General features: G+C 36.9%; 1 protein-coding gene across 6 annotated transcripts; it reads right to left on the reverse strand.

Annotated features, from left to right (window-relative positions):
• Positions 1–32,379: 32,379 nt before the first annotated feature.
• Positions 32,380–53,462, reverse strand: PNPLA4 (patatin like phospholipase domain containing 4). 6 transcript variants are annotated; one of them, XM_054080320.1, is made up of 9 exons: positions 53,440–53,462; positions 50,862–51,166; positions 50,233–50,359; positions 44,140–44,324; positions 39,997–40,091; positions 39,685–39,820; positions 37,650–37,715; positions 35,120–35,272; positions 32,380–33,218 (listed from the first exon to the last, which is right to left on the reverse strand). In XM_054080320.1, the coding sequence occupies exons 2-9, from the start codon at positions 51,081–51,083 to the stop codon at positions 33,087–33,089; spliced, it is 1,116 nt and encodes a 371-aa protein (XP_053936295.1). In that variant the 5' UTR covers positions 51,084–51,166; positions 53,440–53,462; the 3' UTR covers positions 32,380–33,086. The 6 variants fall into 6 exon arrangements, with proteins under 6 accessions (XP_053936295.1, XP_053936276.1, XP_053936286.1 ...); XM_054080301.1 differs by lacking the exon at positions 53,440–53,462 and adding an exon at positions 53,232–53,347; XM_054080311.1 differs by lacking the exon at positions 53,440–53,462 and adding an exon at positions 51,284–53,225.
• Between the last annotated feature and the right edge of the window lie 18,627 nt (positions 53,463–72,089).

Genomic DNA, 72,089 nt, shown 5'->3' on the forward strand with positions numbered 1-72,089 from the left:
TTCTGAGTTGTTTTACCTGCTATACAATACGCCCTACAAACATGCACAATGTCTATATCCTCCTTGTGCACGAGGCATGTTTACTTTTTCATAACTAGTAAAGAAAGCAATGGATTAACACAGTTTAAAAGGTGGTAATTCCTAATTATACTTTCAGTTAAGACAGAGCTAAGGGCAATGTGCAATTCATACCACGCCTTGTTCTGCAATGCTGTTAGATATAATACTTAGTAATGAAGGATTTAGCTCTGCTTATTGGCACTGGCTGAGGACCACTTCAAACTAATAGAAAAAGAGGATAGATTTTGCAACATTATTCATGAGATTTCTACTGGTACACTAATATGGCAAGGACTGATGTATTCAGGTAACTTCTTCCACCTATCAGAATTAAGGAAAGGTCTATCCCAGTAAAGCATTTTGGATAAGATCACCCAGTGGCCTTGTTTTGGAACATAATATGTCTAACACAAAATCTGTCTCCTGGAAATTCTCACTGAAGACACTCAAAAGCTCGATGTCTTCTATCCACTGGGTTTTTTTTGGTTTTTTTTTTGTTTTTTTCCTGTGCATGGATTTTTTTTGCAGCTTGGAGTCCTGGACAGGGGTTTTAGTGCCACCTGAAACCCCTACTCTCTCCAAACAACCCAGAAACAGTGGACAGAAATTGCCAGTCATAGAACCAGACTGAAATAATTTTCTGTACACAACTTCTCCATCTCCTTCTCACTGAAAAAGTGTTTATTTTTCCTTTTCTCTCTCTTCTTCTTCTGATCTTTCTCCTTCTGCAGCTTCTTCCACATTCCACTTTAGCAAATGCATGGTACTATACAACGTGTTTTCTATGATATGTTAGCCAGATGAGAATGTGCTGTTTTCAAGAATATAGCGTTATGGTTTCAAAAATACACAAAGCAGAAAAACAATGGTTCTGTATTGCTACTAATGAGAAGCAGTCTAATATTTTTATCTCAGCGACAAACTTTTCGGAATAACGGTGTTCAAATTAACTTTAAGTTGATCTGACAGATTGTTTTTATTTCATGCACTGTTTAATATTTTTCTAATATCTTCCACTCTTTTTCATCAGCAGCTCTCATGAATACGTCCCCGTAACAACGGATTGTACAGGTAGTGCTTGGGAGCGGGAAGGAGGGAAAGAGAGAGGTAGGGAGGGATTCTCAAGATCTTTATCTTCGACCAGGTGTTATGTATATTTCGTTTGGATTAACTGAATGCTACCAAAATTATAATGCAAATCTTACCTATAGAATATTTAATGGTGTAATATTAGGATATTACACCACATGAGTTTGAGGTAGTTACTCTAATTCTTAGCAAGAGCAATGCAACAAAACATTCCCTAAAGAAATCAGATGAAAATGTCATGCCACACTTCCCTGTCCCATTCTGTAGTAATATGAATACTACAGAAAGGTTATTTGAAATACAGGTTGTTGCATATGTAAGAAGGTATTGTCTTCTGGGTTGCATATTTTTATTCATAATTTCAGTGTAAAACTGGGGAAGATAACATAGCATTGTGATATTTCTTGGTGGTTTTTTTTTTAAAAAAAAAGATATAGAAAATGATGTTTCCTTTTTGTTTTCTTGGGCTCCCAAAATCAGTTATTTCCAAAACATAGGGCATTTTGAAGACTAATGACATATTCAAGGATAATTTCCATTTGAAAAAACAGCTTTAAAATTGACTACTTAACATTAAATCTCTGTAATGCAAAAGAATTACATCAGTGATATAAATGCATACATGAGCTACAAGTACATACTTAAGAAAAGAGGAATATTTTATTTGTAAGCATTATTTTTACATGATTTATTGAAGAAATAATTATTGGATTGAAATTAGGATAAATTTTCCTCCTTAACTGACACAGTTCCCTGTGCGCTTCATGAATAAATAACAAGTGAACACCAAATCAAAAACATGTCATGTCGGTCATCCATGTTTCAGTAAAAGTAAGGTTAGTAAGTCCAGGTATTTGACATAAAATTCAAATAACTTAACATTTATGTTAATTCCTAGTTATTAAATTTGAATCACTATGGAATGACTAGGACTAGGACCCCTATGTGAATCCCTTGCACCTACTTTTGGGTCACCTTCAGAAGAAGCAGATGGCATAAAAAGCGAAGTTTGTGCAGTTGCAAATAAATATTTATGAGGTTCTCAGAAATTTATGTTAAGAAAAATGTTATAAATTTTATAGCAACAAAACGAACCTAGTGAGAGATCAAGTTAGGCTTTCTGCTTCATATGCTTAAAGAAACTTTATGACTATATGCATCACTGTCCTTTGCTATTGCAAGTAGTTGTGTATAGTGTCATTGCCTTCACACATGACACAGCACAGAGAATATTAGCACTGCTGGAAAAGGAATAACAAAATGTGTCGAATATGAAACAATCATTGCAGACACATAAAAAGCATTCACAATGCTCTTAAGCAGGAAAGATACAGTCATTACTGTAGAGTAATCAAAGCAGGAGTTTCAAAAATTGATTTTTAAAGCTATTTTGACATTTATATGTGAGGAGGAGTGAGTATTCTAGGAATACTGAATACTAATATAACATTAATCTTATCTAATATTAAGATTGAATGGTGTTTCTAGTAGCTTGAAAATAATGATTCTTTAATTATACCGCTGTAACCATGATGTGGCACATCAGTAAACTCAGAAAAACATTTTTTTTTATTTTGTTCTTTCTGGGTTAAAAAAAAAGAAAAATAAACACACCTACAAAAATATTATCAGCTAGTAATTCATTGATGACCATATACCCAAAGGTACACAATCCTTCTAGATTCAGAATGCCTAGGAATTCTTACATAGCTCAATAGGTGTTGTTTGCCAGGCTGATGTGATTTTTCTCTCCCTGAACCCATTTCATTAATTTGATGTGTGAGAAATAAATATTTGCTGTGCAATTAACTGGAGATTATTATGGTCTAATGGAACTTTCCCATCCAAACAGATGCTCAGCCCTTTAGATGTATTAAAAGCAAATCAGCACTTAGTAAATAGAATGAAGCTGTGGCGAAAATATTGTTAAAGACACTTAATGGCTGGAAAAATTTGATGTGCAAGTAATAGTTTTGGATTAGCTTAATTGAAGTAGCAAAGAAAAAATAACAGTTATCTCGTGTGCATACATCATATTTGTCAAAGCTGTAGAAATTATATTGAAGGTACAGCCAGTAAAAGTAACAATCTGTTTTTTTTTTAACAAAAATACATGACCTTCTTCTGAGTTTCATATATTTATCTTATTGTAAAATATATAGAACTAACCATGTCACTATCGGTTCTGATAAACAAGAAATGAAAAAAAAAGATGCAGGAAAAATATGGGCCAAAAGTTGTATTACTTAATACCCAAGACATTTTTTGTCTATGTTACAGCAAAATAAATAGATACGTTCACTGTATTATTATCTAGACTGCAAACAGCTGGAAGGGGCAGTTAGACTTTTTGCTTCTATGCATTTAGCTACTTGCCAACTGAGGGATTTGATCTGACAGTGCTTTTGGTTATGGTACAACACAAAGCCCATAGTTCAAGGGTTATGATCTTGTCAACTAATATAAGTAAGTAAGTTACTCAGTTTGTTAGTTACTAAGTAACTAAGAGGAAGAATAGGAAGATAGCTGCTCCTAACACTGCATTTCAGAAACAGCATATATATAACAAGACTAATGCAGTGTAGTCAAAGTGCAAATGAAACTGAGAGACTTCGAAACCAAAGAAAATACCAAGAAGATAAATTATTCTTAATTCTATCTCTGATATACATGGAAATGTTCATTCTGCAGCAAGGTGTACTAGTCAGTCAGTCAAGACTTATGGTACAACTCTTTTAAATTCCCTGTGAGCTGTTTTGTGTTTTATGTTCATGTTTGCACAACTGGAGCAAGACTTCCAACAGTACAAGCTCCTCCCTCTGTAGGAGCCAGAGGAGGTAATTATGCCCAGTGTTGATAATGAAGGAGGAACTGTTTATCCAATTCAAGCAAAATAAAGCTAGAACAAAGGTAGCATAGACACTGAATTGCCTACTCCATAATTCTTCAGAACTAGTTTTGTATAGAGACTCACTTGTTAGTGTGGTGAGACAACTTAAAATGCAAAGCTGTGTTAAAATATCAAACTGGGTAATGAATAGGTTTTGAATCTTGATCTTAAGACTAAAGTTACACAATTTTTAAATATCGATTATATTCTCAGTGTTCTTTAATGGAACTATGAAATAAATGCATTAAGGGAACATTCTGGCTCAAAGGTCAGCATTCATAAATGAAACAAAATTTAAGGTAGATAGTTCACTCTAAAATGCAGAAAGGAATAATATTTATTTTCATTCTCATTGCTCAATAAACAAATGCTTTTCTCATTAATTCTGCAGTGCCCATCTTGTGTGCTGAAGGCCTAATGGATAAAAAAACCCTATACTAATTTAGTGAGATCTACAGGCTTCAGAAAGCTTAACCAAATTTTTCTGACTTATGAAAAAATGCCAGCTGGAATAAAGCAGAGATCAGTATGCTTGGAGAAATCTAGAAAGGCAGAAAATATCTATACTTTATGAAGTCTAGGTATTTTAAATAATAGACTACATTTGTACTGAAAAGTATGTAGTGCATAAATGGCAGATGTGAACACATGTAGAGAGGGAAGTACAAAGACAGAAGAAGAAAATTAGTCAAGTGAATGGAAGAGTCTCACTGTATGGCTTAGTAAAATTAGAAATCATGTTCAACACAGCAACTTAGTTGTCACATTCCTTTTCCACATTCCTGCTGCCAGCTAAAGGCAATTCTCCTGAAACCTCTCTTTAAACTGCAGCAGAGAACATATTAAAATGAAAAGCTTTTTTCCAAAGGTTGCCAAACACTTTCAAAATGTAATCTCATAGTCCAGAAAAAGAAATTTAAACAGAAAATTATTAGGTCTCAATGTCAGCAGTGACATCATTTGTAAGGTAATATACAGATGCTAGTTTTCCTCCCTCTGTTTAAAACATTTTGGCAATATTGCATCAAGACTGAGTTTCCAGCTCTAGGTTTTTGTAATCCTTTGCCCCTGCTGTTTTTTTCAGTAAGGCTCTGCTGCTTTTAAACTCTGGCATTTCAGGCAACGTGTGCCTTAGTGTGAATGTCCAGATCTTCCTGGTAATCAGCTCCGAAAGAGCAATTCCTTTCCTGCTGTTAACCTAATCTAATCTCAGCACTGGGCTGAGGTCTGCTGCAGGGCCAAGGCTGGCGTTCAGCTGTGCAGACAGTTCTAAGGAGAAAGACTCCTGGCATAGTTACTTTGTGAGAGGTGACAGAAGAGCGACATCCTCTCTCAAAACCGAATACTGTGGTAAGTGATCTTCCAGAACTAGAGGGAGGTAACAATAAGCCTGACAGGTATTTTTGTCCCTCTGAGCGGCACGTTCAGTTTTGCTGATGTTTCTGAAACAAGTCAGGGTTATACCACTGAGTAAAGGACAAAGTTCAGCAGTGTGGAAGCTGTTGATTCCCATGCCACATCTTTATGAAGACACACAAAACACACACTGCTTAGTCCCAACATGAAACCAAAGCAGTAACATCTCTTTGTGCCTCTCCACAATGAGAACCTCACCCTGAAGCAACTCACAGAACAAACAGCAATATCACAGCAAAGCTATGTTGCAAATAATGCAGCAGAGGTGCAAGAATGTGCAGACCTTAGAGGGTACCTGTGCCTGAAACAGCTAACCGCCTAAACAACTGAGAAAGAGTAACTGGGAATTAATTTGCTACAGTATTTTCCAGAAAACTTTACTGTTTATAACTGATAACTGAATGTCTTCACTGATGAAAGGGCTATTAGAAAAAGTGGAACAAATAATATTGATGTTAGGAAATACAACATGATTCCCCTTGTAATAGTATTGTGCCACAGGCCACTGTACAAGATTTGTGATCTTGATTATGATGAATTAGCCACAAAGCCAATATTCCACCCTAAGGAAAGAGAAATCCTTCTCCACAACTGTTTAAGAGAGTCTGTCCTGCCAAATGTAAAAAGAAAATTATCCTAGCTAGAGGATTAAAGGAAGGCTGCCTTATTTAAGGCCCTATGAATGTCATGCGATTTCTTTGGTTAGCACTGTTTCTTTGGGTTTCACAGACAGGTCTGTTTGCTTTCTGTTTACATTTGTTGCCATTGGGAACAATGTACCTCTCCTATCTCAATTTCTACTAGTAATGAAATGACATAGCTGGGGGCATGAGGCCAAACAAACAAGGAAGTGACAGGCTGTGTTAGGGAATGTTAGGGCTGTTGCAATGACAATCAAGAAGAAAAGAAATATCAAAATAAATGTGGTAAAAAAGCCCCAACAGTTGTTTATAACCAATGACACCAAGGTTACATCAAGACAGATAATGGACAGAGACTAACTCAGATTTCTTCAAAAGGAAGCATTTTGGAAATTTTTTACCTCTCGCTCCATAGCCCTGGCAAGTCACCCTCAGAAAACTGCATTCCTGGGCCAGGCTGGTAGCATCCTTCTTGCACTGAAAAGGAGAAGGTTGTCTTAAGACATACCAAATCTTGACCATTTAAGCCTGCCTTTCAAGCTTTTAAAGTCAAATCATGGAACTCTAATGAAAAATATGACTACATAACAATATTTGAGAAGTTCATAACACTTCTTCAATTTTAGCACAGCAGAGAAAATGGAATATACAAAAAAAAAATCCAACCTACTTTAAAACATTGAATTTCTCTTTAATACACCGCACAGGCATATGACACAGACACAAGAAAATGTACTTGTTTCTTCATCAGTGGGCCATGGTAGTTTCAAAATGTCCTTTCAATCCTCCATCATGCATGACAGACTTTATACTCTCCTCATCTCACTTCATTTCTCCTTCTCCTTCTCTGCCTTCTCCTTCTCCTTCTCCTCCTTCTCCTTCTACTTCTCCTCCTCCTCCTCCTCCTCCTCCTTCTCCTTTTCCTTCTCCTTCTCCTTCTCCTTTCTTAACTTTTTTCTTCCATTTCCCTCTCTGCCACTTCCTCTTTCTTCAATCCATCTCGCTCTTCTTCTCCCTTTCCTTTACTTTTACCTCCATAGACAAACAGACTTTGGAAAGGCAAGATTATAGGAAAAAAAAAAAGGAAAAAAGGGAGAAAAAAATATAATATAGAAATAAATCTTTGCACTTTAATTGAGTTTCCATTTTTTCAATGTACATACATCCTGCAATGACCTCTAAAATAAAGAATTTCAAGGAACAACTTCTTTTAATATTAAGGGACAAACACAATCATGATGCAGGATCTATGTTTGAGTCATATTTGACACTCGGAAGTCACTAAATCTACCTGGATTTTGTAGACCTCTGAACTACTTTTTTTCCATTAAAATCATAGCACCTGGGTGACACCAACATACCTTCAACCAAGTAATACTGAGGCTTGTACTATTTGACTGGAAATCCCTAATCTCATCTTGAGACCAGCTAGAATCTTTATCGATCTGCTGATGAAGATTTTGGGGTATAGGCTCAAAGTAAACAACTATGAACAGTACCTGCTACTTAGTTTTAAAATGCGTAAACCGGAGAGGAAGATATTTGGACCACTTCCTTGAAATTTATCATGTTATATTTTCATTAAAAGACACCTCCATATTGAACTAACAGCAAGAATAAAAAATGAGCTTTGTGATACATCAGAAAGTGTGCATTAATGGACACAGATGCTGTTCTGACCTTTACTTATTGGGATCTGATAGCTGGCTTAGATACCATCTGCCACCCTGTAATGCCACCTGAGAGTGACGTTACAGATGCACCGTGATGTCCAGCTGCTGCTCCTTGCACGATACTTACGGTTCAGCAAATGGAGGCAGAAATTGAATGAAAGAGCATTCTGCTACTACACCTCCTGCAGAAAACTCGGCTTCTAACCTGAATAGCTATATAAAGTAGAACATTCCTAAAATACTTCTCAGGTGAAAAGAATATTTCATTCAAATTTAAAAGACAAAAATGAAACCATTTTTATTTATCACCACAGTGATAAATTGAAGGACTATGGACTTGCTACTATTAACTGAAGACTTCTAAGAATTTTCTGTCACTCCTGTTATGAACAACTTCCTAAAAATACTGACCTTTTCACTGTTCTTCACTGCTCTATCTTACATCATGGTTATTTTTATTTTTTTACTGATTCCTCTTTACTACTCTAATTGGACATTTATTAAATACATTCCCAGCAGCATTTGGAAATGTTCTTTTGGGAGCTTAAATATTACAGTTTACTGTGATAACAGTTTTAAACTTCTCAGTTTTATACTTGCCGATTTAACTGTCTCCTCCCATCCCACAAAAATATTAAAAAAAAAAGAAAAAAAAGAAAAAATACTTGCCAGTTTTATATAGATAATTGACTTAAAGATAGTGTCAGATCTGTTAAACTGTAGCCTTTTGTAAAAAGCCAGACTTAGCATGTTTCCCCCTGACTACCTGTACAATTTTGATCCAGTAGAGGCTACTCATGATCTTTAAATGCTGTCGTAACACTAAAAAGACAACAAATCAAGAGAGTTGAAAAGTTCTTCCCTCTACATCGTGTAGGTAAATAATAGGATGCAGCTGTTAGTCTGACAACCTTAGAAATCTATAGAGAAAAAATAGAAACCAAAATTATTATACTTCCAGCTTTGCAAAAGGTAAACTGAGACTCAAAAGTTTAAATGTATAGTATAAGTTAGGTACCAATTCATTCTCCGGTTTCTTGCTTGTGATGAAATGCCCCTATCTGTCTTCCACAGATAATTATCCACATTTCAAGAACATAAACCTGATTAAAGCAACAAGAATAAAATTGGATGTTTTATTAGCTGAATGCTTGTAGATCTAGTTCAATATGCATGGTAAATATGTGAAGGTTTAGCCTCAGCCTATGTAAACTTTGGCAGTTAATGCCATGCAGTTGGGGCTCTCAACTCCCTGTTCCCCACACCCAGTGAAAAGGGAAAGGAAATTGAGAGGAAAAAGACTTGCAGGTTGGAAACTAGAACTACAGCTTTAATAAAATGATAACAATAATAATGATAATGAACATAATTAGAAAGTAATAAACTATATATGAATATATGAGATCACATTTCCACCTCTTGATGACTATACATCACCACAAATGCTGAAGAGCAGACATGAGGGAATGGGTCCATGGCTAGGAGGGAGCTGAGCTCAGGAACTGGGTTCAGGAACACACAGATCTGAAATCAAGAGCAATCAGACAGACGAGGTCCTCATTGGACATTGACTATCGCAGAAGAGAGGTAACACCCTTGTGATCTCTCATATTATACTGAGCATGACATATATGGGATGGAATACTCTGTTGGTCAGTTTAGGGTTACCTGTCGTGTCTGCCCCTCCTTGGAAGTGCAGCCCTTTTCTGTCAGCTTGGTGATGGCCTTGGTTACTATAGGGATAAGTATAAGCATCAGTCTTTTTGCATACCAATGCTCTGTGTTATCGCTTCTAGAAAGGAACAGTGTCTCAAAAACATGCAGTTAGCTCTCTGAAAATGAAGTTACTTAGTGTGATTGAGTCAGAAAACTGACTCTAGTTTAGCAACAAAATAAAATCAAATTAAGCAATGCAGTGTGCGTATCATAATCTAAATACAGTATAGATGACAAAACTGAATATATTTTAATAGCAACATAATGTGTTATCCCTAAAAACACAAAATCAAATTACATGGGTTTAATACTAGATTTGTTTATATTTTCAAAAATCAGTATAATTAAAAAGGTAATGATGTAAAAGACCAGAATAAGTGAACTTTGCAATTCTCCTATTCTTCCCACACTCAACTGCTCAAACAGGACAAAATAATCCTATAGAAAGTACAAAAAGGAATTGGAACAGGCGAAAAAGAGGAGGGAAACAGTAATGAAATATTGTCCACATTTATCTTAACCAACCTCCTCAGTCATCCCTCACGACTGCTTTACTTGCAATTGAATTGGAGAGCTGCCTTTCATTATTAAACGCTGTTGAAGAGAATGTCAAAAATGCCCAAACTTCCTTTTCAAAAACAGGATTTGCAAACATCAGAGGAATCTGTGCCTCAGCTTCTGAAGCACAAAGTGAAAGGCTGATGTTGTCAGCAATTTCCTACTAGTGGAAAATGTATGCTCATCACAAACAGAACAGAGAGATCCCACAACAGACGTGAAATCAAAGCATTACTCTTTCCTTTCAGGTTGACCCTTTTAGGACTGCAGTGTGGCTGGCCTCCAAGGCTCAAAAGTTGTATCAAATCTGACTCTGAAACTGTTTGCCTCCTCTATAACAAACCAATATCACATAACAGAGAACTGGGCCAAATTTCTGGTGGATGGAAATATTAAAGAATGGAAAGAAATAGGATTGTTTCCTTTTTATATTTTTAGTTTCACTGCCATAAGCACACAATACAGTCTGATAACCAGAGCAGACACCTGCAGGCATTCTAAAGATGCCTCTACTTCAAACAACAAATACTGTCCAGAATGGTTAATAATATTGTGAGTTTTATAGAGATAGAAAATGGCTCTATACTGTCTTGCTTTCAGCATTTTTGGGGGTTTTTTTTGAGTGAAAACCATTTATTGGTTCATGTGGATTCAAATTCAGCTTCAGCTAGCCAGAACAGAGAGTTGTGCATAGTCAGATCTTTAATTACAGTAAAGCACTTTCAGACTGAAACCTGGAGCCTTGCTCTGCTGCAGATTTTCTAGCATCTTCCTGTTAAAACACACGCCTTGCAGCACCTTCCCTTTTGCTGGCTGTGCTATTGAATAAAAGTTGCAGTAAGGGCTTCTACTGAACTCAGGGCATGGGTTTACCTTGCTCTGGGATTGCATGGGACCTGATTCATTCACAGAGAAAGAGACTTAGTTTGGAAAGACGATGTAGCATTAGAAATTGAATAGTCAAGCCAAAATTCTTGGCTTCCAAAAGTAATTTATGACCTGGGCAAGCTCAGCAGGATTTCTATATGCTCTCTTTGACTCGTGTGCTTAAACTTTGACATTATTACACTTCAGGTATGTACATGATATTTGTGATATTGATTCTAATTGTATATTAAACATTTACTCAGGCTGAAAACCGTTTACATATGAAATTTCCAGAGATTAAAAAAAAATTGGGAAGAAGGAAGGAAAACTGTTGCCACAACCAAACAGATAACATTATTTTTTAAAAAAGCAACACTTTAAAAAATGCAAGAAGTTTGACCACTCCCTGGATACTTTATGTTTGCAGAAGGAGTGGATTAATTGTTATATTAAAGAAAATGATCACATAGGTGTGGGAATACAGCTAAATGTGGGGAGAAATGGAAATGTTAAGGTTTTCTGAATACTCTTCCCCACAGGCTGAATACAAGGCAGTCTTTCTTTAAAAGTGAAGTCAGTTGAGATGCAACACACACCGGTGCAGCCAACTTTTCATCAGAAAGGAATGCAGCAAGGACATCTTTCCCTGTAAACTGAGGGACAGGACATTTGGAGATGGAGGTACCCAGCCCCCTGCTATCAGCAAAGAGCATGGTGCCTGAGGACAACCGTCCAATTATTTTTCAAGAAGATGAATTGCAGCAGCTTCTCAGACAATCCTGCCATTCAGTGGACCTGTGCTCATATAACTTCATTGTAATATCATTATAATACTAAAACACACCTCTACACCTAAGGTTACCCACCTCTGAGGAAAACCACTCCCATAATGTCTCCTACTGGTCATGCGCAGTTAAGTTTTGGCATGCAAAGTGAGAACTTTTTCTCCACCAGTCAGCAGGGTTTAACATAATGACTTCAATCACTCAAGCTCCACCTAAAACTCCATCCCAAAGTTGCAAGCTATTATAAAAATCAAAACATAGAGGAAAGTTGTGGAGGGGGAAATGTCATTAAAACTTTGGGATCAACTGATGGGATGGACCCCCATCTCCCCTCCTCCCAAAACTGGGATGCCATTTGGGGTAAGAGTGTTACACACTCTAATAATACGTATCTTAACATCAAGACAATTATGAGTATCTCTCTATACTTTAACGTTAACTACATATTTCTTACATGCATATCACTCCTATCTGTGCTTGGATGCTTGACTTTCAATCTATTTTTGCAAACAGCATCTTATCTCCAGCCAACACCAAACCCTTATTTAGTCAGGAATTGTTATAACAGAATTTTTATAATAAAATCAACTTGTTTATATAGAGAGAGGTCTCAGGAATCCTCCTAACTGTTAAGGGGGATTTAAAGGGATTTTCTGATTTAAACTCAGCAAGCTAGATGTCTTCGCGAAATCGCTGATAAGAGCCCAATTATCCAAGTAAAGCAACGTTGAGCAACCTCAACAATATTAATTGTCCTTGCATGATTGCTCAGTGTTTACTGTACTCTGACAAGCTGGACAGTTTATTTTCATTCATAAGATTGTTGGAGAAAGGTTTAAGCCCAAGTAAAGCAGTGTAGAGTAAGCTGGATAATATTAATTGTCCTTCCGTGATTGCTCAGTGTTTACCATGACAAAAAAAGCTGAGTGGTTTATTTCTGTTCTTGCAAGATTGTGGGAGAAAGGGTTAAGCGCATCGGTAAAATCTCCCTCTGAAGTTTCTCCTATTAAAACTTAAATTGTGACAATTGGTTAATAAAAATATTTCCCTATGGATCACATAGTATCAATTCTAATAGTACTGCTACTCGGAGTGTGCTTTATTTATTTCTTTTAAAAATTTGTTTAAAATTAAAAGGAAAAAAATGCCTACTAGATTAGTAGCAGGAAGCACGAGTTTTTCTGAGTTTTTTACCCCAGGCTTCAAAAAAACCCCAAGAAATCAAATTAAAAAGGAGTTTCATCTCACTGATCACTATTGGTGGCTTAACAAATACAGCATTTTCACTGTTTCAATTTGAAAGTGTAACGTATAACACATTTGCTGATTAACATAAGAACCAACTATTTTGCAGTTTAATCTCACATGTGTGTTAGAACCCAAATTACCATTCTTGCTAGCCCATCTGTTTCCCTGATTGTTGCTGGCTTCTCCACAGGGACAGAAAACAGTAATTTAGGTGCTTCATTATTAACACCTGCGATGTTTGCTGGCTTAGAACAAATATGTTCAGTTCATGAAAAAGCCATAATAGCTTCCTGAAGATCCTTACTCTTGGCATGTTGTTTAATTCTGGACAAAGGTGGAAGGTTGCTACCACAAGAAACTCTTGATAAATTTATTAAAGGAAAAGAAAAAGGCTGATGGTGATAATATAAGCTTCCAATATCACCCTGCCGATATAATACAGTTCTGGCTTATGTTTTTCTCCGTAATGGAAGGTGAGGGTTCTTTACATTTGTTTCTTGGTGGATTGTTGTTTTTTTCTTGATGTATGGATCAATTGATTGTCTTGAGGCAATCTGCAAAACATTACTGCCGTAAGCTCCACAATCTAGCTTGGACAGCATCTGAAGTTTTATACTGAGACAAATAGAGTGTCCTGAGGGTACTCATTAAAGTAATTATCTAAAAACTGATTTCATGGTTTTGAATAGTAGAATCTGGAGCTCCAACTTCACAAAAGACAGCCATTCTTGATCTTCAACTTCTTATAATAAACAAAGCATATTTTCTTCATCAGACCAATAGCCCTGAAATGGAACACAACCCCCCAACCAAGAATTAAAAGGAGCCTCAGGCTAAAAAAGAAATGTGGGTACTTATTTAAATGTTAGAATTACATTTTAGATTCTCCATCAAACAGAAGATAATTTCTGGCAATATAGATTCTTGGTTCACAGATAAATCACAATACGGGATTAAAATAATATTAATTTAACAATTAATTTTTCATTCTTGATTGCAAAATTATTATTAGGAATAGGAGCCTTCAGTTTCATACAGTAAACCAACCCTTATCAGGCAGTTTCAATTTTGCATCTGTGAAGAACATCAGAGTCTTGCAGGAAATATTCTGCCTGGGAGCTGTGGGTTGGGACCACGAATCTAAAAATATGTAAATAAATTAGTGTCTTTACATTTAACTTTAGGATACTCTCTTCCTCTTTTTCACCTTCCTGAGTTTCCTAGTTCTACCTCCTCTCTTTGAGTTTCCTATTTCTTTGCAGTAAATATAATTTCTGCAGAAATAAAAGTCCGTGTCTTGATATCTAAGTGGTATAATGTCTGAGAATTGTGATAATATGAGTGAGATTTGAAGGGCAGTAACACAGTGCTTTCTAGGATGGAGCAATTGTCTTGTTCAATACTAGTCCACCAACACTGACATAAGTGCTAGAGAAACTACCTATACTTCAAGGAACAGACTCGTATTTCAGACTTATGACCTGCACCTCAAGTTGTTTGTGAAGTTAAGTGAAATAATAAAAAAAAAAAAAAGTAAGATTTTTATTTTTTGCTAGATAATGAAATTAATACTTTCTTAAAAGGGGGAAATTATCAGGTTCTGTCAAAGACATTGCTCCAACAAGAGTGAATATATCTCAGGTTGAAACTGATCTACAGTGTCTCATTGGTTTTTTACTCTTCCAGCCAACAGATGAAGAATAGTTACGGTAGGCTTGATGAAAGTGTTACTTTTTCGATATGAGAATGCACAAAGACCTGCTGACTTGGCAGTGAATGGAGCTACTTTTGAAAAGGTTTCATCTTTTATGTTTCAAAGGGTAGCTCTGATAAAAAAGTATTTGCTGTCTCAGGTAAGAATTGTCTTATATCTGGCTTAGCCCTTTCTCTGATCAGCAGGAATGTGAAGTGTAGAAGCATCTACTCCAGAATTTTCATTGTGATGGTAGCATTCAGGAGACTGAGCGACTGCTAAAATAGCTGTCACACACTAACCAATGAAAAGATAACAGCTGGGCAGCTGAAGGACAGTCCAAATAAATTCACAATATAATTGGTAGGGTAGATGATTCAAAACGTAGAGCAAGGCAAAGATTTCTCTGGGAATTCTTGGTTGCCAGTTCTTTTTTTTTTCACATTCAGTGAGATTTCCAGGCACTGTAACATCATTGTGCAAAACAAGATGTGGAAGATGGTATTTTCTTCTCCTCCTTTTTCTTCTTCTGCTGTGTTTCCGGTGTGATAATGTCCTATCCTCTGAATATGATAAGTTCTATCTAAAGACATATTCTCATTGATCTTCTGAGACTCCTGTATTTACAGTTATCAGACTATCTTACTGCAGGGTACCTTAAATGCAGTTATACCTCAGAACATCTGAAAAACCAAAGCCCATATAAGAATCTGTGGCTTATATATTGAATTGATTTCTCAGTGGGAATATATAACATGATAATTTTGTGCTTTGTGCTAGCTGCCTTTATATCTCTGGGGGGATTTTAAAGGTTTGTTATTGATATAAAAACCAAAACAGTTTGATTTCTGCCTACTTGACAAAACGCTTCCTTTTCTATAGTAGAACAGTAGACAGTAAAAGTACCGCAGTAAAATGTCCTCAGTTTAACAGGGTAAATAATATTTCCAGGACAGAGGGATATTTTCAATGTGATAGCTCTCATCAATACAGAAGATAGAAGAGGGACTGGGGATAGTGAAAGGCAGACAAAGGAATGTTGTTTTGACTCCTTAACAGTTCTACTCATATTGCACTCCGGGGCTTTGTGAAATGCAAAATTTCACATTGATGACCTGAGAAAGGGCTGCAGCTTTGTATTTCTTATACAAGTGATGTACAATATTAAAAAAAAAAAAAAGAATTTAGAATTTTTGAGACAGTTCAGAGCTGACCATGTACATTAAGAACCCTCTGAGCATATATGAAGGATTGAGATGGGTCTGTACATGAAATCTCAAAGGATCATATATGATTAGTGGAACTATGGTATTATCACTTTCCGGTATTTCCAGGATCAGATTGTTGCTTAGGGCAGAAATATTTTGATTCATGCAGCCTGCTAAAATTTGGTGCCACCATCCTGCTTGGGTTATTTCTTAAGGATTTAACTACTACTTTGGACCTCTCTGCACTGGATTAAAGAAAAGAACCCCGAGAAAAAGTAAGTCATTAGAATATACTGAAGACTTCCATGAGGTGATCGGCTGAAATGTCTCATAGACTCCCCTACATATATTGACTGTATTTCCATTGAGTATGCTGACAAGTCAAACACAACTTACCTATGGAGACAGCAAAATGCATGTATTTTAGTCTTAATCTTATCCCACTCCTACTCGGAGAATATGTAAGAAGCCTCCAGGATGTGGAAGCACACTTCTTCATGGAAGTAAAACCAGCTCTGCATGTAGAAGTGTAAATAGAGAGCAATGAACTGCTAGCAGGTTCCACATTTCTCTATATGGAAACAGTTTTCTTAATTGCATAACATTTATTTTTAAACCAAATAAAGCTATTTTCCTTCAATGATCTTGTTTGAACAGTAATTAGGTTTTTATTTATTAGTAACTCACAACAATTCTGGGGCCTGAAATCAGCTGACTTCATAAACAAGTTGATCTAACTCCAATTTGCAAGCTACATATCTACTACTGATGTATACACTGTTGGCATATCCATCCATACGTGCTTATTGAAAGGAACAATGCATAAATTTTGTTTCTAGACTCCAAATGATTAAAGCCACTTTTAATTCATAGCGATTAGTAAAGAAATGTATGCATATGGTAAGTGTTCTGGTATTGATGGTTTTCAACTTTCTAAGCTAAATGATGCACTGTCACGAAGGTGCCCAGCAGGAGTTTACATACTCCTCATTAACTGAAGCTTTCAGAACGATCACTGGAAATAAAGCCGCTTCAAGAAGTCAGGTAGGTTCTCTCAGCCTATGCTATTGGGGTAATCTTCATTTGGTTAGAAAATACAGAGAAATCCTATGGCCATAGGCACTAGTCGGCAACAAATCATGGTCTCCATCAATGGCCAATGCAGTATCCACGACATCCATATCATTCTTTATACGTGCTTGTCTCTCATCCTTCTAAAAGCTCTCTAGCCTTCCCAGACAAGATATTGCAGGGGTCTGCTGTTGTTTATCATTAGGAAGCTTCTATAGTATTTGTATGCTTTGTGGGACTCTAAATATATGATGAAAAAAACTCAACAATGAACTGAACGCAAGTTATGCTACTTATTTAAGATACGCTAAGTAGATGCCTACTTTAAGCTGTTCTGTATTGTAAGGCAGCTATTTTGGTATAGTAGTCAAACTATAAGACACTGTTTTATTTTTCACAGCCACATTCACCTCCAGTTTTATAGACCTTATAAAATGCTTAATTGCTTCTTATGGACAAATATCCACCAAATAAGGACTGGTAAAGAGATACTACTGTCTGAGGTTGAATGGTTCATCCTAAAAAAAGATGTCTTGTTATCCTTTTTCATTGTTTCGGCTGGAAATTGGCACAAAATCTATTTTCTCATCTCTTCATGATACTGTTATACCTTTTCAAAACAGATTGTGCATTTGCTTTTTATTTAGACATTATTTAACCATGCCACTCCTCCAGGCTGCAACCACAGAGGAGTCAGGCAACCATTCAGTCACACTCTTAACTCACCACTCCCATAATCAGCAGGAATTAAAGTCTTTTTAATAAATATTGTCATTGTTATAGTCCTGTAGCCCTACATCTAGCCCTTGTTTCAGCAGAAAATTAAAAGTATACTTTTTCAGGTAATCAGACTCAAATTCCCTGAATTTATAGTTGAAGCTTGTAATGAGAAGCCACATGGGACTGATAGAAAATCTAAATGTGACTGTACTTATATCTTGGTATCCCTCCAATATTTTAATAGTTCTAATTCTTATTTCCATCAGCATAAGATGTACTGAAATAGATCTACATATTAATCCCCTAATCCTCAGGCATCTCAAAGTTTTTAGCATTTTTAGATTTCATCTTATTTAAACTCTTCATTATTTCAAATCTTTCATCATTCTTTGCCACAAGTTTCACCCACATATCTAAGTCTAAAAGTAGTTTGATTTCTTGTCATAGAAGTGCTCATGCCATATGCACATTGATCCTACGTGATATGGTTTCTTCTCAAATATCTACAACTAATAGAAAAAGACTTAAGCACATGCTGATCATTAAGTATGAACATGAATATCTTGGTTTCCTGAAACTCAAAGCTCTGACAGGATTTCAGGTCATTATCCATTTTCTCCAGTATTTTAGAAAGTTAATATATAGGTTTTGCCTTTTATAACATTAACACATAAACCTCAAGGCAATTAAAATAGCAGTTTTTAATAGCTTAGTTAGTTACAGTTGGCAAGCCTTCCTGTTTGCTGAATAGTCAGTTAATAAACCAATGCATATTTATAGCCTGAATTTCTACTTAGTAATACAGTTCGGCACTATTGTAATTATATATTATTAAGATGAGGTTAAATTTTAGCTGAGCCAAACTTATTGGATTAAGATACTGAGATAAACAGTGTGTTGGAGTATAGAATAACTCCATTGCTATATGATCAATTGAATTAATTTTCAGAGGTAGAAAAATCAACCCTGTTGTTTTGATACAGAATAGCTGCTTAAATGCACATGTGAATCCCAGACTAGCTGCATTAAATTACTTATGCTTGTCTTTGATCAGTTTTCTGTGAAGTTTCTCACTCAAGTGAGTTCCTTAAAGGGCTTTTATCACTGTTGTTCAAAATGCTATCTATAAAAATAGTGTCTTATCTCAGGAGTTACTATCTAGAGACAGGAAATTTGAAGAGTTTTGCGGGTTTTTTGTTTCTCTTTTCAACCTGATCAGTATCAGACATGATGAATAAGAATCATATACAGCTAGATATTATTATAGTCACATGTTGGTAAAAATAATTAAATACTTCTGTTTAGATGCTGAGATCAAAATGAAGTTACACAAATTACTTTTTTCCTGAAATGTGCCTTTGAATAAACATGAATTAAGAGAATGGAATTCTTTAAGACATAAGTGCAAATAATTAAAAGTATTAGAGTATATAATCAGTGACTTAAGATCATTTTAACAAACATCTTTAAAAGCTATCACTGAGGAAACATCATTAAATACCATCTACAGGAAAGCTGGGGGGTTTGGTTGAATCCTTAATGCTATTTAGGAATATTCAATATACCTGTACACCTTTAGAAAGCAGTGATTCTGAAAAGATATGTAACATTTCAATTATAAAATCAGCTGAGAGTGATCCCCAGTAGGTCTCTGAGGAGGAATATCCTTGAGTCTGTAAACAAGACAGAGGGGCAATTCGATTTTAATCCTGAATAAAAGGGGTTTAAGGAGTTCAGCTTTAAAGCATAGCAGTCATGAGAAAAAGAATCTGATTCTTTATTCCAGGATGGAGATGTCTTACAACGGGAGACTTGCTTGCATTTTGGGTTTTTTTTAAAAAAAGAATATCAGGTAATTATCCTACATAATGTATAAGTACAATCTTTAATACCTCATTTATTTTTTTTAAAGGGCTCTGTAAGGGGTGTCAAAACTGTTTCAGTGACGAGAAGCTGAAGACAGAGAACAGAACACGAAGACACAGCCTTTCACAGTGACGGTGATTAGTCATGACAGCAGGTAACCATTCCATTGGTAGGCTCTCTGTCTCTCAAAGCCTTCAGATCAAAACTTGTAGTTCCATCGTAGTTGTCTCTTAGTCAAACTGAGACATTGAAATCCGTAGGCAGTGTAACTGGATAAGAAGTTTGAATTAAACCCAGGGTTGACTTTGCTGGAAAAAATTTAATAGCCTATACCAGAGCTACAAGAATGTTCGCTAATCTAATAGGCTACTGTAAATTCAGAAGGTATGTATTAGAGGGTAACTACAATGTCCTCTTTGCCATTTTTTTTGCAGTTAATGTTCCTGTATCCTGGACTCCAGAATGATAATTAGACATCCAGTATCATTTCAGCAAAGACAAATAATGTTTCTTTTGAACCATTCCTGTGGTATGTTTGATTTGCCTAATTGGACCAACACTAGATAAAGCAAAATCATCTTCATCCATGGGGTATTTAAAGCACGAAGGGGACTTTGAGCAAGAGCATCTCAGTTGTCTATTGCAAACTTGCTGCACTGCACCCTAACCACTACTCCCAGTCTTGGGTTTTTTTGGTATTTTTGTTTTCAGACAGGCAGCTTTGAGTAAATTTGCCATACATAACTGATCCTCCTCACAGTCATCTGAAGAAAATGCTCAGAATGGAAAAACAGTCCCAGTGGAGTTCTGTTTGAAACTATGAATTAGAAGCCAATATGTTGCAATACCCCGGAAGCGTGATAGTAGAGAGTGAAATAATTACAGTGAACGAAACCACAATAATCTCTCCTTAGAAACAAGGTTAAAAGCATGTTTTTAAGAGAGATGTAGTTTACTTCTCAACTGCTTGCTGAAACCTGTGGCATCACTAGTCTTGGCTGAGGTTTTAAAACTTCTGTATTAGCAATCCCAAGATTTTGTCTGCTCTTAGCAATGACTTCCTCATTTTTTATATTCTGTATAAAAATGCAGATTTAAAAAAGACAAATTTTTCATTTGAAAGCAATTCTATCATTACAAGAACATTTGTGATGAAATTTAGTTCTATGTCCCCAGATAGAAAAGATTTGTTTAGCAGAATTTTTAATGTCTTTATCTGAACTCATTACTCTATGTGAGAAATAGGTGTTTTTATAGTTAAAAAAAAAAAAACAAAACCAAACAAGCCAACATTTTATCTGCTTAAACTTTTATAGTGGGATGAAATTAATCTTGCCTTTAAGTTGCTACTTTTGTTTATTGATGACAAAGGGACGTTACAGTTAAGTGTAAGAGTTTGAATGTGGCTATTTAAAGTAGAATATTTTCATGTGGTTTATGAGTTAAAATTTCAAAACTGAAATGCAGACAAAGGTTAGTCATGTGAGGTGCTAAAAAGAGTGAGATGTGACCTGACATGGGTGTCTAGTGGATCTTCAAACTATTTGCCGGTTGAGGACTGGCTGAGTCAAGTGCACTTCAGTGATGTCCAGGATTTGGTTCATGCCATGCCCACAGTGATGAAGGAAATGCAGACGTTGCAGCCTGACAATTTTTGTAATGACTAGCGATTGCCTCTGGAAGAAGGAATGTCTAAAAGCATTATCAGTTTAGCCTTCTGGGTCCTTTGTAATTAATATCAGATTAGTTTCTTGAGGTGTATTGTCTTTTCCCTGGTGCTTTTTTGCCTTCTTTTCCTTTTAGCTGTTTAAAGCACAGTCATAGATTTACTTCAGGCATGCTCCTAGTCATTTTGCTCACCGTTGCCTCTATAAATGCAAGAATTTTCTCTCAAAATATCTATCATCTATGGTTTCATCATCCTTCTGCATTAACTGTATACAGCTAGTATATGTGAACACAATATCCATATAAGGCTATACTTGAAAAAAACAGAAATACCCAAAGACTCTAGGATGTGATGCCTGAAACTACCAAAGCTGAAAAACCATGGAAATTGAAGATTGTTTTCAGATTGCATAGAAAATATTCCAAACAGTGAGTCTGAGTAAACTTGAGTAATCTTGGTATTTATCTTAATACAAGCATAGAATATCTTTTCTCTTAAAATATTCACTACTGTTGTCTTTATTTCATTTTTATTTTTTACTTTATTTAGATCTCATTGTATTTCCTTGTTTTCCAGTATTCCTGTCCACAACAAAGGGTACCTAAATATTTAAATAGTGATGTACTGAAATAATAGGATAAAATTAACAGAGAATTAACATTACTTTTAATGAAAGTAATAATGATCTTCAATATCCTTTGGTATAGTCCTCTTTTAACATAATCCTGGTGCTTTTATGTTTGATATTGGCCTCTAGAACAATTGTAATTGCCATTTTTCTCCAGATCATTTTCAAATTCAAAGCATGAAAACAGATTTCCTACATATTTTTATTAATTTAATAATGACATAACTATTTCATTCTATTAATTGTATCTGTGCTATAGGTAATATGCATCTCCTTGTAAAACTTCATTAAAAACACAATATGCACAAATACAGTAATTGTGAAAAGAGCATTTTGGTTTTGCACTTTGATCAAAGATTTTTTTCAGAGCTTTTTCAGTAAACTGTTCAGTAAATTTGTTCAGTAAACTGCCAAAACGAACTTCAGTGTCATTCTTCATTTTCACATGAACTTTAATATGGCCAATGACTATGCAGTCATTAATTGTGTAAATAATGTATCTGAAAAACTTTTACAGAGACAATAAAATTTGAGCCAGAAACTCTTGCATACATAGAAAATGTAATATTCAGATCATGTGCAGACACTTGCAGAATATTTTAAGTTTGTAAAAGTAAGTGCATATCTCTAGAACTTTTTGCAAGTTGGAAATGTTGTCTGAGATTTCCCAGAGCAAAACTTTATTATGAAGGCATCATGAAAGTTTAAAGAATAATATGAAATGCCTGCAAATTTAATCTAGTCCTCTGCTCTGTTTATAACTCCTACTTTGCCACCTCCTGGACTTTTGCAGTTCTTACACCCTACATGAAATTTATTTGACACATGATCTCTAGGCAAGGTTAATGACTGTCTAACTGTTTTGAATCCTGACTGCAGTGTTGGTTTCTCAGAAGGCAGCAGGAAAACTGTTGTTTGCCTCACTTAAGTACACCTTTTGCTACACTTTTGTATACCTGTGGCTTTCTGTAGGTCCTGATATCAGCTACACACGTTTTCAGCTGGCCAAGACAGTCCTAAAAGAGCCTGTTCTGTTTGCTTGATCATCCTTTATTTACACCTTACTGCCAGCAGTGGGGCAGAGCTTTCAGCTGTGCAACCCCCCTGAAGATGTTAGTGTGCTCCTCAACTCCATGTGTGGATGCTGTGTGTATTTTAGTACCCCAGAGAGGAGAACGAGGAGTCAGTTGTGTACTGGAGGAAAGGCCCCAACTACCACAACCAGCAGAGCCTTCAGTCGAGCCCTGGTGCAGGCAGCCACCAAGTACACATTACAAAGAACACTCTCAGGGGGTTCATCATCTTAAAATTAAGCAACATTGACCAGAATGCCAATAACTCCTATTTTCTGTGATGTGATGTTAACACAGAAAACCCAAGGCAAACCTGGAAATGGCACCAAGCTGACCATGCGTGGTAAGGAGCGTTTAAGGGTGACAGAAATGGACTTGGTATGTGCAAGGTGAATTACATCTTCCTTCAGCCTTACTACTTTCTCTCCCACCACTTGCTTTTGCTGTATGAAGGGTGGAAAAAAAGCAGTCTACAATTGTATGAGTTGGGAAGGCACACCTTTTGTTTGAACTCTTTATGCAGCTGCACAGACGAACTCCTTGGGGACAAAGACTTTTCTTTGGATCCAAACCATTCACTGTGCAGTAAAGCACAGATTCTATATTTTACATATTCTAAATATTTCATACTTTATATATAAAGCTTTACTTACAATTTGTATATATACACACACATACACATATATATTAGAAAAATACTTAATACTCTCCACAAACATTAGCTGAATCTTTATGATACTCTATACCAAAACAAACAAGCAAAACAAAAAAAAAATCAAATCCCTGACAATCTTCCAGTACCTTTTTTGTCATTTCCCTCAGTATTTATAAGCCAATAGTGTCTTTTGAAACACGTAGTATGTACTTCCTCTTCCAGTCACTGAAAAGCAAACTGTAAATGCACAATACAGGGTGAGGGGTTTTAGGAAAAGTGTGCATTAAAATAGGCATATGTGGAAGTAAACCTTTCTGTTTGATTGCAAAACCATTTTCAACACCTTATAACTCTGCCCATATCCTCAAATGTGAACTTTCCCGACTAGCAAATGTTAAATGCCACAAAGCATCTCTCTCAATCTAGATTTCATATTATTTTTAGCAACTGTTCAATGCAACTCTTATAGGTCCCTAAAAACACACAGCGGCAAATGAAATTCTGATTATTGCACCACAATCAGAAAGAAGAAAGCATTGTCTGAAACTTAGGATGATAACCGTAATATAGATTGAATTGTGCCACATTGTAAAGACGATTTTGGTTACGCCCCTTTTAGTAAACCGAGAATTTTATTTACTATCTACTTCATAAGTAGCCTACAACAGGTTAAAAAATCTCATGTCTAAAATAGAAAGACTATAACGATTCTCTCATAAGAAGCATAACATTTTAGCCTGAAAAAGACAGTGAAAGACAATGTAATATAAATAAAACCAACTATGCTGCTTGGTCAATCCTCACCAATCCCTTTAATGAAATCTTATCAGAAAAGCACTTTTTTTTTTCCTTCTTTCAAATACATATTTTTCTTTCTCTTTGTTTCAGATTTCAAATTTGATGACTGTATAAGATCAGATAAGACCTGGTGGGGTTGGTTCCTTCTTCTTGGATACGCAATCTTTGTCACTACAATTATCATAACTTTCAGTGTAAGTAATATTTTCAGAAATAAATAACACAAACTTAAAGATGAATGGAATCTTCTGATGGAAAGAAATTATAAGCAGATTAGCCTGAATAAGCATCTGTGGTAAAGTAAAAAGTCATTCAGTTTTCTGCTAACTAGAGAGTCAGGGGTATAACCCACCTGCCTGAGAAAGTTTTGAGGACATGGCCATGAAAAAAACCCCATTGTGACATATACATAAATGTTACCTAGGGTGTGGGTTTTTTTGCTATGTCACTGGCTGAACTTCTTACTTTTTTGCAAAATGAGAAAAAAACCCAACCCTAAATGATCAGCAGTTTGAAACACATCCTTCTCCCTCCATGTTTCTGGGTTCCAGCTCCTATTTTCCTGCATTCCCCATGATACATATCAATGTCTGCTCATCTTTTGTCTTACTTATGTTCTAGGCAATCAACCAGTCACATCAGAGTTTTATGCCCACGACCACCACTATTGGTTATGGGCCACCACCTGACATTCACCTGGCCAGCAGTGCAGCATCCTGGCAACTTGAAAATTTGAAAATATTTCACAAGAGAAGGAGAAGACATAATTTTGGATCCAAAATTGTCTAAGCTTAGGGTAATTTCTTATGCTTCCCATGATATTTTAAAAATCCTTCCCTCTGCCCTAGTTGTGTCTCTTTCCTCTACTTCAGAAGAGACTTCATAACAATTTTAATAAGTCATTCTTTATGGAACCCAAACCTAAAAAGCCTGCTATTAACAAATAGCTTGGGAATACCTTTTATGTAAATGAAGACATCTGGAAGGAAATAAACATGACCTAAAGAAATATGAGCTATGCCGTAACTTGATGCAAATGAGCATCACAGTCTTTGAAGGCATGGCTGGTGCTACACTCATGTCTACCCCTCAAGAGTACAATGAGTTCTGGTCATATTTACAAGGTCCTTTAATTCAAAGATTATCATTTACAAAAGACCTAAAAGATTCCTTGTGCTTCACCAATGATGTCTCTCCTCAACACCACTATTGCAGACTCCCTTAGAAGTTAACAAACACAAGCTAAATTGGACCAAGAGGGAATAGGTACAAAACTGATAGGCTTAGATGAAGAAAACCTGTCTCTTGAAGAATAAAACGTTTTAACCAGTAGCTATTTTAAGCTCAGAAAGATGGATCTTTCACGTAGCCAAGTCCTGACTGAAAGTCAAGATTTCCTTCACCTTGTCTTCTCTTTCTCGGCTTGTGCCGTTTAAAAGGGCCGCTCCAGTGTCAATAAACCTGGCATGGTGGCAATAGCTCCCACTCTGCTGATACAACTGCATAGCCAAGAACTTCACTTTTATATAAGGCTTAGCACCGGTGACATAAGTGACAAAACTTACAAAGACATTTACAGTATTTGATTTCCCTTCTATGTCAAGTAAGGTTTGGGTTTTGATTTCTTTAACAACCAGTTGTTAAGTACTGTTACCTCAAAACCACATCAAAATCAGAAATTTTCACATAGTTCAGTCAGCAGGAGACAAAGTTTGTGTATTTAGGGAGACAGTAAACTGGTGCCAGAGATACATATAACAGTCAGATCTTGCTAAAACCGAACAGCAGCAGAAGCCTGCCAAAAGCCATTTCATTTCTGTATATATGAAGTGAGGCGATTTATTCAATCCTAAAATGAGTCATTATAAGCACAATTAGCAAGCGGTAGCAAATTCTGCCTAGATCTGTGCTGGGATAGAGCTTAACTTTATTCAAAGCGGCCCACGTGGCTCTGTTTCAGATTGTTGAAACAGTTCTGATAACGTTCTGATAACAGACCAATGTTTTGGCTGAACAGTGCTCAAGTGGCAACAAGGCTTTCTCTTTTTCTTCACTGCCTCAGGGAGTAGGCTAGGGTGGGCAAGAGGCTGGGAGGGGAAACAGCTAGGACAGCCGACCTCAGCTGACCAAAGGCATATCCCATACCATATAATCTTATGCTCAGCAATAAAAGCTGGGGTAGGAGAAGAACAAAGGAGGTTTTCTACTTCCAAGGTGACCATTGCTGAGAGACTGGCTAGGCACTGATGTCTGGATGGAGGTGGCGAGTGATCTCCTCTACTTTTTTCCTCTCTCCTTCACTTGTTAAATTATCTTCATCTTGGTCCATGAGTTCTTTTGCTTTTGTTCTTCCTATTCTCTCCCCAGTGCCGCTAAGGATGGGGGACTGAGCAAGTGAGCAGCTCTGCAGCTGCTCAGATGCTGGCCAGGATCAACCCAGCACAGAGACCAGCACTGAAATTTATAGTTAGGAAGTTTATAACTTTTAAAGGTCATTTCTTTATTAAATGACAAATATTTTCTTTCATGAAAAGATTAACTAGTACTAGATGACTCTAAGGCCTTCTGGCGCTCACAGGCCACTGCTTAAATCCAGCGTATCATGACTGGTTAAGTCCTTCAGTGAGCTTCTGTAAAGAGCTGTTAACCTCAAGAAGAGCTCCGACCCACATTTTCTGAGTCTAATATCGTTCTCAGCTTGTTCTCTTGGTTCTTACTTCTCCCAAACTTTTCCTGTGCTTGCCAGTCCAGACCAGTGCACAGTAGCGTGCTATCCAAATCACCCCCTTGTGACAGTTGTATCTGTTTTACAGAGAAGCCCTTACAGAGGTCACCTGGGGATTCTCCCCAAAAGAAGACGCTCACCTCATCCACTCTCCAAAAAAAATTGTTTATGCTAAGGAGAATAAGGAATGAATGAAAATGTCACCCCCTTCACTCCCATGATCTGTTTTTTTCTTAAGTAACAACACACATACATCTTCAAAGACAGCATTAGGAAATGGAGAATTATCAAATGAAACCACTGGTATACAGCTGGACACACTGCCTATTTCTTTACTATAATACGAAATGACCTGCAAAGGCTTAGAATTCAGCATATAAGAAGCTAATTCACTGAAATAAATTTATATTACTTTGATATTAGTTCTTACTCTTATTTAACCCACAATGTACCACAATCATTCCGCTGTATCATAATGGCTAACATTTCACTTGGTTATTAAGTTAGAACCAGATAAACCATAGAACAATAATTACATAGGCATTAGTATCTTAGCTTACATATCACAAACACATTATTAATAATAATAATGAGTAGCCTGTTAATTCATCAAGGTGTAGTTAAACTCAGTATTTCCACATTTCAACTGTGATATGCATAACAGCTTTTAAAAAAATCAGAATAAATGCTGGATTGCTATCTCAGTAAAGTTAAGAATATGTTTTTAAAATATGGGGTATCTAACAGAAACACTCCTATTTTTTAACAATATACTTTGTGGAATATCGCAACAGATTTGACTGTGCTGTAAAATACGCAAGAATGAGTCAAAAAATACAGACAGGAGTGCTACCTTGCCAACTGAATGGATTTATTACCAGCCATCCAGACCAATTAATAAGGGGTTTGATCAAAAATATGAAGATATGTCACTAATAAGAACTTTCAATGACACTAGACAGAACATGATATGAAAAACAATAGGTACTCAGTTATAACTAAGATATGAGCATGTGTGATGTGTGCTACTTCAGTCAAGGTAGAAAAGAATCATACATATAAATCATCTCATTAAGTTGGAATATTTTTTGTTCAAGTTTTTTTTTTTTATCTGCTCATGTATTTCTTTCAAACTAAAGAAGTTACAACTCCATGCAAATACAAATGAAATGGTCTTTACTGTACATAACTATCATCAAAATACTGTAAAAGATAAAGGTATTCATAATTCTTTTCAATGCCAAAAAATATGACCATGCATACTGTTTTTTCCTACTTCAAACACAATGACAGAGCTGGAATTCTGGTTTTACCTAGGTTAAGACAGCTTCATTTTACAAATGCAGTTTGGTAATACAGTATCTGTCTGCTGTAGTGACAGATTTAAAGAAGAGTTTTTCAGAGAGTAATTCCTTGTGCTTCCAATGCACTATCTGACCTTATTTCTACCACCCACGTTTATAATGTAGCTATTTAGCCACCTATGCCACTAATTTAACACATATTGGGTACACGCATCTTGCAATAGAATGAAAATGTGCTTTTAGAAGCTGTAACTTAAATGTTTTCTGAAAAAAATAAAAGCATTAATTACTGAAACCATCTTGACATGTAGATAGATTACACAGATCTAAGGTTACTGCTGTAGGGCTTGTTCTTACTCCTTATGCAACATATCCATATCCAAGATCATAATATAAAATATTTGGATTTTTAAGAAGTCTTTTAAACTTGTTTTAAAGTGCTTAGAATCTATGTAAATAACAACAACAGAACTAAGCTGCATAGACAGACCTTATCATAAGTTCTATAGTAAAGAAGTACTTGAAGAAGTGCTGCCTTAGAAGAATCAATCACAAAGAATCTTTTTTTTTAATTTTACTTGGACAGTGGGAATTAAACAATGGAACAATGGTCTCCCCTCCTTCTCTGCCTAAAGTGGAAACTTATGGCATCTGCAGTCATATATAGGTTTCCAGAGCCAGTAAATCGGACTCTTAATTGTGGATGTAAATATGTAATTCATTTCTTTTATAGTAAAACTACCTCTTCAAAAGCACTTCAGACTTCCAATTTTAAGAATATTTAAAAATAAAATCTTCATTGAATACAATATACATGTAACTTTTCATTCTAAAGTTAGAATTATAAATTGGTTTAAATACTAAGCGGTTAAATACAAGGAATGTTTATATACTTAACATGGAACTTTAGATGAGAGAGAAATAGCCATTCCCTCCTTTAAAATGTGAGATGGAAGTCCATCTGAGTCAAAGATGCAGCTCTGTGGAGAGAACAACCTGAAGGCAGCAGTCACTGAACCAAAGTCATCTTCAAGTACAAGAAGCACAAAGCGGTCAACATATTCAGTGAAAACTTCCAGCTCTGGCATTTTGGTAAAAATTATGAGAATTCATACCTAACCTAGCAGACAGGACTAGAAGGTGCATTTAAAAAGCATCTCATTCAGGTAACTCATATACTCAAATAGCCCTGTTCTCACTTCATAACAGCGCCTCCACTTCAGATCAATGGCCCTTCAAATGAAGGTCAGTGTGATTTCTGCACTTTTTCACATGCTCCTCAGAAACAGCTGAGCTGTTTTCTACATAGCATTTCCAAACAGGTTCAACAGAAATTTTCAGCCTGAAAGGTTAAATATTCAGAAAATTCTGGAGGACTGAAAACAAGTAATAGGTCATCTGTTACATTATCTGACACTAACAGCACAAGGATAGTAAAAGAACATTTGTTATGTTACAGTCAGCAAGGTCATGGACTTTTGTGGCAGCTTTAGCACAGAATGAAACATCGGGACCGAATTCAGAATGAATTTAGAACACAAAACAATTCTTAATATTAGACATGTGGAATATTACTTTTTTCCATTTATACCTTTTTTTTTTTAAAAAGTGCATATTGCAGTGTTAAGAACATGACCATTTCTATGAAATATTATTCCTACAGTATATCAAAGAATCACAAAACTATCAGCTAGAGTGGACCTCTGGAGATCATGAGCTGCAGCACACCTATTCAAGCAGGGTAAGATAGAGCAGGTCGCACACGACCATGTTCAGTTCGCTTTTGAATATCTACAAACAGGAAGACTCCACAACCTCTCTGGGCATCCTGTCTTAGTGCTTGGTCACTCTCACAGTAGTGTTCCATGATGTTCAGATGGAACCTCCTGTGTTTCGGGTAGTGCTCATTACCTCTCATCTTGCAACTAGGCACTACTGAAAAGAACCTGCCTGTGTCTTTTTCACTTCTTCCAATCAGGTATTCGTACAAATTGATAAGACCTCCCTGAGCCTTCTCCAGGCTACACAGTCCCAGCTCTCTCAGCTTCTCGTATATCAGAGGCTCCAGTTATTAATCAGCTTTGTGGGTTTGCAGTGGATTTACTCCAGTAGTTCCATCATTTTCTCATACTGGGGAACCCAGAATTGGACCCAGCACTCCAGACGTAGTCTAGACACTACTGAGTAGAGAGGAAGGATCACTGCCTCTGACCTGCTGACAATGGTCTCCCTAATGCAAGGCAGGATGCTGTTGGCCATCCTTGCCATGAAGGGACATCACCGACTCATGGTCTGTTTGTTGTCCACAATACCTACTGGTCCTTCTGTGTAAATGAGACGTAGGACTTTGCATGTCCCTTTGATGCACTTGATCAAATTCTTTTCAGCACTTTCTTTCCTCAGTCTGTCCAGGTCCCTCTGGACCATATGTTTATCTCTAATTCCATGTGACTCAAAAGTAGTCTCGAATTCATGGCCTAATATATGAAGGATGGAGTCACAGCCCTCTGGGAACTGGAGGCAGAACCAGTGCTAATTTTATTAGACTCAAGTTTACCTTCACATCTCTTGACTATATACTCTGACAGGAAACGTGTAGAAAAGGTGATGGAAAATAGTAACTGGAACACTTAACTTCTAATTACATCATCTGAAGACTTGGTGCAACATGCATTTTTAGAGGGCATGCCTAAATCAAAAGTCTCTAGCTGCAGCATTTCCCTTTCAAACACCTACAGCATTCTACAGGCACATATTCAAGGTCCCAAGAAAATGATTTCATTACAATATCATAAATGATTAAGCTACATTAGACTAGAATGAACAGTGTAAAAAACAAACAAACAAAAACACCCAAACAACCCCATGCCAAAAAGCAACAGAAAAAGCCACAACTAGATTGCTACCTAGTCCAAATATAACAGGGTAGGAAGCCAGAAGTCACAGCAAACTGTGACAGCATTGACATTCAAAAGCAACATATATCATCAGTAAATGAATTTTGCATTTAATAACCTGGTCCTTTGAAATTCTTAAAAAGGTGCATGCAGACAAACAAGCTTTGTACAGGGGTGCTAAATACATATTTATATGGTGTTACTACTTTTCAGAAAGGTAACTCATTAGAAGTACACCGTTCGTGAAAACTTGAGAGTAGCTCCAAGCCCCTAGAACACTAAGAGAAAAAGAACTGTTTCAAGTTTCCAGCAGAGTACCAAAACAGGTAATAATAGCATTGAATCGTATGCAGGGCATAGCAGATCACTGTCAAAGAAATTTCTTAATAGCATTATCTACTATCTCTATTCATGCTGAAAGTTACATTCTGTATAAATAAGCATGCAAGCAAACCAGGCACAGGTGCTTTGGCAGGAAAAATATCTTATTTCAGCTTTACATGCAAAAATCCTGTTCTACATTACCTGGAAATCTTACAAGCTATCCTGTTTCCACTATATACAAGTACAGAACCTCATGCATCTAGAAAGAGCTGCTGTTCTAACATAAAAGGTGCTTACCTTCAGCATTTTTCCTTTTTATTTCTTTCATTATCAAAAACACTAATAAAAGAATTTTATCTCTGCCACATGAATCCTGCTCTGATGCAATCTACATATTAATATAAATCTGGTGATTATGTGCTGAAGTGGCTTTCAAACAGCTATTACACAATTTTTTTAATCTTATTTCTCACCTTCTCAGATTCTTTTGTTGTTTTGGGGGAATTCTATAATTTTATACAGGTTTAAATCAATCTTTTTATTTTTAAGTATTAAGAAATCAACTTTTAAAATAAACAGTTGTGAACTTCAGGATTTAGGCATGAAGACTGAAAATCCGCAACTTGGACTTAAGGTAGTCAATGAGAAGTGAATGGTAAAAAGAACAAGATAATCAAGCTGAGTTCATTGCCTGCTGATTTCAGCTTCTCTTCAACAGACTTTTTTTACAGATAATCAGGTTGTCAAAGCATTCTGAGAAACTGATAAATGAACTCCTGACAAAAGTTTCAAGAAAATATATTTATTCAATTTTAGCAGAAGAAAATATAATAAATATAGCAATTTCTTACATCCTTTATTTTTACATTATGGTTTCTATATTTTTACGTTCAGACATGACAATTATGTTACAAGTTTTAACTAGTATTTCAAAGTTTAAAAGTCTACATTCACTGAAAAAGGCAAGAACTTTTAATGTCAAAAAATAACAAATATCAGAGTAGAAGAGTGAAAATGCTTTATTTCTTGCAGCTAGTGCAAAGCATTCAAGTCCTTAGAACTCTGCAGGACGTGTATTAGATCATCAATATTGCAAGGATCCAATCTGCACACACAACTATTATATTAAGTGAACAATACAGATTGTAATTTTCCATGGTAGAACTTTAATTTGTCTCTTAAATAACATTGAAAAAGATTTTTCCAAATTTCTGCAATTATGAAAACATGACATTTTTACAATTCCCACACTCAAGCCCTCACCTGAAGCAAAACGTATCTAAGCTCGAACCTCTTCAAAACAAGACAGCTATCAGGCAAATACAATTCCATTCTGACATGCTTATACAGGTCTTTGGAATGCAACATACTTTCTCAGCAGAAGCAGATGCAATTCCATTGGAATTTTTAGTTCCATAAACTGGAATTGGGACAGCAATCCCTCAGAATCCATAAGATGCCTGTAGCTGTGTTTTAACATCCATCATGTTTTGCTCATTTCCTATGTACCATTTATTCAAACCAATTTTCTTTCAGTAAGAAGTGTACAGCGTCATCAAATCCATTTTGGTACAGTGACTCCATTTTCTCCCGGTTTGGTGGGAAGAAAGCTTGATTAAATCTTACTAGGTTGGCCAGGGACAGCTGCAACAGAGGAAGGAGCTATAAATTAGTTTATTAAAGAAACTTATCTAGACTTGGCTGTGTTGCTATCTGCTATGTCATCTATTTCATGTACCATATGTAAAACCAAAATGACCAGCATAGCTTTTTCTACACTAGTATATCAAACATGTCCAAGTACGCTGCTGAGTGCCAAGACAAACAGAGTGTCTACCTGTAAAACTGCCCAAAGTTTCTGAAACATTTTAATTTTAGTGATGTCCCCAGAACTGCCTGGCAGAGTGGTAGCTGGCACGTGCTAAGCTTGCACAAGGCAATATTTTGACAGCTTACTAGTGCGAGCAACTGCATTATTTGGAACATTCCCAGGCAATGTTTAACATAAAAGTATAAATGTAGCTTGTATCACTAACAAATGAAGAATCATTCAACATCTCAAGTGGTCATTTTGATGATGTAAGAAGATTTCAGAACTTTGTTCTTGAGTAAAGACATTACTGTTTACAACAAAATTACAAATATAATTAGATTTAATAACATTCTGAACGCTTCATTTATATGATTAATTTAATACTTTAGCCACATACTTCATTATACACAATTTGAAAAATAATATAAAAATTATCTTTTATTATTTGAAGTAAGCAGCTATTATTCAAATTCTGAGTCTAAGAGATGGAGGACATTCAGGAGACAGAAAACTGTTCCTGTTCCAACCCAGAAAAATGAAGATACACAACCCTTTTAATGAAGATTACAATACTGCTGAAAGAAAGTTATTAATTTACATTTTTGCAGCTCTAAAAGCTAAGGGTACTTCAAATGGAATTTTTTAAATGTTGCCTGAGATTCTGCACAAGACTGCACTTGCAAGTCCTTAGGACCAATGTAACTCTGCAATTAATTTTCTATATCGAAACTAATCTAACCTCGTTTTTTTCTTCTCTAGATGAAGTAGACACTAGATACAAATCACAACTAAGAAATCTACAGTAAGTGAAAGTATACATTTTCAATACAGGTGAAATCAATAATCTCATTCTTTATGATCATTTACCAAGTATCAGGTTTAAAATCTCTGTAAAGCATTATAAAGACTAGTAATCAGTTCTATTTAGGATAAAACTACTCAAATAAATAAAACATGTTAAGAATTGTCTGAAAAATTATTGCTAATCTTTATTTTTGCATTCTAGTGAAGCTTTCTTGAAAGCTATGTCTACTGCTATTTGATATTTTCTTTCATCACATCGAAGACAGCAGTATTGTGGTTAAAGTTTGTGAGACAAAGCTTGCAAAATCAGAAATGTCAGCAATGGAAAGAAGGCCATAAAAATCAGCCTTAGCCTGTATTTCAATACATAGAAATGTTTCTATGCCATCTAACAAAATAATTCCTGGAAAAAATCTTGTGGTTGCAAACGTTCAAAATCTTAACACAAGCTCTCTTGTGCAATGAGGTGACAAGTCACTATATATACTATTTCAAGCGTACAACCTAAAACTTGTATTTTAAATTCAGTTAGAGCTGACGATTTCAGTAAGCATGAATGGATGTCCTGGAGCTTCATCCTCTTTAAGGTATTCTACAGAAGCCTTCCTCCCCCACCCCCATAAAAGATTCAGCTTAAAGCAGAAACAGATGATACTTAAAGGAAGTCTAGATTATTTACATTGAATGGCCTGTGATAATCTCTTCAATTTTATTCTATCTAAACCAGTGCTTTTCAAAATTTTTGATAAAATTTACAGCACATATTCCATTCCCTGTGTTTAAGACATTTTACATTCCATTTGCAAAACAGAAAATGCCAAAACATTGTTTTATATTAGCAGAAAATAAACACTTAAAAAAAAGCATAAACTTAATTGCTGAACTACCTTTTCTTCTTCTTAAGTTATTTCATAAACAAACAACTCACCATTATATCTTGTTTTCCAAATTTAACATAAAGATCCACACGCCCTTTATCTTGCGGACAGATATCTAACCGACCACTGAAAGGAGAAATCGTCACAGTTCTTCCAACAGGCAGGATAGGAAGGCTATTGGTAAGGCCACCATCAACCCACTTCTATTGGAAAATAAAAATATTTTCAAAACACCCTTAGTACAGTATGTTCATAACTGAATAGGTCAGCCTTCCTGTCCCTGCCTCCTCTATCAAATCTTCAAGGAAACTTGCAAGTTTTCTTCTCAGAATACCATACATAGGCTCGAGTACGAGGCATAAAAATAAAGGAAATGACAACCGCACACACAGAGTGTTTTATCACTGACTTAATGTGTAAATATCTATGTAATGTATTTAATCAACCTACTAACAAAGCTTGTTAGCTGATCGAATAACAAAATGCCTCATGGAGCATTTTTCTGAACACATACATGAAAATATAAGATCACTAACATTATTACGTATGAATCACATCAGATTACGTATACACCTCTAAAACATTACTCTGATCCAAAGTAGGATCTGGACAATACGTATGTGCAGATAAACTGACTGCGCAAGCTAACCCAAATGTGACTTTCCTTCTTCCAGAGCCTCTTGTCTTGTTATGTACACAACACAACACAGCAATAGCTGGAAAGTGGAGGATAAAGATGGTAATGAGTTGAACAACTACGGCACGTAAGCGGGAGTAGACATCAAGTCTGCTACAGAAGTTGAGTACAGAAAAGAATGAGAAAGAAAAAACACAAGCAACCTATGAATTTCTTGCAGAGCCCCACATATTTCTTATTTATAAAGACAGTCGAGGGGCACAAGCCTGAACTTCACAGGGACCTCAGACAAATTCCAGCCCAGTATGCGAAGAGCAAGTGTGACTTCTCCTTCCAATGTATTTCATACAGTTGTACTTCCTTCTGTGCTACACACATAACCCAAAATTCAATATTAGCCTACTAGCTAGGTGCATCCAGTGATGTCACACATGAGGTCTGGTGAGCAGACGCACCTCAATGAAGTTTAGACATCTACAGTCAAATTAGTCATTCTATGCTTCCTTTATTGTCAAGGGAGAGAAAACACTTCTAGCACATGATACACCTTATCCTAAATTAGGCCTTTACAACTGATTTGAATAGTGCTGAAGAAGTGCTTTCTTCTCTTTTTCACTACTAATTATAAAGGAAACATACATAAATTATGTAAGATATAGATTACTGCAGACATCTAAACTACACAAGCTGAAAAGCTTTAAGAAATAATATTTTAAAATTAACCTCAGTGTTTCTTAAGGGTTTAACCTCCCTAAAGATAAACTGAATACTCAAGGATATCAGCTTTAAGGTTCATTAACACAGAACACTACAAACAAGTGGCAAATTGTACTAGTACTCTTTAGCACCAATCGGGTAGAAGACTGCTTTTCTGCTACAGCTGATAATATATGTGACTGTTATGAAATGGCAAAATAATGCAAAACTGCACTGTATTTCCTTACATATCAACCCAAAAGGTACCTCAGATGACATACTAAAATAAATTTAAAAAAACCTCCAAGATGACCTGGTGATTTGTATGCAGGTGACGTATGCAGCCCAGAGAAGATCCAGACCAACTGTTCTGAAGCACAGACAAGGCCAGTAGACTTGAGCAGCAAACAGCGAATGAGCTTGATTCCATACTGCCATGGGCCATATGGCCCAAGGAATTTACTCCCTCAAACTACTGCAAATGCACAGAGACAGGACACTTTGTCTGCTACAGCAAAGCTTTCAGGAAACTGGGAATATGAAGCTAATTTGATAGGCAGCCTCACATAGCTAAATAAATATCCAATCCATCTTACTGACTTCAGTGCTTACCATGTCTGGATCATGAGGTGACATGCCATGTGTATGGCTCTACACTGCATGCTTTAGGGTCCATACTACCCACTCACACGTCCTCATTACATACAATTCCAAGACATGGAAATACTACTGCAATAGAGATCCTAAGATATTTTCTGTTACCATACTCCCAAGTATGTTGGACTAAAGAATGGAAGTTACATTCATCAGCTTTCTAAAAAAAAAAAAAACCAAAAAAAAACCAAAAAATCCCCACACCACACAAATGCACTGTTTTACCAAGTATGAGAAATGTCAGTGCAGGCAAGCAGAACTAATCATTCCAACAAGAAACAATAAATGAAAGCAACCACCTTGTCAGAAGCGGCCTTTTCGGAATCTCACCTACAGGGAGTAGTAAGAAGCTTTGGGAATAACAAACTTTCAAGTAACATAATAACCAGTTTCTGTGAGACACTCATTGATTTTACTTCTAAATGCAAAAGCTGAAGTTGGGCAAGAACTGTCCACTAAGAAGAGGCTGCAGGTGTTTCTGTAAATAATACCACAAATACTGAGGCAAATCGTAATAGCAATCCAGTAAAATGGGGTTTAAAAGCTTTTACACACACATAAAAAAGTTGGCAGTTAAACTTATGAAAAATTACCTCTCCTTTGTATTCCACTGGCTTCATTCCTGCATATACTGGTACGAAACTACTTGCTAACAGGACCTAGAGAAAAGAAAACAGAAAGAGAAAAAAACCGAAGAAGCAACAAACTGAACCAGAATCAATACATATTTTCATACATATTTACCTATATTAAGTAATATAGCAGTAATGAGTCAATATATTAGTCTTCCATACAACCACTGTTATCTCAAAAGGTCCCATTGTTGTGGTATGTCAAAAGGTGATTAAAACCATCCAATAGGGTTTAGTGTTTTATGACTTCATTTACAACTCTTAAAACAAAATATCATAACTCATTGCTGAACGTGATTCAATTAAGTATGAACTTAGTCTTACACAATGTAAAGTAAATCTACGATTTTGCAGAAACCAAATACACATATGCTAAAAGAAAATGCAATATAGTTTATTATCAAAGAAGTTGACCCAATCACTCGGCCAGTATATTTAGTGTTTAATATTCTAATAAATCAGATTTCCTAAGAATTCAAAATTTCCAAAATAGTAGTCTGAAAACTCACATATGTACATCTTTATTAATATTGATACTTTACAGTTAGTACATTCAAGTACTAACAAATTACTATTTGCCCTACTGTAAGTCTACATTGCTGTCTATAAACCACGACACCTTTCTATCCAATCGTAGTAGTATCTATAAGAGTGTATATGTATCTCCATACCTATACATCCACCCATACACACACACATACATATATATGTGCACAAATCTAATATACAGCATTTCAAAGAAAAAAGGGTAGATGTGGATGAAGTTCAATATACAAATTTTCATATATCTAAATGTGGTGAATACACATCCATGTGCTTGCTTGCATGATGGCATGAGACAAACATGGGGGACAAAAAGAAGGTTAGAGTTTGCAGTATATACTATGAAAGTTGATACAGCGCAAAAGACCCAAAACCCCCACAGTCCAAAAGTCCACAGAGATTTTGGAAGAAAATATCGCAGTGTTTTTTCAGTAGAGCTGCCATTTATTTTTATAACAAATTAAGCTACTTTCAGCTACTTAAATACCTTTCCTCCCCTAAGAAGTTTTTATTAAGGCTCTATATGAAGGCTTTAACTTTCAATTCAAGAACTTTTTTCTTGCCTATTTCTCTTCTCAGTGATCTAGAGCACCATAGCTTTGTCTGAGCTCAGACAGAAAGGCTTTCTCTTCTTATTTTCCACATGTGAAATTGTAGCCATTTCTCTAACAGGCAGGTCTTTCTTCAACAAAAACATAAGATAAGGTCCTCTTTGAGCCCATTCCTCTCCACATTTTTAAAAGTTAACATCCTGCAGGGTTCTAAGTTCCCAATACCAGCTTCTTCCCCTGCCCAAATCCCTTTTCTCCTCTCTCCTTCAACTCCATCTCAATAACTTTGGCTCTTCTAAACTGAGAGAATTAGTGAAGGAAAAGACTCAAAAGCACGAATTCCCTCCGAAGTGTGAATTCTTTGCAAGAAGACTGGGCCCCCTTTATGAAGTCACTAGGTCTCAGGAGTGAGGTGGGGAAGGACAAGGTTGAAGAAATTCCACTTTCAGTATTTCCCTAACACTAGCAGACCAGTATGGACTCTTCTGCTTCAACATTTCCAACCTAAACACAGTTTTCAGCACCTTGTTCCCTCACAAACATGCCTCTCTTCCCTGTCACCTCCAGTTTAAGAACTGCAGGTCTAAGAATTTGGAGATCCTCTATTTTATTCTTATTTACTATAATCATTACTTACTCTGTTACTTTTTCAACCCTGCCTACAAGGTAGCATTTTAAAACCAGAAGAAGGAAATGCAAACAAAAACAAATTTTAGCAGTATCTGTGAAACTGTAGGATCAAATTCTGCTTCCATTGTTTATGTTATGGTTGTAGCACCACTAAGACTACAAGTGATTATTTGAGTAAAGCAGTGATTTATTGTACAGTTAATAACATACTCCTAAAAGTTAAAGAAATTCAAGCATTTTTACTTAAAGCAGCAATATTCAACTTCCATTACCTTAATGAGGTCTTCCCTGGAGGCAAAACTCGAAACTAAGTGATTTTTCCCATTTTTGGTGTTAGTGACTGACACATACAGCCGGTTTTCAGCTATCTCATGAGCATTAGAAGGAAGAATAGACTCTATGCCGTCCCTAGAGTAAAGAAAATGCTAAACATTATTAAGCGTCATTATTTAAAATCTTTGCAAATATATTAGGAATTAAAGAATGCTGAGCTCCTTACAGTATATAAAATGCATGCTCACTCTCCATTTTAATTTAAAGAGCTTGACACAAAAATTATCTTACAGATGCATTAAGATAGGTACCTAAGGGTTTTCATAAAATCATAACCAGGCGTTACAGCACCGAAGTCCAATTTTCTAACTTCCTCTGCAAATCCATAGGTAAACTGCTTGCATTTCTGCGAATTAAAATATTAGCCATTAAGCATGTTTTTGTTATGGGAAATATGTTCAATTGTGGTATCTAAAATATACTAGCAGCTAAAGCTTTAATCAAAAGAGAAATCTAAGATCCGACTAAAATATTTTCCCATATGTGCCTAGTTTGTAACAAGATATGCAATACAAAATGTTGATTTTCTTATAAGAATTAATATGTAAGAAAACAGATTCCCTAACACTAAAAAAATAACAGAACTGTCACAAGAGTAACACTTTAACAATCAATGAAAGTTAAAGGCTATTTTGCTACATGTTACCACTACTAAATAATCAGTTTTCTCAACCACATCATTGTAAAACCATTTTTATTTCAAGTGTAAAGCCACCTTTTTTTAAAGACTAATGCAGTACTAAAACCAGACACAAGTGCCTTAAGATGCCTATAAAAATGAAATACATTACAACTATTACAATTTCTTCTCACTAATGCAAAAAACATACTATTAACAACCACACATATTTAATGAATAAAAAAAAACTACAGAAGTATTTAATGAATGTAATGTTACGATGGAAAAGAAAGGAAGAAAAGACAACTGCAGAAAACCAGGCAACAGATTCCACTGTACAGATAAGCTCTTTTATTCAAGCTGAAATGCCTAGGGTAAAGACTGCAGAAAAATAGCTTGAAGTGTGAGTCATAAGAACTCCAAGAGGAGAGTAAAGGAAGAGGTAGCATTTATTTCTTAGAAAAAGGTTATGAAACAATGAATTATGATTCTGAATGCTTAAAACTCACTATTCAGTATTACTATCCCTTTTTTATCCTTTCACACAGACTTGTCTGTCGTTTCTGGGGTCTTGAGAAAAGAAATAAATCCAATCTTACACATTTTTTTTAAAAAATGGTACTCAATACGTATATTATCCCCAAGTAATCGTGTTTACAGAGTCAAAAAAGCTGTCTCTAGATAATTTGGGGTTCCTGGCTTATCACCTTCCTGCAAATATGTTGCTAGTACCAAAATAAACGATTGACATGACTGGAAAAAAAAAAAAGAAAGAAAACAGGAAAGCAAATGTGTTCTATTAAGGATGATGGTACAGGATTTACTGGAAGGAAAATTAGGAAAAAGTTGGAGTGAGGATTAGTGTAAGGTCACAAAGAAGCTAGTTGAAGCAGTTTAACTTCCTCACATCGCTTGTATGACACAGTACTCACCTAAGTGAAAGACAGAAATGTAGTTCTTGCATCCACTTTCTCTATATAGCTTTCAAATAAATGTATCAAAAAAGTTCATTAAGAGGTCCATACCTCTTAAAGTAACAATCACTGTAAAGATTTGTGCTAACTTATTTCTTACAGGTTAGACTTGCACCTTTACCCTAGGTGGTGCTTGCCATTGCCAGTTCCAATCCAATTCAAATATACAAAACTAGTTCTATGCACCAAGTCTTGAACTTATTCTACATTAGGCAGTTAGACTTTTCTGTAGTGATTTAGCTGAGAAGAGGCACATTCAGACTCTTCTGTCTCTAAATAGAGAGGAAATCCACAAACCCTACATAAAACCATTTCAGAACTATTATCTTCATATCTAAGATACTTTAATACCACACAATTTCTTATAGTTATCAATTGTTTATAATTTTAGTGACAAATTGTATTTACTTGTACTGAGAATTACTTGACATCAAACACGATCAAGGTACTTTTGAAATAAACAGGTACTTATCTGTAACTCTATAAGCCTCCCTAGAATTCTCAACTACCGTGCCTTTTCGACAGTGACTCCAAGATATGACTGAAAAACAATTCCAAGCTGTCATATTAGAACAGAAACAATTAAAACAAGAAATCCTTCATGTTATATTCTCTCCAAGATAAGGAAAGCTTGTACTAGAGCCCTGAGACTAGGAGACAGAGAAAATCCTAATTAGAGATTGTCTAACAAAGCCATCTCTGTGCAGAGGGGAAAAAAAAAGAAGGAAAAAATCCCCCAAACTGATGTAAGAGTTATATTTGTAGATATCATAGAATCATAGAATAGTTTGGGTTGGAAGGGACATTAAAGATCAACTCATTCCAACTCCTATGCCATGGGCAGGGACATGTCACACTAGATCAGAGTGCCCAAGGCCCCATCCAACCTAGTCTTGAGAGGTAGAAATGTCTGAATTAAAAAAAAAAATATAAAATAAATATAAAAAGTAAAAAGATGAACTATTTCAAGTTTTAAATGTAATAAAGGTAATAATATTATCCTGATATGAAAAGCTAATTCCATTCAGTACAAAACACAGTCTCTTTACTTATATTCCATGACCATTAAAAAGAATTATCGCCCTTCAAAAAAGTTAGCTCTCCATTTTCCATTTAAACAATATAACAGAATTACTAAAAAGTAAATTATAAAAAAGGATTAAGAAGTTCATGAAACATTCTTCGGTTTATATTAAAATGAAAAACTTTAAAGGAAGAAAGTCTTATCAGACTCAACATAATACAGGTTTAGTTTCCAGAAACAACAACAGAAAAAAAAAAAAAACCAAAAAAAACCCCCAAATAACCCCTTTTTGTAATTTTTTTTTTTTTTTAACTTGGAAGATTTTCATAAGTTAGACCAGGCTGAGTACAAATGCTCATGCCCAGAGCCTAGAATAAGCAGAAAAAATTTCCTTGGCCTAAGAAAAGGCAGGCTGCTGTGCTTACCATATAACAAGTTAATGTCAGAGGTGTGCATTACACATTGAAATTGAAATACTAATCAAAGGCTGCAGAAAAGGAGTAACAACTGAACAGAACACAAGTAAGATTCTCTCCACAACAGTGGAACTTTACTAATACCGAATCATACAAAGAACATGCCTAGCTAGAGGTGGTGGAGTGGAAAGAAGCTGGAGATAACTTAGTGCTAAAGTAACAGAAGTATAGCTAACTGCAAGCTAAATTCACATCCCAGCAGAAAGAAAAAAACCCAAACAAATAGAAAGATCAGTAGCAAAGTACAGCATCAGCTGGGACTATTGTTTGTATCAAATGCAGTGAAAGTTTTAACAAGGCCTAAAGAAAATTACTTGATGCTCCAGACTAAAACCTACATGTAATTAGTAAAAAAACCCAAAAAACAACAGCCTTCCCCCTCCACCCCCTGCAATATGCTGTTCATTATAATTCAAGATATTAAAGAAATATTAGCATTTTGGCAAGGCCTTGTCCTCTACGTATCTTAAGGCAAAGTCAGTACAGGAACTTCAAGAGGGCAAAGCAGCCTTCACCTAAGGGGAAAACCATAGATAAGCTAATCGTCTCCCACAGAATCTGTAAAAGTAGTCTTCTAATATCGCTTTCCTGTCTACATGACAACACATCCATGGTGAGAAAAGGGTGACATCTCTGGAGGAAAAAAAAAACAAACAAACACATGCATGCAACATGTCAGAACAGAATGCTGTGAGAGTTAATTCTCTCTGGCACACAGTGGGGCTGAAGCTGTTAAAGTCATGAAGTGTACCAAGTGTAAAGGAGTTGCACAAACCACTCCTTGCACTGTCTAATGAAGCACAGACAGCAAGGAAACAAACTGAGGCAGTGTGTGGTGTTCTTCGACTTTGTGAAGATATACTACATCTACCATTTTCACCTCCTTTCACAAAAGAACAAAAGGATGGTGCTATACACTTGCTTGACAAAGCCTACCTCTAGCCAAGAAAATGATGATTAACTTTGTATTTACAGTGATTAAGTGCACATACTTTAATATACCAAAACATATATCTGGTTGACTATAACTTAACATTCACATACAATAAATTTACATTTACATAGCTTAAAACGTAACATTTGTATGTTTGTCATAAAGAAATACTTGCTTCAAAAACACTTCTGCCAATGAGTCACAGATTTTGTTAATGAAAACACATATGTGAGCCCTGTTCCTTTACAAGATGCAAGGAAAACAAGAACCAAAATATTAAAAAAAAACCACCCTTAATGGTAGACAATTACATAAAAATATCATTTGAAAATTATCGCATCCTATACCTACAAGTTTATTAATTTACCTCCATATTTTCAGGTACTGTTAATAAGACAGTGGCAGCCAGTGATCCCGCAGAAGCTCCCGCAAAAGCTTTCACAACTTTCAGTAACTTCTTACCATGCTTGTAAAAAGCAGCTGCTGCCCCCAAGTGGTAAATACCCAGAAACCCACAAGCTGCAAATGACAGATTGATATGTTTCATGTTTGCTGTGGAAAAAAAGTTTCACAGTCAGAAAAAGGATCAGTTAACTTTATCTTATAATATACATCTACTCTTTTGGCACAGAACACACAATATTCTACATACATATAACAAAAACCAGTCTATTTAAGAACAGTAAAAACTTTCGATTACCAAATACATCAAACTAGTAGCAGTTAGTTTAGCACCTCCAAAACTAAAAACAACTCTAAAATACGCCTTGGCATAAATCTTTTCATCTACCAATAACTATGTCTCTCTCTATATATATATAAAAATAACTGCACATTTTGATCTAATTTGTCAAAGAACTGGAAAATAAAAGTAGTTACTCAAAAGTGACAGAAGAACGCTACTGAAGAGCCAACACTGTTAGGCACCTAGAGCAAAAAATTATAAAACTGTTGGGTTCTGTATCACCATACTCCCCTTAAATTGGATTCAAGGCTATGTGTGTGGCTCTCTAAGAAAGCAATTTTTCCTCCACCTCTGGAACTAATTTGCTTACTAGCATTATTAGGAACCATTAATAGATAAATTATTTGAAGTCAGTTCTTATTTAGAAGAGAAAAACACAAAACATATTGTTGCAACTATCACAATAGAGGGAATAAAAAAACAAAGTAAAATACAAAACACTAAATGTATGAAAGCATACACACATTCTGAAGGTGTCAAGAATAGAATTTAAATCTAACAAAAATATAAACAGGAAGTATAAGTTCAGATCCTTAGGGAAGGTTCATTAAAAAAAAAAAAAGTGTATATTTTATTAGCTCTTCTGTTTCTGCAAATAACTACAATTATGACGGCAATCTATTCCACAGATATTTTACAGATACACAAGGCACTGTACAGTTTATCTCAGTACTGGATTAAAAATAGAATCCTAGTTTATTTGGGTATGCATTCAATATGTATTGGGCTAAAAATCCCTAAATCAGTATACTCGTGACTATACTTGATTTTTTCTGGTTTGTAATGAGATTGCTGATGAAATGTTTCTTTTGGAAATCATCTACAGACACTGTGGTGTCAGTTCTGACTAAGAGAGGCAAACGCATACAGCAACGGATTTTGGTTTAAGTTGCCTCTTAAGCTTGGAAATACGAAGAGCAGGAAAGATGAAGAAAGCTTTCAAAACCACTAGAGAAGAAGAAATACTAAACTCAACTGCTTTACCCATTACGCAATTAAAATCAGACCATGAATGAGTCTAACTAGGTTCACCTTTTCCCTCAAAATAAAATATAAATTAAAAAAATACCCAACAACAAAAAAGGAGATAAAACATGCATCTATCTCATAGTGTCATGCTGCTAAACACAACACTACCATAAGGTATTCTATTAATTGTGTTTTACCCTCTTTACACTGGAAACACTTCCCTATCCACTTGGTCGTATGAATACTGGTAACGTATATCTAACACATTTCTACTAATAGAAGGGATTTCAGGTTGGCTCTTGCTATGACAATCTGAAAAAAAGTCATGAAGCCAACAATAAAACCTGTTACTACTTTTAAAAAGAATGGACCTGCTAATGTAAAGAAAAATACCTATACTACATAGAAAATTTTAAAAAGTTTACTAATATTTTACTAGAAAACAACAAACACAATTTTACTTTGAAGTTTGGTGGTTTTTTTAATAGAGTGGAAAAAAACCTAAAATAGACTTTGAAATACGATGCCACAATGTGCCTTCTTTCAGGCTAAACTCTCAGTAGTTTAACCAACTGCTGCAGCTGTTCCCATGCCTTCTAAAAATTAGGAAGTTGGTTAGAGCAATTGCATTATTATGTAGGAAGCAAAGCAATCATGGAAGACTTAACTCCCATTTTTGTCCAAAAGAGATTTCAGGCTCAAGACATTATTAACATGAAACAGTATATGAAGTAGGGGCCACATTTATTCAGTTGACTGGTCAGAAAATAAGCAGAGTGCACATACCCCAAGAATTGCTTGTACAGAACCTATGAAATGTAACCAAGAAACACAAATGTAAGATATTAAGCTTATTTAAATAAGAACAAGCATATGTATGCTTATTTACATGTATATATACATGTTCTAAACCTTTGGCATGGCTCATCTACAAAGCATTCTAAAAGTTATCTCTCTCTGCTGGAAAATATTTAGACATTCACAAATCAAAAGAAGATGAATATGAAGAGTATATGAAGCATAATTACAGCAAGAAATTTTAAAGTATTTTTTTTTAAATAAGAAGAATCCCTACAAATGTAGAAGATAATTACACTTCAATATACAAAGAACCATCTGATACATTTTCTCTAAAGTGAGAACAGAAGAGGAGGTTATGTGAACTGAAGAGATTATTTGAATCTCATATCAAAACCTACTAAAAATATAATGACTAAAGTCAGATGCCCATGCCTTCTTTTACAAGGCTTCATGAAAAACTTTTATTTTCTTATATGAGCTCTGGTCCTATCTAATTATCAGTTATTGTGAGCCACCACTGTTCTCAAGTCTCTGGATACATGGCATTCGCTCCTTGTTGACAGATAATTTCTTAACACCTAGATCCCATACTTCTATTCCTCCTTGTGCCTAAGAGACAGAGATTACTGAAAGAGTATTTGTATCAGTCTCTTGACTGACAGAGAGATCAGACAGATGAACATGCAAAGATTTCAAGTAAAGGAATATTGTTAAAGCATGCTGCTAGTCTCACACTCTGTGAAGAGTAGACTAATTTCAAGTCCAAAAAGACAAAATGAATGCAAGCTAAAAAGTAGTTTAAAAAAATCTTTTTTAGGGGGGCGAGGGCAGGGGAAAGATGTTGCTTATTTGGGTTCTTTTAAACAGAAATACTTGATCCACTGGATTTGTATGGCGTGTAATACAGCACTATTTTACAGATTCCCCAAGAGAACTTCAAAACAAAAGTAGCAATAGCATGGCTACTTTAATTAATTAGGGTCACTTCCCACATCTACATTAGGTATTTGTCACAGATACATGAAACTGAAAAATACTTCATTACAAATGTTAATTAGCAGATGACATTCAAGTTCAAATCGTAGATCCACTGGTTATAGCTAGCTGCGTGACTGATAAATGAGTTTCACACATACATGTAACAACCCTGCGAGTGGGTAAGTAATGACCAAAAAAATAATCATTGACTAAGTCAGGAGGTCTCTCGCTCAACCTTCTTCTCAAAACAGGGTCAGCTATCAGATAAAACTGAGTTGCTTAGGGCTTTATATAGTTAATTGAAAAATCATGGAATGTTTACATCCTAAGTGACAGCTAGCACCTTTTGCTGTATGAAACAACCAAGTCTTTCATTTGTTCAGAATACTAAAATCACTAGAGTACTGCAAATAATCAGCATCATAGAGAAAAAAAACACAGAACATTAGAATTCTCATTCAGCACTATGGATCTGCCCACAGGGAGGTTCTCTATATTGAATTGGAAGTCCTCTTACAACAAATCTATAACAAAGCACTTAAACTACAAAGGTTACACAGATGAATGAGAATCATGGTTCTGTAAGGAACAATCTGATTGATATAGTTAAGCAATGTTGTTTTACCTTTCAAAGGAATCTCTGAGTAAGAGGAAAAGATATCAAAGCATTCATTAGATCTAAGTCCTATAATATCAGAAAAGCAATAAATAAGAAACAAAGATACTTGCTCTTATAATAACATAAACTTTCCCATTTCTTTTGGGTCTTGCAAATATGTCATGGCAACACTTAGAATCATAGAATCACCAGGTTGGAAAGGACCCACTGGATCATTGAGTCCAACTATTCCTAACGCCCCCTTAAACCTTGTCCCTAAGCACTTCATCCCCCTGTTCCTTAAACACCTCCAGGGAAGGTGAATCGACCACCTTCCTGGGCAGCCTGTGCCAGTGCCCAATGACTCTTTCCGTGAAGAACTTTTTTCTGATATCCAGCCTGAACCTCCCTTGGTGGAGCTTCAGGCCATTCCCCCTTATCCTGTCCTCTGTCACTTGGGAGAATAGGCCAGCTCCCTCCTCTCCACAACTTCCTTTCAGATAGTTGTAGAGAGTAACAAGGGCTTATTTGCAAGTTAGAATGGTGTATTTCAGAGACAGCATGGTTCAAATCATAGAATCACTAGGTTGGAAAAGACCCTTAAGATCACTAGGCCCAACAGTACCTTTGTATGTCTGGCTTTGATGACCTGGTACATCACTGCTCTTTTGATCAAAAAGAACAGTAGCGTTATAACAACTCTCAAGAGGACATACAGAGACAATTAAGTTTAGTGTGACTATTCCCTGCCAGTTTCTTACAGAGTCCCTGAAACAGGAGCACAGTCACATCTGGACATAAACTAATTTTACAGCTGCCTGAGCAAACAGCAGAAATTTTGCTATCTAAGAAAAGGCATGAAACACCTGTTTCACAAGACTTCAGAACAAATATTCAAAGGATTTAACTTAAGTTCTAACCATCAAAGATGGTTAAAAATCAGAGTTATCATACTGGCTTACATAAGGAAAAAATCTAAATGAACCTTAAAAGAGGCACAAGTACATTTCAGCTGGACAGTTCACCCAGTGTAGCATTATGATGTAAACAGGACACAGCAAATGCTTTTGCCACTGCTTTTCAAAAATGTCATCTTGCGTGATTGGGAAATTTCCAAATATAAAGGTTTTAACTGGTTAAGTGCAGTTGTCTACAAGAAGCATAAGAAAAGATCAGTACAAGAAGAATCTAGAAGGACACATGGGCTGTTCAACCTCATTACTTAACAGATAATGCAGGAGTATTCAGGAATAAACATAAATCTAACAGTTCTATTTAAGATTCTCACATCTCCAAAAAAAGAACTCGTTAGTGATTACAAACCTATCAGGTGGGGTGAGGGGGCATTCCTGTTCACCCAGCAGTATCTAATCCACTTGTAATGCAAACCTACCTAAGAGAATCTATGTAAGGAGACAATCATGTACAGCAATATTATGACAGCACAATGTAGCTTTTTCAGGATAGGTACTGCCTCCCTAATTGCCCTGCCCAAGGAATAGCACAACAGTTTCTCATACTGCTGTTTCCTGAGCTATATCATTATATAAATAGTATAGATCTCAGTGTATTAACCAGTCATAACTATCTCCCTGTCATCCCATTTGTAAACAAAAGCTGAAAATGCCCGAAGCAACGGACTGAAACACCTTTACAAACAAAAACAAATATACATAAAATGCCAATGACAAAGCACCCTGAAGCACAGGAGCTAAAATGTATGATGCATAGCAGCATATTTAAGGATTAGTTATTAGCTAGGAATGACAAAACAAGAAAAGTTATGGAAAGAACTGCTTAGCTATGTAGCATCGCTAAAATAAATGTCATAATTGTAACTAATTCACCTGAATCAGAAATCACCACTCACACAGAAACGTTTAATTGTTTTATAACAGGAAAAAAAGTTCACTAGCATTACAGATCATTTGTAGTCTTCAGTCAATATGCAAGTTCAAAACAGGCTCACACAAAACAATAATCCATTCAGGAAATGTACTCTACTTAAGTGTCACCATTGCTACTTGCAAGAGAATGGGAAAACTAAGTTTTACATCTATTCAGGCACACAGACTAAGCATGGTAAGAGTTTGCTAAAGTTTAAGAAAATAAAAAACCACAACACTACAAAATAAGCAGTACACAGTCCAATCAGCCATTAAAACACTTAGGAAAATCACATGAGTCTTTACCAACTATAAAAATTGTGCATAACCTTGAAGTTAAAAAATAAACCAACCACATGATACAAAATTAACAATTCACATCATCTAATTAAGAATTCACATCATCTTGATCATCAATACAAAATGTCTAGAGGGGACTGAGAGGCTGATTTCTTAAGAAGAGGTTGGCAAAAGTTTCAATACCTTCTAATGAATGTTGGCTTCCATCACGTACTGCGCTGGGATGTTTTCCAGCAGCTACTTTTGTTCCCTCTGCACTAGTAGCCGTAGTTGGATCTACTACTGATCGTTGATCATTTACCTTGGATACCTACAATTATACAGTCAAACACTACTATTTAGAAAGAAAACAGTAGGCAAATATATGTTGAACATCACTTATCCTTAAACAGATTAATACTATTAAACTAGTTGAAACTACAGTGTTCTAGTATTTATAACTTTCCTCTTTTCCCTTTGTGCAATATTAGTATAAAGTTTTCCAGAGAACTCTGGTCCTACTCTTCACTAACCATCTGTCACTCTAAAGAATAAGCCTGTCAGTTATCACACAGTATTGTCTGAAGTATAACTTGCAACAGAAAAAAAAAATTCTCTGCGACTTAGCAATATCAGACACAAGAAGTTCATTCTGAAACGCTGATTCTCCTGCAGCTCTTGCTGCCTGCCCTTTTACCTTCACATACTAAAGGCTTCTTCTCATAAATAAGGCTGTGAGATCAAAATCTTAGCCCTACAGATTCCAAAAGAAATTACATTATCACTGTACTGATGCACATCACTTATACCCAGAGCACCACAAAAACACTTACCTGGAATTTAACTCTGTTATGTGGCATTCTTATGGTGCAATAGTTTAGAATCCCAATGCAGAACTGCTGAGTTTTTGGAAACACACAACTACGCAATCTGCCTTCCTTCAACTTAAGCAACAATATCTGAGAATCAAAAAAACTTTTAGCAGTCGACATTTTCTTTAAAGTAACCTCTGGATGTGGTAACCAAACTGATACTCTCAGAAGTTGTTTTACCATAGAGTTACAAAAGAAGTATCAAGAGATGAAGTTGGACATCACACAAGTACATAGCGGAAACTTTTATCTCTTCCAAACAAAACCTGCTTAAAAACATTAAGAAAAAAAAAAGGAAAAAAGGATAAGAGTAGTTCTAAAGTAGTTGCACATCAAGGCCCCAATACCTAGCACAGTCCCCTTCACAACCCTCTCACCTTTACCTTTCATAGGATCACAGCCTAAAATACAGATGCATTAACAGTTTAATCACTTGACAAAGAAACAGTTCCAGGCAGAACTTTTGTTCAGTACCTATTCCCTTTCTCTCAGCAACCTCCATCTGGCACTGTGGTGTTCACTACCAACCATAAAGTCATTTCAGAAACAGGAAGGGCTAAAAAGGTTAACAATGCAAAGAACAAATGGTCCCCTGTAATTAACAACATGAATACACTGTTCCTACTGCCTCAGCTGAAAAACGTGCAAGAAGCATTCCAGCAACTTCAAACGAATTTCACCAAGTGTTGATGTCAAGATCCTAGTAATAAAATCTCAAGCATGCTAGTTAGTACAAGGCAAGCCTTGTATCCTTCTATGCTACGAAGGTATCGTAGGATCAAATCACAAATCAAATGAGAGCCTCCTTCACACCAAACAAGACTGGGACCATGAGGAATAACATACGGAAATGTAGTTGTTTACATGAAGAGAGAAATGGGCTAGGGCCCTGACTACCAGTGCTAACAAACCCAGAGTGACCCTATGTAGGCAAAGTCTCAGAGGACTCACCGCCAACTTCAAATTTAACCTCAGCAATGAGAGTTTCAGATTTCCTGCTTCATCTTGTGTGCCATGAGATGATACCTACAATGCAACTGGATTTTTCACTCCCTCCATTATGGTCAGTGAAATAACGAGTATAAACAGGCACAGCTGAGCTGGAATGCGAGATAAGATTTTTAAATACAGAATCATACAATAGTTAAGGTTGGAAGGGACATTAAAGATCATTCAGTTCCAACACCCCTGTGACAGGCAGGGACACATCCCACTATATCAGGCTGCTCAAGGCCCCATCCAGCCTGGTGTTCAACACCTCCAGGGATGAGGCATCCACAGCTTCCCTGAGCAACCTGTTCCAGTGTCTCACCACTCTCATTGTGAAGAAATTCCTCCTTATGTCTAGTCTAAATCTTTCCCTCTCCAATTTATACCCATTCCCCCTAGTCCTATTCACTACATGCCTTTGTAAACAGTCCCTCCTCAGCTTTCTTGTAGCCCCTTCGGGTACTGGTAGGTCACTATAAGATCTCCTTGGAGCCTTTTCTTCTCCAGGCTGAACAACCCCAACTCTTTCAGCCTGTCTTCATAATGGAGGCGCTCAAGCCCTCTGATCATCCTTGTATAGTCTGCCTCTGGGCCCCTTCCAACAGCTCCATATCCTTCTTATGTTAAGGATTCCAGACAGAATACATAACTAATACAGAAACTCAAGTGGCAACTGAGGCAATTGCAGGACTAAGAAAAACCCCTGCATCTCTTAAGCTTGTAGAACTGCAACAGAAATGCAATGCTTTAGGGGCCACATTGATACTGAAATTGATGGCAAATAAAACTCGTTTTGGAGTTTTTTTAGAAAAAACTTCAGAAAGCAAGCACCCTTTAATCAGGCCTGGGCAATGCGAGGGCATGATCTCCATTAGTCATGTGTAGAGAGACAAGAGCTGGGGACAGAATGTATTTCCCAGTTACACACATATGTATAATTTTTTTCAGAAATCTTCTGCATATTCTATTACTGTCCAAGGACAATTATAACGTTATTATGAACTTCACAACAGTCAAACCTCGTGCTAACATCTCTCCACCTGACCTTGCCTTTCAGATAGAAACTAAAACAGAAATGTTCACAGCAGAAGACTCATTTGTCCAGCACAGATCACACTTTACACAAGACGTAATCATTGAAGAATGAACAGTGTCTGGAAAAATACCGTTTTAAAGAAAACACGCTAGCAAATGGACATTCCGCCTCACTTTCAAAAAACATAACCGCTTAGGCAAAACTTAACTCCACTTCAGCTTAAATCAAACTATTCCACTTCTTGCAGTAGTAACTACTTCTTCTACCAACATCCCTTCCAATTTTAAGCCGCAGATCCAGCCCACTTTTTCCCGTTTCCCTCCACGCAGGCTCCTGCCCCAAACCCTCCCGGAGGCTGGGGGGAGGTCTAAAGCGGCCTGAGCCACTCCGGTAGTACCGGCGTCGTCCCGCCCCCACCTCCCCCCTCCCGGTTCCGCTGTTCTGGCCCCGCAGCTCGCGAGGCGGCCGGTGCACACCGCCCCCACCCACACACGGGCGCGCGCACCGCGCTACCTCCCCCCGACGGCGCCGGACACCCTCCCAGTGGCACCGCCCCTGCGCGCGTGCGCACCCGCGTGGCGGGCGGGGGAAAGAGCACTCGGGGACGCAAGGGAGAGTGGGAGACGGGGGGCGGGGCATGAGGGGGAGGGAGGGAGAGAGGGGGAGAGAGAGAGAGAGGGGGAGAGAGAGAGAGAGATGTATGTGGTTATATATGGGGGGGTATAATATATAGGGAGAGAGATATATATATAGAGAGAGACAGAGAGAGGTATGTGTAAAGAAAGGAGAGAAGGTGGGCTAGATATAGATATATAGAGGGATAGATGTGTATATGTATATGGAGAGAGAGGGTGATATAGAGAGAGGAGAGAGGGAGATTATATATATAGAGAGAAAGGTATATGTATAAAGGAAGAGGAGAGGGAGTGAGATCTGTATATAGAGGGATAGGTGTATAGAGAGATTGGGAGGTATATATAGATATATATATAAAGAGGGAGAGAGAGAAGGAGAGGAAGAAATATCTATAGAGAGAGAGGAAGAGGGATAAATATATATGTAGATGGAGGTATGTATGGATAGAGGGAGGTATATAGAGGGGGAGAGGGAGAGGAAGGGATATATATATAGAGAGGGATGAATATATGTAGACAAAGATGTATATAGATATATCGACAGTAGGGGCAGAGGGAGGGAGGGAGGTGTATATATAGAGAAGGAGACGGAGGGATATGTATATGTACATATAGAGGGTGGTGTGTGTGTACAGTTATATATATAGAGAGAGGGAGAGGGAGGAGAGGGAGATACACATATAAAGAGGGAGGAGAAGGAGAGGGAGAGGGAGGGAGGAAGAGAGATACATATAGGGAATCACAGAACCATAGAATAATTTAGGTTGGAAGAGACATTAAAGATCATCCAGTTCCAACCCCCCTGCTATGGGTAGGGATGTGTCCCACTAGACCAGGCTGCTCAAGGTCCCATCCAACCTGGCCTTGAACATCTCCAAGGATGGGGTAACCACAGCTTCCCTGGGCAACCTGTGCCAGTGTCTCACCACCCTCATTGGGAAGAAATTCCTCCTAATGTTTATTCTAAATCTTTCCCTCTCCAATTTATACCCATTCCCCCTAGTCCTGTCACTACATGCCTTTATAAACAGTCCCTCCCCAGTTTTCTTGTAGCCCTTTCAGGTACTGGAAGGTCACTATAAGGTCTCCTCTGAGCCTTCTCCAGGCTGAGTGACCCCAACTCTCCCAGCCTGTCCTCATAGGGAAGGTGCTCCAGCCCTCTGATCATCCTTGTAGCCCTCCTCTGGACCCCTTCCAACAGCTCCATATCCTTCTTATTTTTAGGATTCCAGAACTGGACAAAATACTCCAGATGGGGTCTCAGAAGGACAGAATAGAGGGGCAGAATCACCTCCCTTGACCTGCTGGCCACACTTCTTTTGATGCAGCTCAGGGTATGGCTGGCCTTCTGGGCTGTGAGAGCACATTGCCAACTCACAGAAAGGGTCACTGGGCACTGGAACAGGCTGCCCAGGGAGGTGGTTGTCCCTGGAGGTGTTTAAGGGACAGGTGGAGGAGGAGCTGAGGGGTATGATTTAGGGAGTGTTAGGAATGATTGGACTCGATAACCCAGTGGGTCCCTTCCAACCTAGTGATTCTGTGATTCTATGATTCTATGTTGATAGAGACATACATAGAGAGGTGCAGCCCTCATGGAGAGCCCGTGGCCAGCTGAGGCGCGCCAGCTCTGCCTCGGCAGATGGGTGTTGGCTGTGGGTGGCTGGCTCCTCCTGAGGGAGAAGGCCCTCAGGGTGTGTTTCCTGATGCCTCATGCCATCACTTGGCTGTCAGTGGAAGGTGTCATGTGAGCGGGTGCCCACACCTGCCGCCTGCCCCACCTTTGCGCCTAAGGGCTTCCTCTCCTTGAAGGGATGACCTCAAGATGGCAATGAAGTTGATTGTTTTTTTCCTTGTGTGTGTGTGTGTGTTTGTGTTTTAATAAGGTGAGTCCACTCACCTTTCTGGCATTCAAATACCAGAGTCAGCATAGTGCACAGATTGAAGATGGAGAGGGAAGTTCTCTAACAGTGGGTGAAAAAACTGGGTAGAGCAAAGATGGTTGTTAGGGAAGAGTGTAGATCCGTGAACTCTCCCAGAAGTCTGACTGGGGTTAAAATTAAACTAGCTGGGGACAAAACATACCTTAGATTTCAAGCAAGTTAGCCTTCTTCACCTCTGGCATCCGTTATTCTTACATTTTACTGGTATACGGGAGAGCTGGTGTGGATTCAGGATAGAAGGAGGTCCAGCTGTTTTTGTGGGAAACATTGACAGCTTCTGTTGTCTAAAGTGATTGTGTGCAGTTGAATCAGCTTTTCAGCTGCTAAAAAGCAATAGTTGCAAAACAGAGCCCTAGGATTGTCTTACAGCAGCACACCATCTTATAGTGGAGTTACTGCCTTTTCTTTTCATCATAGAATCATAGAATCACTAGGTTGGAAGGGACCCACAGGACCATTGAGTCCAACCATTCCTAACACTCCCTAAACCATGCCCCTCAGCACCTCATCCACCCATCCCTTAAACACCTTCAGGGAAGGTGACTCAACCATCTCCCTGGACAGCCTGTGCCAGTGCCCAATGACCCTTTCTGTGAAAAATTTTTTCCTGATGTCCAGCCTGAACCTCCCCTGGCAGAGCTTGAGGCCATTCCCCCTTGTCCTGTCCCCTGTCACTTGGGAGAAAAGGCCAGCTCCCTCCTCTCCACAACCTCCTTTCAGGTAGTTGTAGAGAGTAATAAGGTCTCCCCTCAGCCTCCTCTTCTCCAGGCTAAACAACCTCAGCTCTCTCAGCCACTCCTCATAAGACTTGTTCTCCAGCCCCCTCACCAGCTTTGTTGCTCTTCTCTGGACACGCTCCAGAGCCTCAACATCCTTCTTGTGCTGAGGGGCCCAGAACTGAACACAGTACTCAAGTGCAGTCTCACCAGTGCAGAGTACAGAGAGAGAATAACCTCCCTGGACCTGCTGGTCACACCATTTCTGATACAAGCCAAGATGCCATTGGCCTTCTTGGCCACCTGGGCACATTGCTGGCTCATGTTCAGTCGGCTGTCAACCAACACCCCCAGGTCCTTCTCCTCCGTGCAGCTTCCTAGTCTTCTCCTAGTCTGTAGCACTGTATAGGGTTGTTATGCCCCAAGTGCAGGACTCGGCATTTGGCCTTGTTAAACCTCATGCCATTGGTCTCAGCCCAGCAGTCCAGCCTGTTCAGATCCCTTTGCAGAGCCTCCCTACCCTCCAGCAGATCCACACTTCCACCCAGCTTAGTGTCATCTGCAGATTTGCTAAGGACACACTCAGTGCCTTCATCCAGGTCGTTGATAAAGACATTGAACAGGGCTGGAACCAGTACTGAGCCCTGAGGAACCCCACTTGTAACTGGCCTCCAGCTGGAATTAACTCCATTTACCACCACTCTCTGGGCCCGGCCATCCAACCAGTTTTCAACTGACAGAGGCTGACAGTTTCTGAAGCAGAATGTTGTGAGAAACTGTGTCAAAGGCTTTACTGAAGTGCAGGAAGACTACATCCACAGCCTTTCCCTCATCCAGTAGTGGAGTCACTTTGTCATAGAAGGCGATCAGGTTAGTTTAGCAAGACCTGCCTTTCGTGAACCCATGTTGACTGGGCCTGATCACCCCGTTCTCTTGCATGTGCTTCATGATAGCACTCAAGATCACGTGTTCCATGACTTTCCCCAGCACTGACAGGTCTGTAGTTCCCTGGATCCTCTCTGCAACCTTTCTTGTAGATGGGCACAACATAAGCCAGCCCCCCAGTCTAGTGGAACTTCCCCAGTCAGCCAGGACCACTGGAAGATAATGGAAAGTGGTTTGGAAAGGACATCCGCCAGCTCCTTCAATATTCTTGGGTGGATCCCATCCAGCCCCATAGACTTGTGGGTGTCTAGCTGGGCAAGCAAATCTCTAACTGCCTCGTCTTGGATCATGGGAGCCTCATTCTACTCCTCTAACTCCTGGAGGAGCAGAACTCATCCTATACTCTTTCCCTATATTTACAGGTGAGCTCTCAGATGAGAAAGCCAGGTGAGACCTAGTGATGGAAAAAAAAATAACATTGCTTTAGTTATAGGCAGAGTTTTAATTTGTAATGGGCAGTAGTATCATTAGGACCACACTTGCATCTAAATCGATGCTTGGTACAAAGGTCACAAAAATGCATCCTTCCACATGTGGACTCAAATAGATTAGTTAACTTCTTGTTCCTTCTGTAGTAGATCTCTTCTATTAGTGATGTAGATTAAGCTTTCTGAATTGGTGAGAATTAGAGCTTTAATCAGGGATTGTTCCAAGTATAGGCAAAGCAAGTCTTTGCCAAGAACAGCAAACTGAGATAGTGTCTCTCAAATGGAGCTGCTGGCAATCGTGTCTCTTTTCCCTTTTAGAATAAAGTATAAATAAGACCTTTTTTGATTCCCTATCTCAACTCAGTCCTTTCTTTTTTGCTTTCCTGTAACTAGACTGGACAAGGCCTTTATCGTTCAAGAGACAAAGCTTATTTTATCTGCTGTGTTTTTATGTTTAAATAAATTTCTCCATATTCAACATTTTGATATCATGCCACAAATCTTTCATTCTTTGCTCCTTTAATAGTTGTTCTTTGTAATACTTTGCCATTTTCTTAAGAATAAAATATATAAAAAAAGTCTTACATGAGTTATACAAACATTTCAATGGTTTTACAAGATGGTGTTTGTCAGAATGGTATTTTATAGCACCAATATATTTAAATTAAAATTTATTTGGAAGTATGTGTAAAATCACTTCCATTAACAGGCTAAGCTATAGCAGCAAAAGGAGCTTTTTGGTAATATGACTTTGAATTTGTGACATTTTTGGTCGGCACCATTAAGTAGATTAGTGGTGTGACTACTACAATATGTCTCTGCTACAAAGACTGAATTTTTACTTCACGGATTGAGTCCTCCATGGAAAATGAGGAGACATATAAAGAAAATCATTGAGAGTGAAACTTAACGTGAAAGTTTTTTTATTACTCACAAAGATGTTGTGTGTATAGTTCAGATATGTATATATTTAAAAAATTAGGTCCCTTACTGAATATCTCTTCTCTATGAGCTCTGATGAATAAGTTTTCATGAGGAGAAATGAAGATTCTTGTTATGGATAGGTATTATAAAATAATTTTGTGCAGGTTTTTTGATTTTAATTCAAATTGGCCTGAATACAAGTTCTTATACATGGATTGAAAAGTTTTAGAAAATGTGATTTTTTACTGCAGTATATTAAGAGCAGAAGAAATGTCTAATGATGTATCACAAAGAAAATTATAAGCTTTTCTTTTGGGCTAAGCTTGAGCAACTGGTACTCAATCCTACAGATTCGACTGGTAGCTACTTAGAACTAATCTATTTCCTCACCTCCTGTGTCACAGTCATCTCAGTGCTAAAGAAGAGGAATGTGAATCCCTCTGTCTTGAAGTCTGTTTGGGCATTTGTGTTCCAAGGATACTGGGCCCATTGCTGATACCGTGCAGCTACATAAGCATGGCTCAGACTTAGGAGGAACTTACTGAGTTGTGGAAAAAAAAAAAAAGAAAAAAAAAAAGCTGTCAGAAGATGAGATTCATGAAAGATGAGAGAGCTCGAATTGCAGGCAGGGTAAGAAAAGGGTAAGAAAGAAAAGCACTGTCACAGACAAGTATAAAATCATAAAGAAAAAGCAGGACTGTCAGAAGATGGCACAACTGTGGCTGTGCTCCAGCGAGCTGCAGGAATTGTCCCCCTTCTCCTCCTGGCTCTTGCTGCCTGGCTAGGAAAGACTGTGTATGTCATATAAAAGGTAGTGAGCATATTAATGCCTAACCTAGTCATGATTATTTGTGTATGATAAGCACTAAATGGTTTGTGTATTTCTAAGCTCTATATATCCTGCTTGCACGGTCACTTTGTGCTTAAGGTGCCAAACAGTAGCCTAAAGAGGAAAAGGAAATATAAGTTCATAGTTAATATATGAATCGTTCCCCCAAAAAGTGAACTTGAAAGAACAGAGGTGCTTCCAGATAAAACCCACCTGATTTTTGAGGGAGACTGGTGGCTTCATAGGGTAGAAACGGGATGTGGAATTAGGGTAGAAATGTCTAGCTACAAAGGAACCATGGGAGAAAGGAGGTGTTAGCAAAGCTAAAGATATGTTGAGGCTCATGAGAGAGAAGAACGGAAGAAGGTGGCTTTCAAAATGCAGCGTTCAACAGCTGACTTGGAAATCAGCTGTGATGATATTGAAGTATTTAATAAAAAGGGGAAAAGAAAACCAAAAATAAGTTCACCTTCTTGCAAGGCAAGATGAAAATAGATGCAGTGTGTCACTGAGTCATGACTAGAATATTTCTAACGTGTAATTCCTAAGGTAAGTTTTTGGAAAAAGTCCTTTTTTTAAAAGTATTTGTTTTATGAATTATACCTACAAGATAGGAAAAAAACAAGACTTAGTTTGACTGTAAATAAAAGTAAAGGTGCAATGCAGTTTGGGGCATCTTATGCCAAGGTACTAACTGCAGGGAATGCAGGGGTTTTTTTTGTTTGTTTGTTTTTTTAAAGAATTGCTTTTTCCAGTTCCTATACTGCTTCTTTTCAAGTCTGTAGGAAACAAAAATAAAACACCAGGAATATATCTTTGCTAGTGAAATTTGTTGGAAAATGGTAACATTACTAAAGCCAAGGCAACACTGAGGAAAAAGTCCACAAATAAGAGTGGGCTTGATTTTCGTAGAATAGGTACGACTAGCATTAATTATTCAGTTTGTCATTGGAAATAAAAAGAGACTGGAATTCCAGAGAAAGCAAAAATAGCTTTTCTCCCCAGTGGTGAAAAATCTTTCTCCTTTTTGCTGTCTGTTCCTTTCTGGCCCCAGTTTGCCACTTGGATGCCATTTAAATTTCCTTTGATCAAGCTGAATAAGAAAGATACCCTTCATTTTTATACCCTTGCACCTGTCTGTGCTTTAGCTGGAGTGTTCTTTTAATTGAAACTGAGTAACAGCAGCTAATAGAAAGACAGAGGTGAGATTTCCCCTGGGTTGACTCACAGCTGCTATCTAGACCAAAGATGACATGTTCAAGTTGCTCCTAAATATCAAAGAGAAGGCAGTTCTTCCTCAGTTTCCAAAAGGTTTCATCTATCTACATTGAACAGAGTACGCTACTAGGTTAGCCTTTCAGCAGTTTTATATCTGCCAATGATCTCTGAGAGTTTAGGTCATGCCTGTATGTATTTATATTATCATCTAGTTATAATATTAAAAGTGATTTTCAATGTTGATTATCATTGTACCACTGATACAGGAAGTAAGATAAAAGAGTTTGCTTGTCCTTTGTAGTATACGGCTGAACACTTCAGATGAGAATATTTGTCTTCAATAATACTTAGTCTGTAAAACTAATCTGTGCTTCTCTTTGTCACACATAGTGCCTTATTGTCTCTTAACTTGTCAGTATGAGAACAAATCATTAATTTCAGGAATACCTCAGTCTGCAAGTCCATGTGTGTGTGTTGTGAGAGAGAGTGTGTGTAGGAAGCCCAAGTGCAGCTGATCTAAGCTGATCAAATCAAAGGACCATTTGACTGTGAAATCAGTTGCCTTCACACTTTATCCTTTAATTTAAAAAAAAATGTTTTAAAATTTCTTATATCTCTTACTGGAATAATTTACATAAAAAAATAAGACGTGTATGGAACACAGTTATGTCACCCGTGCACAGCTACTTGTTTTAAATTTTGCTTTTTAAACTTATTTTTATTAAGTTATTCTGTGTCGCTTACAGAGAGTAATTTCTTCTCTAAGTGAACTTTTCACGGTAAACCATACATAAGGTACTTGGACCCAGCTCTTAGGAATGTCTATAGTTAAAGTCTAAACAGTAGGTGGCACTGCTGTTTGTCTTGCCTCTATAGTTCAGTGTCAGCAATGTAAGTGACATTTGACTATTCTCATTCCCACTTCTGTAGTCCTCTTGATCTGGCCAAGGAGTCAAACAGAATCTGAAATGTAAATATTTTCTGAGTAAAACTAATAAAAAGATATGTTCAATATAATCGAGGGGTCATATTTTATCTTTTTCTATTCTGTTTTTGCTCAATTTTGTTATAGCTGAAGCCAAAGATGGAAGTGACAATGAAGATTTTTGTTGGACAATCAGAAATTGCTCATAGTTCTTTAATCTCTCCTAAATAAAGGTGGGTTTTTTCATCCCAAAGTTATGTGTGTTGTTATTGCATTATCTTTCATAAATGTCCATGTAACTCATAAAGGGCCCACCAACTTTGTTTGTTTATTTTCATATAGCCACACAGTTTCATGTTTTCTCACCCAGTTTTTTACATCTTGGGTGGGCTTCATCAAAGGAATGCAGGCATGGACTACAGTGTAGACATGGATATTTGAGGTAGTCATTCTAAACTGCCTTACTTGTCAGTGAGAGGAAATAGACATTTTTTGGAAGGAATTCATTTCAGCCCAGAGTAGGCTTTAAAAATATGTTAGATGCATTATTCTCTAAAACTGCTTATTTCTCTTTATTTCCATTGAAGAAGATCTAAGAAAACTGCCTCAGAGGTAAAGGGTTGCAGTTTGGCAGAAAAAGCCTCTGTCCTGGCAACAGTGTAGACTCACTTGGCTGCCAAGTGCTTAGTCCACCATTGCTTGAAATTCTGAGATAAGATGAATTACTGCCTGAAAGCCAGAGAGCAAAACATGAAGTCATCTATTAAGTAGAAAATTTAGTCAGATAGAAGGGGAATAGCACATTGCTCTTAAATCACTCCATCTGCTCACAATTTGTCTCATTTCATTTCCTAGCACATTGTTTAAAGTGTGAACTTTTGCACTCCATCTTTTTCCTCTTGTCACAGCCTATGCGGATGCCTGTGTTCCGATTCACAGCTGCCATGCCCATGAACAGATTGTCCACAGAAGTTGTGGATGCCCCATGCCTGGAAGTGTTCAAGGTCAGGTTGGATGAGAACTCGAGCAACGTGACCTAGTGAAAGATGACTCTGCCGATCTCGTGAGAACACTAGGTGATCTTTAACTGAAACCATTCTATGATTCTGTGATTTTATCTTCTTCTCCCTACCACTTCCTCTGAAAACCCTTCTGTAGGTGTTGGTTTGCTGTTTCTTCTGTTAATTATAAGTAACTGAGATACATTACACGAATAAGAAGAGATGTGTTTGTAAAGAATGAGATTGAACAACCATCACTGTTGATGTGTAGTCAACCATTCCTTTCCAAGTTCTAGTTCAATATGCAAGTAGTTAGGTTTTTGGCATCTTTCTTGGTCCCTAATACTTCAGATTTAGCGGATTGATATTACATTTTTTCCTGAATCTCTATGAAATTACCTTTTTTTCCTCAATGCTGCAAAAATAATTTATACATGTAATGGAAGAGATTTTAAAATCTTTATACTATTGACTGTTTCTCTGTACTGCATAATGTATTGTATGTGCAGTTAACAGAAGGCATTAATTTTCATCTTTTTTTCATCCCCTTGCCATCTGTTGACTTTTGACTCTTATCTCACCTTCCCATGATTTTATCTTGTCTTCTTTATATTTCACATTTTAAACAAATTGAAGGTATGTACAATGCAAACTTAATGAATATGCTTACATCTTATCTCTTTGTATTTCCCATGTATCCTCTACATTTAATATTTCTAAATGTGACGTTTCTAAAAATAGCATTGCTTGTAACATTTGTCTTTCAATGACTAAGTAAATTACCACTTGGTTTATTTTTTGTAATATGCTTTCTATCAATTTATTATTCTTTGTCAAGCTTTTGTTCACATAGGAATAGTAAAGAAAATTTGTCTAAATAAACTAATGATGTGAATAAGAAGTGGATTAGTTAGGCCCCATTAATTTTTTGTGGCTACTGATTCAGAATTAAGAAGTTCATAACTGAATTTGTAGCCATAAAAAATGTTTGGATGCTAAAATGGAGCTCTGAAAACATACTAAAGCCTTTTCATCTTTGTTTTCTGTTTGCATGCACAGAGAGGTAAAAAGAACAGGTATGACTTTGATTCCTGTACTTACATGGAAATTTGATATTTGTAAAAATACAAACAAGTAATTGAGGAAAAAACCAGTGTCCTTGAGCAAGGACATAGATGATCACTTCAGCCTTTTGGTCCACTTTTGATTTTCATAGGACTTATTGTCTCCCCTCCTTGTGAAAAACACAGCTTTCTCTTTCCATGTGGGCATTATGGGCTGACGTAGCCTCAGAGTGCTTGCAAATGGCATTTAGTAACTAAAGAAACTTGTCCTTTCTTTCACCAGGTAACACACCTCAACAGCACATGGTCTCTTTATACTATCTTCAAGTACTATCAAATACTCCAAAATTTTAAATCTCTCCTTTTCTGAAAGAGACAGTACTGGAGTGTAAGAAGAAAGTTATTTGTTGATTTACTATGTCAAAACATTCTTCTTAATGTAAAAATAACCTGTTCACAAGGAATTGTGGCAATTTCAGTTCAATTCAAGAGAAAATTTGATGAGCAGGGCAATGGGAAAGGGCTTAGTGAGACTGAATAAGAGATTCTGAAGACAGGAGGCAATAGAAGACAAAATTATCTGAATTCCAATTTGTATTTTGATCTGGTTTGCCACATATAGCGTTGGGTAATTTTTTAAAATATCACATCTGTCTGTTCTGAGTTCTGCTTTAACTGCGGGGCTCCTTCAACTCTGCATTTCACTTTATATTTTATGTCAGTTAACTTTAATGGTTAAAATCATCTCCACCACTATAAAATGAGCCAAAGACATTATTGTAATGATAATTGTCAGTATCACTAAAAACTATTGAGCAGCATTTGCATAAGCCAAACACTTGCTAACTTAAGATCTTTCTACATTGCTGTAGTACATAAAGGTCAGATTTAATTTGTACTCTATGATAGAGATAGAATGAGGCTATGAATATGACAAGGTTTTGGACCTTTCTAATCTTTGCATTCATCCATCAGTCTAATATAATGACTGTGCTTTTATAGTAAGTATCTACTTAAATGACTTGGAGATCTTGTAATAGACACATCTGTGTAACTGTAGTACATTCATGCAATGAATAGTTTAAAAAAGGCAGCAAAAGTAGATGTGACATGTCAGTCCTTCAAAACAACCTGCCTGAAATTCATATGCTGAATGGTTTATGTATGTCCTTCACTTTCCAACCATGACTACGAACTAATAACCATTACTAGACTCAAAGAAATTTAGGGAGGAACTGAAGCCAGAGAGAAAAATGTGTTAAATATCATCAGGTTAGTATAATAATATTTACTTTAAACTATCTAATGTCTCAAAAAAAATGAAAAATTGAATCTGCCACTCTCTGGACTATCTTTACTAACCATGAGTGCTGTACTAACATTTTCTGACAGATTCGCTGACTCTTCCTGAGAAGTAAAGGTGAACAAAGTGTAATTACTTTGATAACATGATCTACCAGGAGATCAAGGTTTAGCCTGACAAAGTAGGGGTTTTGAGTTAATGTTATCCAGTATTACCATTTTCTGCCTGGCTTAAGAGAACCCAAAATAAATGGAAAGCTTGCTGCTGGGAAATATAGGGAAGATGAAGTTATGACAGTCTAAGTAAGACTTGTATGAAAAGAGTGAAAGAACTCTCTGTTCCCTCAATTAACTTATGTTGTCAGTGCTACCATTTTATAAATATTTCTAAGATGCTGTTTCTAAAATCCTGTTTGGTCATATTATTTCCCATCTCCCTTCAATTCAGTAGGCATTTAAATAGCTCAGCTACAACAGAAACTGTGGAAATAGACCTATCCTGAAATAGCTGAGTGATGAAAAGCTCATGTGAGTTGAAATCTGTTCCAGATGGGGCAGAGCTAGGCTTAGAATGAAGACCATTGTTTAAATATGAAGCCACTCAGGGGAAGGCCATTCTTTTCTACCAGAAATGCCATCCTGAGAATTTTTTCTAAGTCTTCATTTGAATGGTTTTACTACTATAGATAAAAACAACTGGTTGAAAAATTCCAGTGTCTTTGCATGGCAATCCCTTCCAGCTATATTCTCTTGCAGTGTATCTTCAGGAGCCTTTGCACGAGCTTCATAGATACTGCATGATCAACCTCCTTGTGTTTTCCACCGTAGAGCAGAGAAAGGGTCAAGTGTCTCTGAATCCATGTTACATGTGGCAGCAAGCAGGAGGAGCTGCTATGGAATGATAATTCTCTAGCTCTGCTTCTTGGGAATCCTAAGCAGGAGAAAAGAGGTTTGCCCATGAGCAAGGACTTGTTGCTTTTCAGCTCAGATCCTTCTCATTCCACGGCAGGGCCTGTCACCTCTGGGAAGGCTGCAGGAGACCTGAGCACTTTGGAACGCCAAATTCATTTCAGAGTAGAGGAATTCTTACACTTGAAATTCAAACTAAATGTATTTCTTCCTACAAGCACACTTAAAAATACCACAGTACTTTCAGTGTAATTTGCTATTTTATGACAGCTTTTAAATTCCATAGAAAGGCCATAACAACTTTTGACATCAATGTGTTCTAAGTGCATGGTGTCTGAATATGGTCTAATATTGGGATATTTTGCTCTGATTTTCTGGCAGTCACCCTTTTTTACATATTTTCATACTTGGTAGTAGTCTAATTTCTAAGCAATTAACTGTATTAATATTTTGTTGAAAGAAAAGTCCAACTTGGGAACCCACAGGTGAAATACACTATAATATTAATAACCTTCTGGAACAGAACATAATTTCAGAAACTGTATTTTAGGGTATTTCCTATTGGTTTTGATAATGACAAAAAAAAAATCTCTAAATTTATTAATTAGTAAAAATTGCCTTTTAAATTCATTCTTTTGTAATTTACAAATCAATTAATAGATTTCCCCAAGCATTCACTGAACTAGAGCAATAATACTAAATGTAATGTACAAATGCTTTCCTGGAGTCATTATCAGAGATGGATGACAGGTCTTTTCATGAATAATTTGAGCCTGAACTATCGAAAGCATCACGTATGTTCAGATGGTTAAATAAGCATGAAACCAACTCTTTAAGCAAAAATATTTCGTTTTGAAGTTTTTCTTTGTCCTTACTGAGTTTCTCCTTGCTAAAAGTGTTAGTGACAAACTGCTCCCTCCCCACATCCAATTCTCTTCTGCTCCCATTGTGTTGTGAAAAGATAACTTGCTAGTTGTAAAGTACACGACAATCTTCACAATTACAATCCTCATGAGAAATGCCGGTTACAGGTAAAGATGCTTATAGAATACACAGAAAGAGTAATTACAGCTCAATGTCAGAATCCCCGATAAGCATCTTATACAGGCTGGGAATAAAAGAATATATTCTTATTTAAAAGACATTTAAAAGCAGCTCAGTTTATTCAATGAATAAGAAAGCTGTAGTTCTGGAATCATTCTAAATACACTCATCATTCTTTGCACAGGTAAACCTGTTGTCACTGTAGAAATGAAAGCAATGCTTGTACTGTTGTAACCTGGATGAAACCATCATGGACAGAGGCTGTGATGCCACTCTTTTTAAATTAGTGTATACACTGACTGATGTTTTGATAGGAGTTGGATAAACTCTAAAAGGAATTATATTTTTCAGTTGCTGTTTGTTTACAATTTTATGGTTGTCTTGATCTATCTATCTGACCCATTTACAGTTTTGATTAGCTCTAAAATGACAGTCCATGTTCAGATATTACCCATGCAACTAGAAGTTTTCGAGGTGCAAGCTGTCAGATAGTGAAAGGCTGTAAATCTTCCACATGGCCATATAGACTTTGTGATACAAAAGGTTGAGTCTACTCAGCAAAAAAAATGTCACATTCTTGCAACTATCTGAGGCAAAAATCTTTTTCTTCTTGTATATTACATTTTTTTACTAAAATAGTTTTTGTGCTTTTTCCTTCAGGCTTTTTTACTACAAAAGGATTTTGCGTATCATCCTTTAGAGTTTGATTTATTGAATCAAAGGGGCTGGAGAACAAGTCTTACAAGGAGTGGCTGAGGGAACTGGGGTTCTTTAGCCTGAGAAGGGGAGGCTAAGGGGAGACCTTATTGCTCTCTACAACCACCTGGAAGGAGGTTGTAGAGACAAGGGAGCTGGCCTCTTCTCCCAAGTGACAGGGGACAGAACAAGGGGGAATGGCCTCAAGCTGTGCCAGGGCAGGTTCAGACTGGATATCAGGAAGAAATTTTCACAGAAAGGGTCATGGGGCACTGGCAGATTCTGCCCAGGGAGGTGGTGGAGTCACCATCCCTGGAGGGATTTAAAAGACAAGTAGATGAGGTGCTCAGGAACATGGTTTAGTGGCAGATAGGAACAGTTGGACTCGATGATCCAAAAGTCTCTTCCATTGTGGTGATGCTATGATTCTGATTCTATGAATTTTAAATTAAGATTGATAAATAAAATGTTGACAGTTTCTGGATATTTATGCTTTCAAATCAGGGGAATCCAGGAGAAAATAATCCTTGTCTTGCAATTATGAGTTGTACAAGAGAAGAGATTTGCATTTGCTTGGTTCAATCCGTGAGGTACAAATATCTTTAAACTGGAGAAACCTCTATCATTTTAGCCTGCTCCTAGAATAGTTCTGTCCTTGTAGTAATGTTCTTGGGATAAATTCGATTTATCAAATTTGATCGCAGGTTTGTGTATCTCCCATTATATTTCCCCTTTCTGTACAATTGATCTCTGCCTGCCTAATTTCTATGGTTTAGAAGTGGAAAACTTTCATGATGCTGTAAATTTGTAAGAGAAAGAAAATCTGAACTTTGAAGGAAAGCTGAACTGGCATTCAGTGGTAACATTCAATATTCATCTATCAAAAGAAATACACCCTCAATAAGAAGGCCAACTAATAGCGGAAATAACGGCAGTTTTTTCATATTTTGATGTCAGAAATTGATTGGGGTGTTACACGCTTGTAGGACTGTAGTAGTTTGGACCTTATGCTGTAGTAGGAAGGAAAGCTGTTTTGTTTTAGAAATATGACCTTAGGGCTACATGACCGGATGTATACCTCTGCATAACCTTTATTAAAGACCAATTTTTCTCTGTTTTAATATTTTTAATTTTAAAAATTATATTATTTTTAATTAAACCGAGTAAAGGATATTACGGAACTAGATTTCTAATGTTTAGGAAAGTAACAAGCTCCAAAATGCCAGTGCTGTTTGATCATTCTAGAGCAAGAGTACTGTTTATGCCATTTATTACTTTGAACTGTGAAATATTTGAGCTGAAATATTCAATGTTTATAAAGCTAGTTTGATTAATTTTTAGCTCTTTTAGTCAGAAAGGATTCATAGATGCCTTCAGACTGAATTCAGACAAATGTAGCTGATGTTTCTCCAGAGGAATGTGTGAGAAGCAGAACACCAAGTGTCGTATTTTTGTCTAGATTTTTAAGAAATGTAGATAAGTATCTTTATCCTTTCAGCTAATGAAATCACACAGCCTTTGGGTTGTTTGTAAGGAACAAATAGGCACATGCAGCTTATCTGAATGAAACTTTTTCTAGTGATGTTCAGAAAAGCTTTAGAACTTCGTAGAACTTGGTCCTGACAGCATATTATTGCCTTCGTTGCACATTCACCTTATGCTGTCATCTTTAAACGTCAAATGTTACCATTGGTGTCACATGTGTTTAGCAGAGCAAAAGCAGAAGATAGCCCATGATATGAATGTAGGCCTAGCTTTTGGATTTCTTTGAAAAGAAAAAAAGATGGGTTATATCTTTTTCTGCACCCATAGAGAAGCAGAACATGAGTCAAGTATATGAAAGTAAAAGTCACTAATTTTGTTTGCTTCAGCTCTTCTTTCAGTAACACAGCCATAATGTTTTGACTGTTACGAAAATCAAACACAACCAAATTAATCTGGAGTTTATAGCATTAAGAACCTTAAGCAAGTGTTTATGATTCAAAACTGGTTATAATCTTAGGCAACGATTGACCTGGATATTGTCAGGGCTGCACAGGGAAGCTGTTCCACTTTCATCCACATGAACTTTAAAGGATTTAGTTTCAAAGACTTCCAGGATTACAGAAATATATTGGTGCTGTGGTTAATTATGTATAGCTGCTGAACTCAAACATAGCCTCCGATCCATTTTTATTTAGTCATTATAGAAGGGTATTAGTCTAGGGAAGATTCATCATGCATTTACTTTCAACTTTTTTTTTTCTTCATTAAGTTTTTAGTTATTTGTCCTCATTTTCTGAGTACTTTTAATATTAGACATGTGTAGGAGAGACTTCTTGCTCTCTGGATCACTTAGTTCCCTTCAAGCTGAAACCCACAGTTAGAGGTTTCTGTAAAACTTGCATAGATCTGTGCTGCTGTTGAAAAGGGAGTCTCTCTTTCCCAATTTCATAACTATTCTGTCACTCACAATCCAGTCCTGCCAAACAAAAAAAAAAAATTGTTTTCAGAAAAAGCTGTTTCCCATTCCAGAGGCACAGTTTTAGATGACTGTTTATTCCTGATCGCATACAGTTATTTTATTTAATTATGCTGATTAGGATTTGAATTGAAAAAAACACCACATAGGTGATACACATTGAATTGTGCCAATATTGAAAACTGAACTGTGACCAAATGGGTCATTTACTGGCATGAAGTTTGCAAGGACTAAGTTGTATGCAAAAATTTACTGATTACAAGGTCTGTAATTTGATCTCAAGACAACAATATCTTGGGTACTAGGTATGTATAGGAAATGGCCACTTCTTTGTAGAGCCTAAAGAAAAATGTTGACGTAAAAATGTCTTTATCTACCATTATGTTTCAGTTTTGATGAAGCAAGGGATCCTAGAAGAAACCAGAAGCCAGGGGAAGTACTTCCATGTCACAACTGCCCCCCTTCTCTCTTTCATAAGTCTTCTGTTTCTGAAATATACATCCTGAGTAATCTATCACTGTCAGAAGGGTTGAAGAAAATAAAATTCCTTATGGACAATTTAAGTTTGTTTTTCAAGATAGTAGTGTAAATAGTTCTGAACTGAAGGACATGTCCGTATATGTGTATGCATATGTATTTATGTGCAGCTGTATCTCAGCAGATGGATATATATGTATGTTTTACCACTGTTGCTGCACTGTAACCCTTCGCTCATAACTTGAGATCACTGAGTCAGAGGTTGAGCTAAATCTGTTTACAATATTTCCTCAATTAGTTTTCTGTCATCTAGTCATAGGAATGCCCTGTATTTTCAGTTCCAAAGTCTGAAATGTATGTCTAATGGGTAAAAAATAGCATTTGACCAACTTATTCAGTCACTGCTAATTAATCAGCTGCAATAGCTATTTATATAATTGAAGGGAAAAGTTTACAATCCAAGCTTCAGACCTAGAATGCACTTTTCTACTCTTCAAAATTCTAATGCATTGCTGCTGAAAGCCGAGTCAGTTTAAAATTAGTGGAAACTACTTGCAAATACAAACCCATTTTGGAACATTATTTATTCATTTTTGTAATTTATATTTACGTAGCCTCAGGTAGAACTGAATTACTATATTGAGCTTGTGTGGCAAGGTTTTGGTACTGGGGGGCTGTAGGGATGGCTTCTATGAGAAGCTGCTAGAGGCTTCTCCCATGTCGAACATAGTCAACGCCAGCCAGCTCCAAGACAGACCTGCCACTCGCCAAGGCTGAGCCAATCAGCAGTGATGGTAGTGCCTCTAACATAACCTATTTCAGAAGGGGAAAAAACCTGCTGTGCAACAGCAGCTGGGAGAGAGGAGTGAGACTATCTGAAAGAAACAACTCTGCAGACACCAAGGACAATGAAGGAGGAGGGCAGAGATTCCTCTGCAACCCATGGTGAAGACCATGATCAGGCAGGTAGTGTCCTTGCAGTCCATGGAGGCTAATGGTAGAACAGATGTCCAGCTGTAGCCCATAGAAAATCCCGTGTCAAAGCAGGTAGATGTGCCTGAAGGACACTGTGACCCTATGGGAACCATTGCCTCCTCAGTCTTTTGATTACCTGCTCCATAGCTCCCTATCTGAAACTTGTCAAAGAAGTATGAGCATCCATTATTTGTCAAAGTATGTTCTGCAATAAACTAATAATCATATGAAGTCAGCGGTCTGGGTATTGCTTAAAATATGTTGGCGGTGGTGGGTAGTTTGCAAAATCTACCATCCTGAGAGACTTAATTTACTTTTTCTCTTGTGTTCATTTAAGAAAAATAATAACAACATGCAGTTCATTTAAGACTGAGACCAAAGGTTTTGGATTCAAATTGCATTAGAGGACCATCACACTCCTGTCTGGTTTAAACCTGTTGAGACCTACACAGTAGAGGACAGGACACAAGTTTTCCCTAACCTCGGCAAGATGTATTTTTCTCTGTCTTCCGCATATAGCCTTCACCATCTAAGATACAGTGTCAATGATGTTGTTTTCAATCTCTTCTGCCTTCCATTTTCTTTGTGATTCAAACAATGTTTTGCGATTTGTAAGGGTTTTGGAAGTTGTGTCTCTAGGATGAGATGCTCCAGTCAAAGAACAAAAGAAAACA

The sequence above is a fragment of the Cuculus canorus genome, chromosome 1 (assembly GCF_017976375.1).
Source record: "Cuculus canorus isolate bCucCan1 chromosome 1, bCucCan1.pri, whole genome shotgun sequence".
Taxonomy (NCBI): domain Eukaryota; kingdom Metazoa; phylum Chordata; class Aves; order Cuculiformes; family Cuculidae; genus Cuculus; species Cuculus canorus.

Bases quoted from the DNA above. Each gene is read 5' to 3' on its own strand.
- PNPLA4 (XM_054080320.1), bottom strand. From the start codon at position 51,083: ATGGTAAAACAACTTCTGAGAGTATCAGTTTGGTTACCACATCCAGAG. The intron at 37,716-39,684 runs GTAATGGAAGTT...TCTTTTCTCTAG, and splicing joins CCAGGGAAGACCTCATTAAG to GTCCTGTTAGCAAGTAGTTT. The intron at 35,273-37,649 runs GTAATTTTTCAT...ATTTTCCAATAG, and splicing joins CAGTGGAATACAAAGGAGAG to AAGTGGGTTGATGGTGGCCT.